The sequence below is a fragment of the Procambarus clarkii genome, chromosome 3 (assembly GCF_040958095.1).
Source record: "Procambarus clarkii isolate CNS0578487 chromosome 3, FALCON_Pclarkii_2.0, whole genome shotgun sequence".
In the NCBI taxonomy this organism is placed as follows: Eukaryota; Metazoa; Arthropoda; class Malacostraca; order Decapoda; family Cambaridae; genus Procambarus; species Procambarus clarkii.
In genome coordinates, this window is record NC_091152.1 from 31,257,119 (window position 1) to 31,319,664 (window position 62,546).

The 62,546-nt window shown below is 42.4% G+C and overlaps 1 protein-coding gene across 1 annotated transcript; it reads right to left on the reverse strand.

Moving 5' to 3' along the window:
• Positions 1-24,606: 24,606 nt before the first annotated feature.
• Positions 24,607-59,923, reverse strand: LOC138367893 (cystathionine gamma-lyase-like). The gene is made up of 10 exons (XM_069330091.1): positions 59,246-59,923; positions 45,456-45,634; positions 44,359-44,440; positions 41,962-42,049; positions 41,776-41,817; positions 39,514-39,819; positions 30,883-31,099; positions 26,997-27,148; positions 26,205-26,343; positions 24,607-25,693 (listed from the first exon to the last, which is right to left on the reverse strand). The coding sequence occupies exons 2-10, from the start codon at positions 45,606-45,608 to the stop codon at positions 25,625-25,627; spliced, it is 1,248 nt and encodes a 415-aa protein (XP_069186192.1). The 5' UTR covers positions 45,609-45,634; positions 59,246-59,923; the 3' UTR covers positions 24,607-25,624.
• Positions 59,924-62,546: the final 2,623 nt, after the last annotated feature.

Consider the following 62,546-nt stretch of genomic DNA (forward strand, 5'->3'; position numbering starts at 1 on the left):
CCCCCCCCCCCGTTAATCGCTTCTGTCGTCCAAATTACTTATAGAGTATGGCACTCCTGCCATCAGGGGTTGTGTCTAGGCCCAAATTTGCGTGAAATTGGGGCCGATGTAACAAACTAAGAGACAGTTGCAGTGTTAACCCATGAGGCAGATGGCAGAGCCTCATGGTGTATCAGATTGATCCCTCATCCCTCGGGTCTGAGCATCCTGTCTAGTGGCAATGGACAATTGGTGTTGGGCAGTGTAAGTGAGTGTGATATTACAGGCCCCTGTTGGACTTTTGTATTCCGCCAGGCTGCGTCAGTGTGGGGACGCCGCCGGCCATTGTCACCCCAGTGTAGAGCAAGGCAGGCTCTGGTTTGATGGGGTTGTTAGTGATTCCCCATCCGCGTGTGTACTCCTGTGGGCGGCAGCCTGCCAGCCCGAGGCACCCATGTGCGCGGCCACCCCAGGCCGCCCGCGGCCACCCACCTTGGCCAGCTGCTCGGGGGGGGGGGGCACCCACCCAGGCCACCCGCGCGGCCAAACCCCACCCCACCCCGCGCACCAGCTCAGCCGGGTGGTGTGCTATGATGTCATGCGCTACCCATGGCCACCCCCAGGCCACCCAGCCGCTCGGCTCGGCTCAGGCCCGCGCGCCGGCTACTACCACCCTCCCCCCCTCTCAGCTCGGGAGGGGCGCTGTGGGCCACGCGGTGGCCACATGCCTTGGCCACTTTCCCGGGACAGCCTAGGGCCACATCTTGTCGACGCATGAGTAGCAAGCAAGCTAAGTGTTGACAGCTAGAGTGGTAGTGACCTGGGAAATGAGAAAAAAAATGAGAAAGACGTGAGTACTATTATCATTGTGTACAGTGTAATGAGTACCGGTGGAAGTTCCCGGTAAGAGTTGTCTCAGAGCCTCGCCAGGCTAGAGAAGCAGCTGAGTGACAGCTGTCAGTAGGGTCCAGGTGATTGGTAGGTCGGTACCTGGAGATAGATGTTATACACGGGACCACACTGTAGTATCATAATGTATATATAGTAGTCTGACTAGAGTATGTAACCGGTCAGTGTAGAGATTTACCATATAAGTGATCCAGCCTGTCGATTCTATATAATCGTTCAGACTGGATTAATGCCATAGAGTACCAGCATGTAAAATTATAATCATTAGAGGTAGGCAGGCCCGGTTGCAGGGAGGTCAGTGGGGCCCTGAGGTCTGTGTAGTTAGTTTCATTTACCTGATGATATAATTTTCATTGATTATGTGAATGCCATTTCTATGTGTTCATTTGCATGTTTATGTACTGTGTTGTGTGGTGAGTCAGTAGATGTGATTGCTGACTGATTGCCTAATGATGTCATTAGCATGTGGGGTATGCTGACGGCATCATTGTGTTGCAGGTTTGTGCAGTGTTGTTACCAGTTTATACAATATTATTGCCCTAGGAACTGTGTTGAGGGTTTAAGGAACCTCTAGGATTATTCAGGGGAATTCACCGTACTTAATGAGAGCAGGCAATTGATGGGTTAATTGCCTTGCTGAGGTAAGTGTGTGTGTTCACAGTAGTCCTTTGCAACGGGTGCAAGATAAGGGGGGGGGGCAGTAATATTGGTATACTCTTGTGTGTTGCACAACCGTGTGTCATTATTGTGTGGGCACAGTAATTAGCGAGTTGCAGTAGCCGCAACCATATGTGGGCAATGCTTTTATGATGTTGCATGCCATTGTAGTGTGACCTATGTAACGCTGGGGTTACTTTGTTTCTTTAAGTTGTTTTGAGGACTTAAGGATTCAGTGAGTTAATTAATTGGGGAATTAACTGGATAAGGGGTGTACACTTATTGTGGAGTGAGTGAGGGCTGTTATGAGAGAGAACAGCGTTGAGCTTGAGTGAGATACGTCTCGGGAGCAATTAATTGTCCGTGTGACAACTAATTGACCACTCCAGCTAATTATATAATTAGCCTTCTCATCATGAATTCACATAGTGGGAGAGGATCCGTCAGAGGCTGTCAGTATTTGTGTTAACGTAATTTGCTCGAGACTAATTACCTTTCTGGGGTATAGCAATTAGTGGCTCAGGTTAATTAGTGGAGTAATTAACATTGGAGAGCTCCGATGACTTGGTAAAGCGAGGTCATGGAGCTAGAATAAATCGTTGTATTAATCATATCCTGTCTGAGGACAGTGGATTAGTGGCACATCTTGTTAATTAGGGGTAATTAACTCCTTTCCCGTGAATTCACAGTGTTTGATGAGACCTGCTTAGGTACTGCGGAGTGAGACGTATTTATGGATGATTAATTATCGGTCCTGGTGACAGTTAATTAATTGCTCAGAATTAATTAGGGAATTAATTAGGGTAATTAACACTCACTAGTAAATTTTTGACACAGACTGTTGAGAAGCTACCAAGTTAGGGTAGGCTTAGTTAACGTAACTCAATGGGGATGTAATTAGGGGTCCGTTTGACCTTAATTGAAAATTACTCACTGAATACTTGCTGGGAGTCAAGTGTGATGTAATATAAGTTTGAGTTATTGCTAACAAGAGAGAGACAAGTGTTAATGATTAACGTAGAGTATCATAATGTTGTTGTCTAGAGGGAGACAATTGTTTGTAATTACCGTAGTACTTTGTTGCTGACTGCTGCGATCAGTCAATTAACGTAATTAATCACTTAAGGCAATTTCTTTTGGTTGTCGTCTGGTGACGAGAGTAGAGTCATCTAGGGATTTGTGGAGCTGTGTCCCAGAATCCCGCCTTGCCTGTCTTTGTTACGGTTTACAACCTTACCTTGAGGTTACCTTGAGGTGCTTCCGGGGCTTAGTGTCCCCGCGGCCCGGTTGTCGACCAGGCCTCCTGGTTGCTGGACTGATCAACCAGGCTGTTAGACGCGGCTGCTCGCAGCCTGACGTATGAGTCACAGCCTGGTTGATCAGGTATGGGTAAGTGTAAGGTAAGAAGTTGCACAACAGTGCAACTTCTTGCAGGGAGTTGCAAAGAGTGTTCACACTGGGTTGTGATAGGGGGGGGGGGTCACTGTTGGACTACCCGCCTAGTTACGTGGGTCTCTCCTGGGGGGCGGGAGGACCCCTAAGCTTGTGATTATAGTAGCTGTCAGGGAAACCGAGACACTATTGATTGCCTGCTTGTGTCTTTGTCTTCAGTGGATATCCTTCATTTGTTCAGTTAGTTCATGTTGTCAGCCCGAAGTGTCAGCAAGATGGAGCCTGCTGTCACTTCTCGAGGGGCTGTAGAATAGCTGTGTTGCAAATGCCACTTGATGGACAATAACGTAACCATTTGCTGTGGTGTAACTTAGTCTGTGATATTTTTCTTTGATTTGCAATATTGCGTCATCAGTGGGCACACCTGTGTTCAGGTTAGTTCAGTATGCAGCCTCACAGCAATGGGTTGCTATTTAGCTGTTTGTTATCGTGCCACTGGATGGACATTAACGTAACGGAAACTCGGTAATGTAGTAGTTAGTCTCTTGTTATTAATAAATTGTTATGTTATAGAAAACGGTCTTTGATGTCAACCCTTACCTTACCTTGAGGTTACCTTGAGGTGCTTCCGGGGCTTAGCGTCCCCGCGGCCCGGTCGTCGACAAGGCCTCCTGGTTGCCGGACTGATCAACCAGGCTGTTGGACGCGGCTGCTCGCAGCCTGACGTATGAGTCACAGCCTGGTTGATCAGGTATCCTTTGGAGGTGCTTATCCAGTTCTCTCTTGAACACTGTGAGGGGTCGGCCAGTTATGCCCCTTATGTGTAGTGGAAGCGTGTTGAACAGTCTCGGACCTCTGATGTTGATAGAGTTCTCTCTCAGAGTACTAGTTGCACCTCTGTTTTTTAACGGGGGTATTCTGCACATCCTGCTATGTCTTCTGGTCTCATGTGATGTTATTTCTGTGTGCAGGTTTGGGACCAGCACCTCTAATATTTTCCACGTGTAAATTATTATGTACCTCTCCCGCCTGCGCTCAAGGGAGTACAGTTTTAGGCTCTTTAGTCGGTCCCAATAGTTTAGATGTTTTACTGAGTGGATTCTAGCAGTAAAGGATCTCTGCACGCTCTCCAGGTCAGCAATTTCTCCAGCTTTGAAAGGTGCTGTCATTGTGCAGCAGTACTCTACTCTAGAGAGCACAAGCGTTTTGAAAAGTATCATCATCGGTATAGCATCTCTAGTGTGAAAAGTTCTTGTTATCCAACCTGTCATTTTTCTTGCAGTTGTGACGGCTACCTTATTGTGTTATTTAAAGGTAAGGTCTTCCGACATGAGTACACCCAGATCCTTTACATTGCCTTTTCATTCTATGTTATGATTTGCCTGAGTTTTGTACGTGGTTTCCGTTTTTATATTTTCATTTTTTCCATAGCGCATGAGCTGGAACTTATCTTCATTAAACATTATATTATTTTCCTTCAACCATATTATTCCACAATATTTCTGCATATTATTATTAAATGTTGTTGTGATTTTGATATGACGGCTGTTCTTGGGAATTCGAATTCCAATTCATAGCGCCACATCAAATATAAATATTTGATTGTGAGAACCCGTCGGTTACCCTTTATTAGTTTTAACATCCTGTTTAACTAGGAGGAGCCAGCGGCCTATTGTGGACAAGTTTTCACCCCTGGTGGTGGAGGCCTGGCGGTTTGCTCTCGCTTTTCCTTTTTCTACTGGACTCATGCTTAACTGCCGTGAGCAGTCTTCAAACTTGTAGTCCACCTCCTCAGGGAGGTAGGCGTAGAAAAAATCTCACACATAGCACAAGTCTTAGACGCAGACAACTTGTAGCCATGATCGGTGGCCCAAGACGACACGGCATCAATCGCAAGTTGAAGCCGCCGTTGAAGGAGAGGGGAAGCATCACCCCGACAGCAAAAGGTAAGATCATCAACAGAGAGAGCAGAGAAGACGCCAGAAGGAAGAGAGGAAAGAAGACCATTGAGGGCAACTAGAAAAACAGTAGTGCTCAGAACACTACCCTGGGGTACACCCTCATACTGCTGAAAAGGGGCAGAGAGAGCAGTACCAAGCCGCACACGAAAGGAACGATGAGAGGAGGAAGAGAGGGAGGTTCCCACGAAGGCCAAAAGAATGAAGTTGAGACAGAATATGATACCGCCAGGTAGTGTCGTAAGCCTTTTCCAAGTCAAAAAGGACGGCAACAACAGAGGTCTTCGCAGCAAAAGCTGTACGAATATAGACCTCCAAGTTCACCAGGACATCTGTTGTGCTGCGGCATTTACGAAAACCAAATTGAGAAGGGGAGAGGTGGCGATAGTGTTCTAAGAACCACATCAAACGAACGTTAACCATACGTTCAAAGACCTTGCAGACACAACTCGTGAGGGCAATAGGGCGGAAGTCCTTTGGGGATGACCCGAGAGATCCTGGTTTCCGAACAGGGAGGACAACAGCATCGAGCCAGTCTTCAGGGACTGACGACGACTCCCAGACCTGATTGTACAGACTCAGTAAATACTGAGACGTGCACGGAGGGAGATGGCGAAGCATTTCATGATGAATACCATCGGAGCCCGCCGCCGTAGAACCACAAAGGGCTAGGGCAGATTGAAGTTCAGAGAGAGAGAAGGGATCATTATAGGGAAGATGAAGATAAGTACAGAAATTTAAAGGATGAGATTCAAGGAGAGGCTTACGAAGAAGGAAGGATTGGGGGAGATGAGAACTAGAACTAACAGAGGAGAAATGGGAACCCAGTTCGGTCGCAACCTGCAACGGGTCCGCCACAAGAGCATCATGGAGGCGAAGGACTGGTGAGACATCGGGAACGAACTTACCCACAATCTTGCGGATATGCTTCCAGACCAGTGGAAGAGGAGTTTTGGACGTAACGGTGGAGACATAAGACTCCCAGCAAACACGTTTAGCCGCACGGATGTTCCTACGGGCCACCGCACTCGCCTTGCGAAACAAAAGAAAAGACTCAACCGTCTGCCGGCGGCGATGTCTCTTCCAGGCTGCACGCTTACGGTGGACAGCCCGAGCACAGTTCAAACTCCTCCAGGGAACGCACTTCCGCGTTCCCCGAGAGGAAGAGCGAGGAATAGAGTGCAGGCAGCGTCAAAGACAGTGTCATGAAAAAGAAGGAGTGCGCGAGGGAGAGGTAAAACGGAGAGGTCGGAAATAGTAGCACGGAGAGTAAAGAGGCGCCAGTCAGCCTCGGCAAACCGTCACCTAGGGAAGGAGAGAGGAGGGCGAAAGGAGAAAAAAGTGACAAGGATAGGAAAATGGTCACTGCCATGGAGGACATCAAGGACTCGCCACCCGAAATCTAAGGAAAGGGATGACGAGCACAGAGAAAGATCGAGACAAGAAAGGGAGCGAGTCCGAGAGTCCAAATGAGTGGGCTCACCAGAATTAAGAAGGGACAGGGAAGAAGAGAGGATGAAAGGTTCAAGGAGGCGACCCTTGAACCCTTGAGGTGTTTGTCAGCACATCAACCCAAAGGGCATGACGACAATTGAAATCACCCAGCAGGAGCACAGGCTCCAGCAAGGAGTCTAGGAGGTGTTTAAGATCGGGAAGAAAAAGTGGGACAGTGGGGGGTAGATAAATAGAACAAACCGTGTACCATCTACGCACAAAGATACGGGCGGCAGAACAGTGGAGAGGCGAGGAAAAAAGTAAGGGGACAAAGGGAACATCGGAACGAATCAAGAGAGCAGAAGAATAATGGACCCCAACAATAGCTGGGGGAGGGGAGAGAAAAGAATAGCCACGGAAGCGACCAGGACGAGAACCAAGCATCGGCTCCTGGAGACAGATACAAAGGGGCGAAAACTGTGAAATGAGAAGTTGGAGGTCAAGGAAATTGGCGTAAAATCCACGGATGTTCCACTGGAGAAAAGACATCAGCAAAGAGAGAGAGGAGAGCAACAGAGAGCAAAGAAGAAACAAAGGTGAAGAAGGAACACAGCACGCTAAAAAAGCACAGTCAGGATCAGGGTCAGCGAAGTCAGGGTTAGGGGGCATGGGCAAACTGAGTAAAGAAGGAGGGCAAGAAGCGGGAGGACGGACCAGAGGTGGACGAGCAGGGTCTGGAGGAGAAGGAAGGGGAGGAGGGGGGGCAGAAAGAGGGGAGCGCACTTCAGCAAGGGCAGTAACCGAGACGGAACTAGGGACTAAAGAAACCCCAACAGTAGGAACAGGGGGCACCACCACCGAAGCGGGAGGGAAAGGAATGATAGAATCAGAGATAGGGGGTGAAGAAGAATGCGAAGCTTTCTCACCGACAGGGGAGGAGGAAGGAGAAGAGCCAGGTTTCCGCTTCTGACTCAAAGATACAGGCGTCCCAGCAGCAACGTACTGGGCAACAGACTCCAGTGTCTCGATAGGAGAAGAAGATCGAGAGCGAGCAACACAACCATCAGGAGAACGATGGACGTCGGCCCGCACAGTCAGGCGGCGTGGAGAGCCAAGAGATGGAGGAGAAGGACGGGAAGGAGGACTAGAAGGAGAGGATAAAGAAGACACAGGAGACGTGACAGACTGGGTAGAAAGAAGGGGAGCCCTAGACAGAGAACCAGGAGGGGGACCCTTCGGGACAGAACGGAGGGAAACAGGGGAGGTGGTGGTGGGCGTGTCCGGGTCTAAGGCTCGGAAACGGTTGTGAGACTGAGGAAGGCGGGAAGGACGAGGAGAGGAAGAGCGCACCACGCGAGCAAAGGAGACACCAGCGAAAGAGGGGAGACAATGAACTTGGCGCCGAGCCTCAGGAAAAGACAAACGGTCCAGGTGCTTCAAGCTGAGGACAGCCCCCTCAAATTTGTAACGAATACATGCACGGGAGAAAATAGGGTGGGCCTCACCGCAATTGAGGCAGCGGGCCTGGGGAGAAGTGCACTCTAACTTAGAGTGACCCTCGCTTCCACACAGGGGACAGAGAGAGACAGGACTAGAGCATTTGAGGGTACCATGCCCAAACTTCCAGCACTTACTGCAGAGCCGAGGAGATGGAACTTACTCCTGAACGGAGCACCTGGCACCAGCAAGAATAACAGAGGATGGAAGGGTCCTACCATCAAAGGTAACCTTCACAACCCGAAGAGGCAGACGGCGATGACCACGAGGGGGACGAGTAAATGTATCCACCTGGAGGACAGAATGACCCTGGGCCTCGAGGACATGCTTGATATCCTCGTGGCAGTCCCTGAGATCCCTAACACCGGTCGCAACATGGTGCGGGAGGAGAACAGTGCCCACACTGGCGTTCAACCGGGTGTTCTTCGAGACCCAAACAGGGGTTTCACCAAGGCAGGATAAGGCGGCCAAGTGAGTGGCCGCATCCTGGGAAGGAGCAGCAACGACATGGGTACCAAGATGAGTGGGGTTGAAGGTGACAGAGGCATCCACGGAGTCGACAAGATGCCTATGAAGGGAAAAATCATCAGGAGGAGTTGAGTCCAAAGGTTGGAGGTCAAAGTACTTAGTCCATGTAGCAGGACCAAACAAAGCATGGAAGGAAGTAGGATGGGAAGGGAGCATACGAGAGCGGCCGTGGCAGGTACGGCGATGAAAACCCATAGAGAGAGACGGGTCAAAAGGTGCAGTAGTCACAAGAAGAGATGGAGCCGTGCAAGGGGACGAGACGGTCACCACAGCAGGCTTGGAGCACGACCCAACCACAGAGGAGGGAGGGGAGCAGGGAGGAAGAGTCCGGTCTGGGGGTAAACCGGGCTCTGTAGTGGAGGCTACAGATCCCGGTCTTCAAGGACGGTCCGACTCTGGGGCCTGGTCGCCCACCCCATGAGCCTGGTCAGGAGTAGTCAAGTCGTCATCCATATAGCAAACCAATACATAAGGAATGGGACCCGAAACCAAGGGATACCACCGACCAGGGCAGCCAGGGAAGCCGAGCGCGGGCCAGTGCAGGAAGGGTGTGTTGTCCCCAGCGGTGCTCCCCCTTTTCAACAGGGGAGTCCTACTACTTCGTTCATTCTCCCACACTGGTGCTAAGACCCCAGTCCCCCTATCGCCCCAGCCTGGACACCCAACCATCCACTCAGGGCGGCCTCTCACAAGCGACCCCTCCAGGGGGGTGGTCCGATGGCTCACAAGGCCCCTACATGGTGCCCTTCAGCACATACACCACCCAAAGAGGGGGCACAGGCAACCCACACCTGTCCCAGGGAGGTGTACGTGAGCCCCTTACCACGGCAAGGAGGCACCACGGAGGGGTCGTATTGCGTCAGATAATACCCAGCAGAGGTATAAATATCGTCAACATGCCAGAGAATTTAATAATATTCTCGCCTTTTGTCAGTATTCTTTACCAGAATTAATACCTGACAATATAACAACTAGTGATCTAATAGCAATGAGTTATGAACTAAAGGATCACTATATAACAGTTTATCTGTTATCTTAAACTAACATGGAGGAAGCAGAAATTCTCTCCATTTCTCGTTTAATAAGAACACTGTTCATATTAATTATTATTTGACGAGAATTTAAATAATATAACTCCCTATAATTGCAACCCTATTCTCATTAATTTATTAAGTAGAGCAATTACAAGGAAAATAATTTTCCGTTTCTACTGAAATATATTTGGGCGTGCGAGACGGGTTGAGGGAGGAGGAGGGAAGCTTGGCCACGAGACACTGAGAAGGCCACAAGTACAGAGAGAGAGGTGACGTTTTCGCAAGCTACGTGATCGGCCGTTGCTATTAATTGGCCCCGGAGTGCATAATTACTTCATCAGCGATCCAAGGATTACATCGGCAGACAACATTTACGCTAAGTGGTTTAGTTTGATTGTTCTGACCTGTCAACATGTAAACGTTACCCTTAGTTCGTCGTTACACCACGCTCCCTCCTCTAAACACAAGTACGTTCCCAGTGAACCTAATTTACCCCTTCTATTAACCCATAGTGACATAATCTACTGTGTGTAAACAATTTTTACACCATATTGAGTTTCCAGGGTGTGTTGAAGCAGCCTAAGGTGAAACAAATTCCCACGCCACGCTAGCAGGTCCTGTGTTCCAGCAGGTTGTAGATGACGCCGTCTCCCAACCATGCTACCGTTCACTGTCACAGCTAGGCAGCCGATTTTTCGTTAATTTACTAATTAACTTCTCATAAATTGTTGAGATTTAATAATATCTCAAATTTATGTTTCATTTACGTGAACTAGGAATGTAATCCTATTTCTTATAGCCTCATGAGCTTTTAGATAGGAACAATTTTCTTGTCTACCATTTATTACTATATGATCTTGTCATTAACCAAATTATTGAATACTTATACAAATTATATTTCTTAGTAAACTTTACGAACCCCTTTCGAGGAGGAACCAGCCTTAATAAAGTGTACTAGGAGTAATTCAGCTTCTAGTATTAACCCCCACTTGTGAAGTTTGGGAATGTTCAACTCTTGAATAATAATTATTCTTACCGTCCATTAAAGTCCAACAAATAATTCTGGATGATTATATTATCCACAGACACTGGTATCTCAGTCCATTTTATTACACTAGTTATCTGTTTCCCTTTTCAGTAAAAATAAGGTGGTCCTTCGAGTAATTTGATTCAATCAAGTAAATATCATTATATTAAGAGCTAGCTTTCCTTCACGACCGGTGGTGTGGTGGTGGTGATAGTGTGGTGGTGAAGGTAGTGTGGTGGTGGTGCTAATAGTGGTGGTGAAGGTAGTGTGGTGGTGGTGCTAATAGTGGTGGTGAAGGTAGTGTGGTGGTGAAGGTAGTGTGGTGGTGAAGGTAGTGTGGTGGTGAAGGTAGTGTGGTGGTGGTGCTAATAGTGGTGGTGAAGGTAGTGTGGTGGTGAAGGTAGTGTGGTGGTGAAGGTAGTGTGGTGGTGGTGGTAGTAGTGTGGAGGTGGTGGTGGTGGTGAAGGTAGCGTTGTGGTGGTGGTGGTAGTATGATGGTGGTGGTGGTAGTGTGGTGGTGATGGTAGTGTGGTGGTGAAGGTAGTGTGGTGGTGGTGGTGCTGCTGGTAGTGGTGGTGAAGGTAGTGTGGTGGTAGTGTGGTGGTGGTGGTGGTGGTGCTGCTGGTAGTGGTGGTGAAGGTAGTGTGGTGGTGGTGCTGCTGATAGTGGTGGTGAAGGTGGAGGTGGTGGCGAAGGTAGGGAGGTGGTGGTGGTGGTGTTGGTAGTGGTGGTGAAGGTGGTGTGGTGGAGGTGGTGGTGGTGGTGGTAGTATGGTGGAGGTGGTGGTGGTGGTGAAGGTAGTGTTGTGGTGGTGGTGGTAGTATGGTGGTGGTGGTGGTGGTGGTAGTGGTGGTGAAGGTAGTGTGGTAGTGGTGAAGGTAGTGTGGTGGTGGTGGTGAAGGTAGTGTGATGGTGGTGGTGAAGGTAGTGTGGTGGTGGTGGTGAAAGTAGTGTGGTGGTGAAGGTAGTGTGGTGGTGGTGGTGAAGGTATTGTGGTGGTGGTGGTGAAGGTAGTGTGGTGGTGGTGGTGAAGGTAGTGTGGTGATGGTGGTGGTGGTGGTGGTGAAGGTAGTGTGGTGGTGGTGGTGGTGAAGGTAGTGTGGTGGTGGTGGTGGTAGTGAAGGTAGTGTGGTGGTGGTGGTGAAGGTAGTGTGATGGTGGTGGTGAAGGTAGTGTGGTGGTGGTGGTGAAGGTAGTGTGGTGGTGGTGGTGAAGGTAGTGTGGTGGTGGTGGTGAAGGTATTGTGGTGGTGGTGGTGAAGGTAGTGTGGTGGTGGTGGTGAAGGTAGAGTGATGGTGGTGGTGGTGGTGGTGAAGGTAGTGTGGTGGTGGTGGTGGTGAAGGTAGTGTGGTGGTGGTGGTGGTGAAGGTAGTGTGGTGGTGGTAGTGTGGTGGTGATGGTAGTGTGGTGGTGAAGGTAGTGTGGTGGTGGTGGTGGTGCTGCTGGTAGTGATGGTGAAGGTAGTGTGGTGGTAGTGTGGTGGTGGTGCTGCTGATAGTGGTGGTGAAGGTTGAGGTGGTGGTGAGTAGTGTGGATGGCAGTCCACAGAGGAATTTTTGTTTTGGGGGAAATTCCTCTGTGGGAGCCAGGGTTTTCAGGAAAATTTAGAAATTCCCCTGTGGACTGCCAGGGTTTTCAGGCGAATTTGGGGAGTCACAGATTTGGGATTAAGGATTTCTTATGAGCGAGTAATTTCTGAGATTTTAGCAGTTTGTTAAAAGTTCTTATGCTGAAAATAAGTTCATACAACTTTGTTAAAGTTCTTATGGGAGAAATTCAAATTCGTGTTTATGAGCCAGGGTTTTTCAGGTGAATTTGGGCAGTCACAGATTTGGAATTCTTATGATGAAATAATGTCATACGAGTTTGTTAAAGTTCTTATGATGAAAATAATGTCATACGATAATGTCCCTCCCTCACCCCCTTACCTCACAATCTGTGGCGCACCTGTGTTTACCTTATGCCGGCCAGCCAGACGCCGCATGCAGGTTACCTCTTATCTTATCTTATCTTCTCCATAATATCTGGACCGTCCCTCTCTCTCTCTCTCTCTCTCTCTCCTCCTATTTCCTTACAGCTATTTTCAGAGTTTCAAATAATCATAGAAGTTTATTTATATGTTTATGACCGAATTTGTAAAAGGACCATTTTCAGAGAATATTGTCTTAGATGTTTTGTTAAGGAAAACAGACAACTTAGCCATAACATTTAGTTTTATATCCATTTACGGCTATTTCACCTGTAAAGACCAAAATTGAACAGAGTCCAGTTATAGACAGAAATTCGTCAGAGACCAGTTTGTGCCCAAAATTCTCAGAGTCCACTTTGTTAGCAAAATTAGTCAGAGACAGTTTAAAGCTCAAATTTCATCAGAGTTCTGTTTATGCCTGAAATAATCAGAGTCAAGTTTTTCCCTAAAATTAACAGAGTCCACTTTGTTAGCAAAATTAGTCAGGGACAGTTTGAAGCTCAAATTTCATCAGAGTCCACTTTGTGAGCAAAATTCGTCAGAGACCATTTTCAACCCATTTTTCATCAGAGTTCATTTTATACCTAAATTTCGTCAGAGTCCAATTATCAACAGAAATTCATCAGAGTCCAGTTTTCTAGCAAAATTCGTCAGAGTCCAGTAAAGGCCAAAAATGATCAGAGTCCAATTAACAACAGAAATTCATCAGAGTCCAGTTTTCTAGCAAAATTCGTCAGAGTCCTGTAATCTGTGAAAATTTGACAGAGTCCATTTTATACCCAATTTTCGTCAGAGTCCAATTTTTACCGAAAATTCGCCAGAGTCCACTTTGTGCCAAAATATTCAAAGTCCAGTTCATGATCGAAATTAATCAGAGTCCAATTAAAGACCCAAATTTGACAGACACCACTATTTTGCTACTAGCAGTCCAATCCCCCTGAAATTTTAAACAGCCATATTTCAGACCCCGTAAATAAGATCAAAACAGTTAACGAGCTCCAGCTCTTGTCCCCACCTTACTTCCCTCTCGTGTCTTCGGTAATATCCTATCAAATTCCCTGAAATTTATACCCTCTGTATTTCAGACCCCGTAAATAAGATCAAAACAGTTAATGAGCTCCAGCTCTTGTCCCCCACCTTACTTCCCTCTCGTGTCTTCGGTAATATCCTATCAAATTCCCTGAAATTTATACCCTCTGTATTTCAGACCCCGTAAATAGATCAAAACAGTTAACGGGCTCCAGCTCTCGTCCCCCACCCTACTCCACCCTCAAGTCTTTGTTAATATCCTATCAATTCCCCTGAAATTTTTACCCTCTGTATTTCAGGCACCGTAAATAAGATCAAAACAGTTAACGAGCTCCAGCTCTCGTCCCCACCTTAGTTCTCTCTCGTATCTTTGTAAATAACCCATCAATTTCCCTGATAGTTTTACCCTCTGTCTTTCAGACATAGTAAATATGATGTAAACAATTTTAAAACTCTAGCTCTTGTCCTCTGTCCAAGTTCACTCCTGTAAATTCATTACTATCAGTCCAAATCCCCCTGAGATTTAAACACACAACTACATTTTCAGACATAGTAAATGAAAACCAGTTCAGTTATCAAGTTTCAACTCTTGTCCCCCAGCTTAGTTCATTATGTACAAGTTCTTTATTTTCCAACTAAATCACCTGAGATTTAAGATCACCTTATTTCTAACATAGTAAAATTAATCTGGACATTAACCAAGCTCCATTTCCTCTGTCTTAGATCATCGAACATAAATATATCCGATCAAGTCCCTCTCCAGCCTAACTCTTTATCAGAGTAGTCACAAAACCCCAACCTGTGTAATTATCTTTCATCCCCAACGTATCCAAACCTTCAATAATCATCATCATACTGTATTTGCATATTTTCTCTATATTCAGCTGTGTTCTTCACATTTTTTCCATGTTTTCTGTGTTCATTCCATGTTCTACAAATGTTCACAGCATGCTCAGTTCAAATTTTTTCTACCATTTTCCCCGTATGTTCACTATGTTCTTTGTCATGTTTTCATGTACATCATATGTTCTCTGTATAACTTTTATACTCAATATTCATGTTCTCAATGTTCTTAGCATGTTCTTCACATGTTCAGTATTCATTCTTGTATTCCCTATGCTCCTTATCATGTCTTCATATTCTCTATAAGTTCATATTCCCTGCATGTTCACTCTATTCATCAACTTTTTCTTACATGTTTTCTGTGTTCACCGTATGTTCACTGTGTTCATTCCCCTACTTAACCTCAATTTTTTTTATGTTCTTTGTTTCTTTAAACCAATTTGTTTCTTCCATTCACTAACTAGTTCTTTGTCAAATAATATTATACTGCAATACAATTCCCTCATCAATTTTAGTCACCAAGTTTTTATTTGCAAAACTATGTCAAAGTAATTCTCGTAGTCAACTTAATAGTTCTACCAACCCCGTTCTTAAACAAATCTACACTTTATTCAGTTCAAAATTTACAAAGACAAACCTTTCTTGTAACTTCTTAACTAAAAATCTTTCGCCAATCAACCAAAAAATAGTCAAAGGAATCTTTCCAACACTGTTCATAACTAAACTTATTCCCTAGTCATCAGAAAATAACCGTGTTCACCATGTTTCATTGTCATTTCATAACTAAAATTATCCATCAATCAACAGAAAAAGTCATATTCATCATCATTGTTCCTAACTAAAATTATGTTTTGTTAAGTAAGAAAAAATAACCAAAGATATCTTTCATCGCTGTTCTTAACTGACATTATACTTTGGGGAGCACAAAAATAGTCTCCCTCGTCATGTTTTGTCTTTTTCCTTAACTAAAGTATTCATCAGTCAACTAAAAAATAGTTACTTCATCATGTTTCCTTGTCATTTCTTAACTGAAGTATCACTTCTCTCATCTGAAAATAGTCATGTGTAGCCTCTTTCCAACACTGTTCTTAACTAAAATAACCTTTCACTTCGCTAAAATAGTCATATTCATCATTGTTCCTAACTAAAATTATATGTCGTTAAGTAAGAAAATATAGTCAAAGACACTCTTCGAAACATCAAGGACTTAATCAAAGACATCAAAGTTGCACTCAAAGACATCCTTTGAGACATCAAAGACATCCTTTAAGACTTCAATGGGAACTCTTCGAGATATCAAAAGACACTCTCAAACACTCAAAAATTTACTCGCATCCTCAAAGTTATTCTCAGAGTCATCAAAAAGTTAATCTCAGTCTAATGGTGGGTCTAATGGTTAATCTCAGTTAATGGTGGGTTTGGGTAAAAATATACAAAAAGGAGAAACAAAACTACATCTGAAAGGTTAGGAAAAGGATAATATATTCAACAAATACGTCAAAAAACACAATAAACTACATCTGAAAGGTTAGGTTAAAGGGTTGGGGAATAAGAACATATGATAGAACCTACTAAATACACTAAGATTACAAGAGGTTAGGTTAAGGGGTTGGGGAATAAGAATAAATGATAACAAACATAATAAATACAACTTATGAGCAACTTGATGAACTTTAACAAATAACCCTTGATCTGCAAAAATGACCATTTGAGAAATTTGCCCTTGAAACAAGTAAATTCCCATATATAACAAAAATCCTTTGAAATGGTTAAACACCCAATCTTAAACAAATAACACTTGAAATGCGAAAATGTCGATTTGAGAAATTAACCCTTGAAATGAGTAAATGAATATGAGACAATGATTGACGAAACACAAAAGACAAGCAGGAATAATTATGTAAGTTAGAGCATGTCTGGTTGGACTAGATAAGTTAGGATACATCAGTTTGGGAATGTAAGATTAAGTTAGGTAAAGCAAGTTAGGTTAGGTTAGGATAGGTAAGATAAGTTACGTAAGTTAAGTTAGGTTAAGTTATGTAAGTTAGGTTAAGCAGGATAAGTTAGGTAAGGTAAGGTAAGTTAGGTTAAGCAGGATGAGTTAGGTTAAATTATGTAAGTTAGGTTAAGCAGGTTAAGTTAGGTAAATGTAGGTAAGTTAGGTTAAGCAGGATAAGTTAGGTTATGTCAGGTAAGTTAGGTAAGATAGGTAAGGTAAGGTAAGTTAAGATAAGCAGGTTAGGTTATACAGGTTAAGTTAGGTAATGTAGGTAAGTTAGGTTAGGTTAAGCAGGATAGGTTAGGTAAGTTAAGTTAGGATAGGTAAAGTTAGGTTAAGTTAGGTAAATGTAGGTAAGTTAGGTTAAGCAGGATAAGTTAGGTTAGGTTAGGTAAGTTAGGTATGATAGGTAAGGTAAGGTAAGTTATGTTAGGATAGGTAAAGTTAGGTTATGCAGGTTAAGTTAGGTAAGATAGGTATAGTTAGGTAAGGTAAGGTAAGTTATGTTAGGATAGGTAAAGTTAGGTTATGCAGGTTAAGTTAGGTAAGATAGGTAAAGATAAGGTAAGTTAAGTTAGGATAGGTAAAGTTAGGTTTAGGAACGTTACGTTAACTAAGTAACATTGGGTGGAGAGGATAGGTTACGTAGGTTTGAACAGTGTAGTTCTGAGAACAGTTTTAGGGTAAAGTGACTAAGAAAATATATTTTAACAGAAGTGCAAGTTTGGTATGAAAAGCTGAACTAGTTACATTTTGGAGAGAAATTTTATGACTGAAGATGTCTTAAAGAATAACATGATGGAAGAAGGAGAGTTTCTTTGATGAACGAAGGTGTCTTAGAGAACAACTTTTTGGTGAACGAAGGTGAATTAGAGATCTCTTTGATGATTCTGAGAATAACTTTGATCAACGAAGATGGATTGGAAAGTTTCTCTAATAAACGAAGGTGACTTAGAGATTAACTTTTATGATTTAGAGAACAACATTGATGTCTTAGAGAACAACTTTGATGAACAAAGATGTCTTAGAGAACAACTTTGATGACTCTGAGAATAACTTTTATGTCTTACATAATAACTTTAGAGGTCTCTGAGAATAACTTTTATAACATAGAAATTAACTTTAATGAACAAAAGTGAGTTAGAGAATAACTTTGATGACTCCGAGAATAACTTTGATGAACAAAGATGTTTTGGAAAGTTTCTCTGAAGAACGAAGGTGACTCTGAGAATAACTTTTGTTAGCTCTTAGAATAACTTTGATGACTTTGAGAATGTCTTTGAGAACATGAGTAGTATTTTGTTAGCTCAGAGAATAACTTTTTGATGACATAGAGAATAACTTTTTATGTCTTAGAGAAGAACATTGATGGCTTAGAGAGAATAACTTTGATGAACGGAAAGTTACTTAGAGAATAACATTTCATGACTGAGAATAACTTTTGATAGCTCTTAGAGAATAACTTTCATGAACGGAGATGTCTGAGATTAACTTTGATAGCTCAGACTAACTTTTGTGGACATGAGAATATCTTTGGATAACTCTGAGAATAACTTTGATGTCTTTGAAACAACTTTGATGTACGAGAGTGAATTAGAGATTACCTTTGTTAACTCTGAGATCAACTTTGATGAACAAAAGTGAGTTAGAGAAGAACATTGATGACTTAGAGAGAATATCTTTGATGAAAGATGATGTCTTAGATTAACTTTGACGGCTCTTGGAATAACTTTGATGACTTTGAGAACAAGTTTGATAGCTCTGAGAATAACTTTTATGCCTCTGAGATTAACTTTAATGAACGAAGATGTCTTAGAAAGTTTCTCTGACGAACGAAAGGTTACTTAGAGAATAACTTTTATGTCTCTGAGAATAACTTTCATGTCTCTGAGAATAACTTTTATGTCTCTGAGAATAGCTTTTACGCCTCTGAGAATAACTTTGATGTCTTAAAGGATGTCTTTGATGTCTCAAAGGATGTCTTTGAGTGCAACTTTGATGAACGAGAGTGAGTTAGAGATTACCTTTGTTAACTCTGAGATTAACTTTGATGAACGAGAAAATACTTTTTGATAACATAGAGAATAATTTTGATAGCTCTGAGAATAACTTTTATGCCTCTGAGATTAACTTTAATGAACGAAGATGTCTTAGAAAGTTTCTCTGATGAACGAAAGGTTACTTAGAGAATAACATTTTGATGACTGAGATAAACTTTTTGATGACTCTGAGAATAACTTTGAGGATGCGAGTAAATTTTTGAGTGTTTGAGAGTGTCTTTTGATATCTCGAAGAGTTCCCATTGAAGTCTTAAAGGATGTCTTTGATGTCTGAAAGGATGTCTTTGAGTGCAACTTTGATGTCTTTGAGTAAGTCCTTGATGTCTCGAAGAGTGTCTTTGACTATATTTTCTTACTTAACGACATATAATTTTAGTTACGAACAATGATGAATATGACTATTTTAGCGAAGTGAAAGGTTATTTTAGTTAAGAACAGTGTTGGAAAGAGGCTACACATGACTATTTTCAGATGAGAGAAGTGATACTTCAGTTAAGAAATGACAAGGAAACATGATGAAGTAACTATTTTTTAGTTGACTGATGAATACTTTAGTTAAGGAAAAAGACAAAACATGACGAGGGAGACTATTTTTGTGCTCCCCAAAGTATAATGTCAGTTAAGAACAGCGATGAAAGATATCTTTGGTTATTTTTCTTACTTGACAAAACATAATTTTAGTTAGGAACAATGATGATGAATATGACTTTTTCTGTTGATTGATGGATAATTTTAGTTATGAAATGACAATGAAACATGGTGAACACGGTTATTTTCTGATGACTAGGGAATAAGTTTAGTTATGAACAGTGTTGGAAAGATTCCTTTGACTATTTTTTGGTTGATTGGCGAAAGATTTTTAGTTAAGAAGTCACAAGAAAGGTTTGTCTTTGTAAATTTTGAACTGAATAAAGTGTAGATTTGTTTAAGAACGGGGTTGGTAGAACTATTAAGTTGACTACGAGAATTACTTTGACATAGTTTTGCAAATAAAAACTTGGTGACTAAAATTGTTGAGGGAACTGTATTGCTGTATAATATTATTTGACAAAGAACTAGTTAGTGAATGGAAGAAACAAATTGGTTTAAAGAAACAAAGAACATAAAAAAAATGAGGTTAAGTAGGGGAATGAACACAGTGAACATACGGTGAACACAGAAAACATGTAAGAAAAAGTTGATGAATAGAGTGAACATGCAGGGAATATGAACTTATAGAGAATATGAAGACATGATAAGGAACTTAGGGAATACAAGAATGAACACTGAACATGTGAAGAACAAGCTAAGAACATTGAGAACATGAATATTGAGTATAAAAGTTATACAGAGAACATATGATGTACATGAAAATATGAAAAAGAACATACTGAACATACGGGGAAAATGGTAGAAAAAATTTGAACTGAGCATGCTGTGAACATTTGTAGAACATGGAATGAACACAGAAAACATGGAAAAAATGTGAGGAACACAGCTGAATATAGAGAAAATATGCAAATACAGTATGATTATTATTGAAGGTTTGGATACGTTGGGGATGAAAGATAATTACACAGGTTGGGGTTTTGTGACTACTCTGATAAAGAGTTAGGCTGGAGAGGGACTTGATCGGATATATTTATGTTCGATGATCTAAGACAGAGGAAATGGAGCTTGGTTAATGTCCAGATTAATTTTACTACGTTAGAAATAAGGTGATCTTAAATCTCAGGGTGATTTAGTTGGAAAATAAAGAACTTGTACAAAATGAACTAAGCTGGGGGACAAGAGTTGAAACTTGATAACTGAACTGGTTTTTATTTACTATGTCTGAAAATGTAGTTGTGTGTTTAAATCTCAGGGGGATTTGGACTGATAGTAATGAATTTACAGGAGTGAACTTGGACAGAGGACAAGAGCTAGAGTTTTAAAATTGTTTACATCATATTTACTATGTCTGAAATACAGAGGGTAAAACTTTCAGGGAAATTGATGAGTTATTTACAAAGATACGAGAGAGAACTAAGGTGGGGACGAGAGCTGGAGCTCGTTAACTGTTTTGATCTTATTTACGGTGCCTGAAATACAGAGGGTAAAAATTTCAGGGGAATTGATAGGATATTAACAAAGACTTGAGGGTGGGGGCGAGAGTTGGAGCTCGTTAACTGTTTTGATCTTATTTACGGGGTCTGAAATACAGAGGGTATAAATTTCAGGGAATTTGATAGGATATTACCGAAGACACGAGAGGGAAGTAAGGTGGGGGACAAGAGCTGGAGCTCATTAACTGTTTTGATCTTATTTACGGGGTCTGAAATACAGAGGGTATAAATTTCAGGGAATTTGATAGGATATTACCGAAGACACGAGAGGGAAGTAAGGTGGGGACAAGAGCTGGAGCTCGTTAACTGTTTTGATCTTATTTACGGGGTCTGAAATATGGCTGTTTAAAATTTCAGGGGGATTGGACTGCTAGTAGCGAAATAGTGGTCTCTGTCACATTTGGGTCTTTAATTGGACTCTGATTAATTTCGATCATGAACTTGACTTTGAATATTTTGGCACAAAGTGGACTCTGACGAAAATTGGGTATAAAATGGACTCTGTCAAATTTTTACAGATTACAGGACTCTGACGAATTTTGCTAGAAAACTGGACTCTGATGAATTTCTGTTGTTAATTGGACTCTGACGAAATTTAGGTATAAAATGAACTCTGATGAAAAATGGGTTGAAAATGGTCTCTGACGAATTTTGCTCACAAAGTGGACTCTGATGAAATTTGAGCTTCAAATTGTCCCTGACTAATTTTGCTAACAAAGTGGACTCTGTTAATTTTAGGGAAAAACTTGACTCTGATTATTTCAGGCATAAACAGAACTCTGATGAAATTTGAGCTTTAAACTGTCTCTGACTAACTTTGCTAACAAAGTGGACTCTGAGAATTTTGGGCACAAACTGGTCTCTGACGAATTTCTGTCTATAACTGGGCTCTGTTCAATTTTGGTCTTTACAGGTGAAATAGCCGTAAATGGATATAAAACTAAATGTTATGGCTAAGTTGTCTGTTTTCCTTAACAAAACATCTAAGACAATATTCTCTGAAAATGGTCCTTTTACAAATTCGGTCATAAACATATAAATAAACTTCTATGATTATTTGAAACTCGGAAAATAGCTGTAAGGAAATAGGAGAGAGGGACGGTCCAGATATTATGGAGGAGATAAGATAAGATAAGAGGTAACCTGCATGCGGCGTCTGGCTGGCCGGCATAAGGTAAACACAGGTGCGCCACAGATTGTGAGGTAAGGGGGTGAGGGAGGGACATTATCGTATGACATTATTTTCATCATAAGAACTTTAACAAACTCGTATGACATTATTTCATCATAAGAATTCCAAATCTGTGACTGCCCAAATTCACCTGAAAAACCCTGGCTCATAAACACGAATTTGAATTTCTCCCATAAGAACTTTAACAAAGTTGTATGAACTTATTTTCAGCATAAGAACTTTTAACAAACTTCTAAAATCTCAGAAATTACTCGCTCATAAGAAATCCTTAATCCCAAATCTGTGACTCCCCAAATTCGCCTGAAAACCCTGGCAGTCCACAGGGGAATTTCAAATTTACCTGAAAACCCTGGCTCCCACAGAGGAATTTCCCCCAAAACAAAAATTCCTCTGTGGACTGCCATCCACACTACTGTGGTGAAGGTGGAGTGGTGGAGGTGGTGGTGGTGGTGGTAGTATAGTGGAGGTGGTGCTGGTGGTGAAGGTAGTGTTGTGGTGGTGGTGGTAGTATGGTGGTGGTGGTGGTGGTGGTGGTGAAGGTAGTGTTGTGGTGGTGGTGGTAGTATGGTGGTGGTGGTGGTGGTGGTGGTGGTGGTTGTGCTGGTGGTATGGTGGTGGTGGTGGTGGTGCTGGTGCTGGTGGTGAAGGTAGTGTTGTGGTGGTGGTGGTAGTATGGTGGTGGTGGTGGTGGTGGTGGTGGTAGTGGTGGTGAAGGTAGTGTGGTGGTGGTGGTGAAGGTAGTGAGGTGGTGGTGGTGAAGGTAGTGTGGTGGTGGTGGTGAAGGTAGTGTGGTGGTGGTGGTGAAGGTAGTGTGGTGGTGGTGATGAAGGTAGTGTGGTGGTGGTGGTGAAGGTAGTGTGGTGGTGGTGGTGAAGGTAGTGTGGTGGTGGTGAAGGTAGTGTGGTGGTGGTGAAGGTAGTGTGGTGGTGAAGGTAGTGTGGTGGTGGTGGTGGTGAAGGTAGTGTAGTGGTGGTGGTGGTGGTGGTGGTGAAGGTAGTGTGGTGGTGGTGGGGGTGGTGGTGGTGGTGGTGAAGGTAGTGTGGTGGTGGTGGTGGTGGTGGTGGTGGTGAAGGTAGTGTGGTGGTGGTGGGGGTGGTGGTGGTGAAGGTAGTGTGGTGGTGGTGGTGGTGAAGGTAGTGTGGTGGTTGTGGTGGTGGTGGTGAAGATAGTGTGGTGGTTGTGGTGGTGGTGGTGAAGGTAGTGTGGTGGTTGTGGTGGTGGTGGTGAAGGTAGTGTGGTGGTGGTGGTGGTGGTGAAGGTAGTGTGGTGGTGGTGGTGGTGAAGGTAGTGTGGTGGTTGTGGTGGTGAAGGTAGTGTGGTGGTAGTGGTGGTGAAGGTAGTGTGGTGGTGGTGGTGAAGGTAGTGTGGTGGTGGTGAAGGTAGTGTGGTGGTGGTGAAGGTGGTGGTGAAGGAGGTGGTGAAGGTAGTGGTGGAGGTAATGTGGTGGTGGTGAAGGTGGTGGTGAAGGTAGTGTGATGGTGGTGAAGGTGGTGGTGAAGGTAGTGTGGTGGTGGTGGTGAAGGTAGTGTGGTGGTGGTGGTGAAGGTAGTGTGGTGGTGGTGAAGGTAGTGTGGTGGTGAAGGTAGTGTGGTGGTGAAGGTAGTGTGGTGGTGGTGGTGGTGGTGAAGGTAGTGTGGTGGTGAAGGTAGTGTGGTGGTGGTGGTGGTGGTGAAGGTAGTGTAGTGGTGGTGGTGGTGGTGGTGGTGAAGGTAGTGTGGTGGTGGTGGGGGTGGTGGTGGTGGTGGTGAAGGTAGTGTGGTGGTGGTGGTGGTGGTGAAGGTAGTGTGGTGGTGGTGGGGGTGGTGGTGGTGAAGGTAGTGTGGTGGTGGTGGTGAAGGTAGTGTGGTGGTTGTGGTGGTGGTGGTGAAGGTAGTGTGGTGGTTGTGGTGGTGGTGGTGAAGGTAGTGTGGTGGTTGTGGTGGTGGTGGTGAAGGTAGTGTGGTGGTGGTGGTGGTGGTGAAGGTAGTGTGGTGGTGGTGGTGGTGAAGGTAGTGTGGTGGTTGTGGTGGTGAAGGTAGTGTGGTGGTAGTGGTGGTGAAGGTAGTGTGGTGGTGGTGGTGAAGGTAGTGTGGTGGTGGTGAAGGTAGTGTGGTTTTGGTGAAGGTGGTGGTGAAGGAGGTGGTGAAGGTAGTGGTGGAGGTAATGTGGTGGTGGTGAAGGTGGTGGTGAAGGTAGTGTGATGGTGGTGAAGGTGGTGGTGAAGGTAGTGTGGTGGTGGTGAAGGTAGTGTGGTGGTGGTGGGGGTGGTGGTGGTGGTGGTGAAGGTAGTGTGGTGGTGGTGGTGGTGGTGGTGGTGAAGGTAGTGTGGTGGTGGTGGGGGTGGTGGTGGTGAAGGTAGTGTGGTGGTGGTGGTGGTGAAGGTAGTGTGGTGGTTGTGGTGGTGGTGGTGAAGGTAGTGTGGTGGTTGTGGTGGTGGTGGTGAAGGTAGTGTGGTGGTTGTGGTGGTGGTGGTGAAGGTAGTGTGGTGGTGGTGGTGGTGGTGAAGGTAGTGTGGTGGTGGTGGTGGTGAAGGTAGTGTGGTGGTTGTGGTGGTGAAGGTAGTGTGGTGGTAGTGGTGGTGAAGGTAGTGTGGTGGTGGTGGTGAAGGTAGTGTGGTGGTGGTGAAGGTAGTGTGGTGGTGGTGAAGGTGGTGGTGAAGGAGGTGGTGAAGGTAGTGGTGGAGGTAATGTGGTGGTGGTGAAGGTGGTGGTGAAGGTAGTGTGATGGTGGTGAAGGTGGTGGTGAAGGTAGTGTGGTGGTGGTGAAGGTAGTGTGGTGGTGGTGAAGGTGGTGGTGAAGGTAGTGTGGTGGTGGTGGTGGTGAAGGTAGTGTGGTGGTGGTGGTGGTGAAGGTAGTGTGGTGGTGGTGGTGAGAACATGAAGTGTAAAGCTGGTATTAGCCTCTACTAGCAAAATCTGGTTACAGCACAAGAATATCTTCTAATATTCCTGAGTGTATGAAATAATTACAAAGCTCAAAGTACTTTATACCATATGGTCTGAAGTCACTTATAACAGGGCAATCACAGATACAGTGTTGGTGAGTATGTCCCAGCTCTTATTCACATAGTTTACAATTGGAATGTTCACCATTGGGGGATTCATTATCTGCAGCCACCTTCCATAGATATCGATACCCCAGCCTAATTCTGGCAATTACAATATCACACTGTCTAGTGGATGGTTTATCCTGAAGTGCATTGGACATCACCTGTGATCTTATGAGCATTTTGATGAGTCAATATATTCTCTCTTGTATTCATGAAGTTAATTTAAAAGGGAATTCCATTCACACAGTAAGTATTAAAAGATTAAAGTTCCCTCACACTCGGTATTATTTGTCTGGTCTCCTCATGAGTCAATTAGCCTAATTATCAAACTTCCAGGAGTGGTGGCAGCATTATATGTTTATGAGTAAACTGATCTTCCATCTGATGTGTAAGAATTGCAAAGATATGTTTAACATCTTGGATATTTCTCTCCCCTCCTTCCCCCCCCCACAATAACTGGTTTCGTCAATTTCTGCTGCGAGGGCAGACTATCACCCCAGAGAACTGGCAAAATACAGTTATTACAGCCTAAAGTTTTACCAGTTTAGTTTAGCAACCATTACGGTGAGTTTTTGTGGGAAGTGTTACAATGGTGACATGTATCTAACGTTACAATTAGTAGCAGCAGTGCTTGTTACCCACGTAACAATAACAATAACACTATAACAAAATAGCATCATCAACATCAACAATTAGCAACGGTAATGTCTTCTCACACACATAATAACATAGGGTAAAAAAAAAGACCACACTTGTGAATTTATGAAACTCATGTAAGGAATTTACACCAAGTCTTTCACACACACTCAGAAGAGTGCGAAAGACTGTAAATTCCTTACATAAATTTCACAAATACACAAGTGTGGGTTTTTTATCCAGTAATAATAACCTTAATAACCCTCCGGAGACTGATAGATCCCAAGCCAACACCAAACCAATATCAAGTTATAATCACAAATATGTTTGGTCCCCACACACACAAACATTGTCTATTGCACTAGATAATTATATCCCACAGGCCTTTAGATTATCTTCTAGGCATTTTACTGGTACACTTTCCTCGTCATTTGGGACCTGGAAAAAAGAGATAAGCTTAGTACTAACATCCAATAAAAGTCATTTATCATTATATATTTATGCTTCTTGTTTAATGTTGTTTAAGATTCTCTACCTGGAACAAAAAGTTCCATGTAGCACGGGCTATGGTGAGCCCGTAGTACATATTTATGCTATTTCTATCCAATTTCATACATACTTTTATGCTTACTTGTACCAAAGTTGGGAGAAATTATAACATTTTCAATCGAGAAAATAATCCAGATTTGTTTAAGCGTAATTGTAATGTTTAACTGTATATATGTGGTTAATGATGCAATACAGAAAGTTAAATAAACTTTGGAAAAAGTAAACAATTATGTTTAAACAATATTATAATGATCAGACTAAAAATCTAACCAGTCCTAGCCTAACTTATTCTAACCAGTTATAGCTTAGCCTAACTTATTCTAACCAGTTATAGCTTAGCCTAACTTAATCTAACCAGTTTGCCAAAGCTAAGAGTGACTCGATCAACGTTACCACTGACCACAACTCTGAGAGCTTGATCAAGGTCTTTGATGAGGTGGTGAGCCGGCTCTAAGCCACACGACACACGGACAAGGCCATCTGTGATGCCCAAGTTCTCTCTAGTCTCTGCTGGCAGACACTTGTGGCTCATCACACACCTGTTGAAAATACATAAACGAAAAGTTGCAATGACTGGTATGTAATTTCTAGTTTATATTTTTATTAATCTAAATGTTTTGTTTTTTATTTAAACATCAGTTTTTGTTAGATTTTTGCCAATTTTAATTTATATGTTTCATTTGCTAGTGTGACAGTATGTTAAGTTGGGTAAGAAAGGCAGAATTTAACTCTAAGAGAGATGAACAAGGGCCGTGACGAGGATTCGAACCTGCGTCCAAGAGCATCCCAGACGCTGCCTTAATCGACTGAACTACGACATGGTTGAAGGAACCCTCGTCACGCCCCTTTGAAATTCGAAATTTCATTTCAAATTACGTCCACTTTTGGCCATAGCGCGCATACGAGCCAGAAGCGACGTTATTTTTAAGAGGACGGGTTGTTAGCATGCATATAACACCTGTCAGCTGGCTTACAGTTCGATTCCTCACAGTGGATGTGCATTTATATTTAAGTTAACTTTAAATGTCAGTTTTTTTTATTCATTACGTGTACCATACCCATGCTGTGGGAGGTAGTGGAAAAGGTTACAGAGGCACACATGGGGCTCAGGAACTCTGAATTACTCTAAAAATAATCCAATTTAATGCTCAATTGAAAAACAAATATTAACCAAAACCCTTAATTAACTCACGGAAGTTGACAGAGAGACTCAACCCCTCCCAAGCTAGTTGCGAAAGTAAACATCTTTAACTGCTTGCAAAAGTGAGTCGATGCTTTTAAAGTGTTTCCCTTGATGCAGAAGGAGAACATGCCGGAGTGGCCGTAACACTGACGCTTCGACAGCTGTAAACACCATCAACACAGTTTACTGCCATCTATATACCAAGGAAATTGACATTGAAATAAGTTTATTGAGGTAAAATACACACAAAGGGATGAGGTAGCTCAAGCTATTCTCACCCCGTGAGAATCTCAGTACATCGTGTTAATACATACATATAAACACATCCCAAACAATAAACATATTACCAAACGTTCTGAGAGATAAACCTCTACATTTCCTCATATACCAAGGAGGAATAGTTGTATTAATTACAGTACTTTGTAAGTATTTTCACAGTAAGAGATCACTAGTAATCACAATAATAAATGTTTAAAGATATGCATTTAAAAATTTCATCTCAAGAAAGATGAATTATAGGAAAGTGTGATTTATAGAAGACAAGAAATTACATTAGAGGAACACTAAGACGGCTAGACACAGCGAGTGCGAGGACCCGTCCTCTTGATTTACCACAGCGTACAAAATACATAGTTCTAACATGACCACAAATGTACAAACCCAAGCCACCTACCTAACCTAACCAACTGATGCATAGAAAACGAATATTTGTGAGCCGCTACGTTAGGACTTCGACGTTGGGACCATAACATACAAAATAAGACGCACTTGTCGAGAGAACGGGTTGAACGGCTTCAATACAGGGTACTATGATAACTAGTGGCTCACCAACAGCCACGTTTTCTATGAGTAGGTTGGTTGGGTTTGGTGGGTAGCTTGGGTTCGCCCGTTTTGTATCCTCCGTTGTTTGTAGGTTATAGTCGGGTGCCGCTGTGGAGGGTTCACAGGTCTCCCACCTCACCTTTTGTACACTCAATAGAAATAACGTAGATTTAGATTTTTTATTTTGTTGAGGAACAATACAGTAAATATTTGAATACACTGGAGTAAAGTGAGAGATAATTGTGCCTGCTGAACTTGTGCTTCCTGGCAGACGCGTACAGCTACTCTAACTATAAAGGCACCTTGTTGTGCATGGTTGTTAGGCACGTTGTTGTGCATGGTTGTTAGGCACGTTGTTGTGCATGGTTGTTAGGCACGTTGTTGTGCATGGTTGCTAGGCACGTTGTTGTGCATGGTTGCTAGGCACGTTGTTGTGCATGGTTGCTAGGCACCTTGTTATGCATGGTTGTTAGGCACGTTGTTGTGCATGGTTGCTAGGCACCTTGTTGTGCATGGTTGTTAGGCACGTTGTTGTGCATGGTTGCTAGGCACCTTGTTGTGCATGGTTGTTAGGCACGTTGTTATGCATGGTTGTTAGGCACGTTGTTGTGCATGGTTGCTAGGCACCTTGTTGTGCATGGTTGTTAGGCACGTTGTTATGCATGGTTGCTAGGCACGTTGTTGTGCATGGTTGCTAGGCACCTTGTTGTGCATGGTTGTTAGGCACGTTGTTATGCATGGTTGCTAGGCACGTTGTTATGCATGGTTGCTCTAGGCATTTGTTGTGCATGGTTGCTAGGCACCTTGTTGTGCATGGTTGTTAGGCACGTTGTTATGCATGGTTGTTAGGCACGTTGTTGTGCATGGTTGCTAGGCACCTTGTTGTGCATGGTTGTTAGGCACGTTGTTATGCATGGTTGCTAGGCACGTTGTTATGCATGGTTGCTCTAGGCATTTGTTGTGCATGGTTGCTAGGCACGTTGTTGTGCATGGTTGCTAGGCACGTTGTTATGCATGGTTGCTAGGCACGTTGTTATGCATGGTTGCTAGGCACGTTGTTGTGCATGGTTGCTCTAGGCATTTGTTGTGCATGGTTGCTAGGCACGTTGTTGTGCATGGTTGCTAGGCACGTTGTTGTGCATGGTTGCTAGGCACGTTGTTGTGCATGGTTGCTAGGCACGTTGTTGTGCATGGTTGCTAGGCACGTTGTTGTGCATGGTTGCTAGGCACGTTGTTGTGCATGGTTGCTAGGCACGTTGTTGTGCATGGTTGCTCTAGGCACGTTGTTGTGCATGGTTGCTAGGCACGTTGTTGTGCATGGATACTTGGCACGGTGATGTGAATGGTTGCTAGGCACGTTGTTGTGCATGGTTGCTAATCACGTTGTTGTACATGGTTGCTAGGCACGTTGTTGTGCGTGGTTGCTAAGCACGTTGTTGTGCATGGTTGCTAGGCACGTTGTTGTGCGTGGTTGCTAAGCACGTTGTTGTGCGTGGTTGCTAAGCACGTTGTTGTGCATGGTTGTTAGGCACGTTGTTGTGCATGGTTGCTAGGCACGTTGTTGTGCATGGTTGTTAGGCACGTTGTTGTGCATGGTTGTTAGGCACGTTGTTGTGCATGGTTGTTAGGCACGTTGTTGTGCATGGTTGTTAGGCACGTTGTTGTGCATGGCTGCTAGGCACGTTGTTGTGCATGGTTGCTAGGCACGTTGTTGTGCATGGTTGCTAGGCACGTTGTTGTGCATGGCTGCTAGGCACGTTGTTGTGCATGGTTGCTAGGCACGTTGTTGTGCATGGTTGTTAGGCACGTTGTTGTGCATGGTTGCTAAGCACGTTGTTGTGCATGGTTGCTCTAGGCACGTTGTTGTGCATGGTTGCTAGGCACGTTGTTGTGCATGGTTGCTAAGCACGTTGTTGTGCAAGGTTGCTAGGCACGTTGTTGTGCATGGTTGCTAGGCACGTTGTTGTGCATGGTTGCTAAGCACGTTGTTGTGCATGGTTGTTCTAGGCACGTTGTTGTGCATGGTTGCTAGGCACGTTGTTGTGCATGGTTGCTAGGCACGTTGTTGTGCATGGTTGTTCTAGGCACGTTGTTGTGCATGGTTGCTAGGCACGTTGTTGTGCATGGTTGCTAGGCACGTTGTTGTGCATGGTTGCTAGGCACGTTGTTGTGCATGGTTGCTAGGCACGTTGTTGTGCATGGTTGCTAGGCACGTTGTTGTGCATGGTTGCTAGGCACGTTGTTGTGCATGGTTGCTAGGCACGGTGTTGTGCATGGTTGCTAGGCACGTTGCAACAGAGGGTTGGGAGAGGAGGAAGTTTGCACATCACCACGGGGAGTTGCATGATTGCGCCACACAATTGATTTTGAACATTAACATTTTATGTATTAACAACGGACTCCAAGAGCTGAAGATCAAGCTGGTGTTTCAATTATGACAGTGAAATGTTATGCCGGTACACTTGCACCATCCCTCACAACAGATCACCATCTTCTATGACAGCACATCGTTGTCTGATATAATTTCACGTACCAACTCCCATCACAGCATCAGAATCACCCAGAAAAGGAAAACTGGTTGAGGCACTACCCAGTACACTACTCCTCTTTACCTTATCTCCCAGTTCTTTTCCTGACTCTTCCATTTCCTGCTTACCATGTTGTTGTTGTTAAAGATTCGCTACCTGGAACAAAAAGTTCCAAGTAGCACGGGCTATGGTGAGCCCGTAGTGCCTTTTAAGCTCTATGGGAATATATATGCTCTCACCTCCCTGCATTACCACGAGGACAAAAATATAATGCAATGGTAAAGTTTCTAACAGTTTAATGAACCAATACCTTTAATGTGTTAAGTATGCTTTTATATAATGTATTTTTTTATATAAGGCATTATATTGGGTCAATAAAACCTGAAAATGTGATGATAATAATTATCTAAAATTAGAAACTAAAAAATTCACACCGAGCCTAATCATTTCTGGTTTCAGTTGCAAGATCTTGTTAAAAAAAAGTATTAAAATGCAAATTTTTCAAGTTTGAAGCGACGGTTAAAGTGGAAAATGCACTTCCTTACCTCATGCTGAGGGTGAGATGGTAACCCAGGGTGAATGACCTTCTCCACACAAGGGTGAGTCTCCAAAAACTTGGCCACTGCTAAACCATTCTTCATGTGTTGTTCCATTCTCAGTGCCAAGGTTTTGAGTGACCGATTAACCAAGTAACAATCAAGTGGGGAAGGAACAGATCCAATAGCATTTTGGAAGAAACGAAGTTCATCATGAAGGTCATCCCTGTAAGTGACAATGGTATTTAAAATACACAAGTTTTGACGAAACTTTCTCAAACTTTAATTTACATTTTATAATAGAAAATATGTTACTTGTAACTTAAATAAGTTCACAAGCCATATAATATTATAAATACAACAAATAAGAATCAACGTAAAGAATATTGTTTTTCAAATACTTTTTCATGTATATATTTCTTATAAATATATATATCTGGCAGGGGTCTCCAGCAACACTGGCAGGGGTCTCTCCAGCAACACTGGCAGGGGTCTCCAGCAACACTGGCAGGGGTCTCCAGCAACACTGGCAGGGGTCTCTCCAGCAACACTGGCAGGGGTCTCCAGCAACACTGGCAGGGGTCTCTCCAGCAACACTGGCAGGGGTCTCCAGCAACACTGGCAGGGGTCTCCAGCAGCACTGGCAGGGGCCTCCAGTAACACTGGCAGGGGTCTCCAGCAACACTGGCAGGGGTCTCCAGCAACACTGGCAGAGGTCTTCAGCAACACACTGGCAGAGGTCTCCAGCAACACACTGGCAGAGGTCTCCAGCAACACACTGGCAGGTGTCTCCAGCAACACACTGGCAGAGGTCTCCAGCAACACACTGGCAGGGGTCCCAAGCAACACTGGCAGGGGTCTCCAGCAACACACTGGCAGGGGTGTCCGGCAACACACTGGCAGAGGTATCCGGAAACACACTGGCAGAGGTCTTCAGCAACACACTGGCAGGGATCTCCGGCAACACACTGGCAGAGGTCTCCAGCAACACACTGGCAGGGGTCCCCAGCAACACTGGCAGGGGTCTCCAGCAACACTGGCAGAGGTCTCCAGCAACACTGGCAGGGGTCTCCAGCAACACTGGCAGAGGTCTCCAGCAACACACTGGCAGAGGTCTCCAGCAACACACTGGCAGGGGTCTCCAGCAACACACTGACAGGTGTCTCCAGCAATATACTGGCAGGTGTGTCCAGCAACACACTGGCAGAGGTCTCCAGCAACACACTGGCAGGGGTCTCCAGCAACACTGGCAGGGGTCTCCGGCAACACACTGGCAGAGGTCTCCAGCAACACACTGGCAGAGGTCTCCAGCAACACACTGGCAGAGGTCTCCAGCAACACACTGGCAGAGGTCTCCAGCAACACTGGCAGGTGTCTCCAGCAACACACTGGCAGAGGTCTCCAGCAACACACTGGCAGGGGTCTCCAGCAACACTGGCAGGGATCTCCAGCAACACACTTGCAGGGGTCTCCGGCAACACACTGTCAGAGGTATCCAGCAACACACTGGCAGAGGTCTCCAGCAACACACTGGCAGGGGTCTCCAGCAACACTGGCAGGGGTCTCTAGCAACACACTGGCAGAGGTCTCCAGCAACACACTGGCAGGGGTCTCCAGCAACACTGGCAGGGGTCTCCAGCAACACTGGCAGGGGTCTCCAGCAACACACTGGCAGGGGTCTCCGGCAACACACTGGCAGGGGTCTCCAGCAACACTGGCAGGGGTCTCCAGCAACACACTGGCAGGGGTCTCCAGCAACACACTGGCAGGGGTCTCCAGCAACACTGGCAGGGGTCTCCAGCAACACACTGGCAGGGGTCTCCAGCAACACTGGCAGGGGTCTCCAGCTACACACTGGCAGGGGTCTCCAGCAACACTGGCAGGGGTCTCTCCAGCAACACTGGCAGGGGTCTCCAGCAACACTGGCAGGGGTCTCTCCAGCAACACTGGCAGGGGTCTCCAGCAACACTGGCAGGGGTCTCTCCAGCAACACTGGCAGGGGTCTCCAGCAACACTGGCAGGGGTCTCTCCAGCAACACTGGCAGGGGTCTCCAGCAACACTGGCAGGGGTCTCTCCAGCAACACTGGCAGGGGTCTCCAGCAACACTGGCAGGGGTCTCCAGCAGCACTGGCAGGGGCCTCCAGTAACACTGGCAGGGGTCTCCAGCAACACTGGCAGGGGTCTCCAGCAACACTGGCAGAGGTCTTCAGCAACACACTGGCAGAGGTCTCCAGCAACACACTGGCAGAGGTCTCCAGCAACACACTGGCAGGTGTCTCCAGCAACACACTGGCAGAGGTCTCCAGCAACACACTGGCAGGGGTCCCAAGCAACACTGGCAGGGGTCTCCAGCAACACACTGGCAGGGGTGTCCGGCAACACACTGGCAGAGGTATCCGGAAACACACTGGCAGAGGTCTTCAGCAACACACTGGCAGGGATCTCCGGCAACACACTGGCAGAGGTCTCCAGCAACACACTGGCAGGGGTCCCCAGCAACACTGGCAGGGGTCTCCAGCAACACTGGCAGAGGTCTCCAGCAACACTGGCAGGGGTCTCCAGCAACACTGGCAGAGGTCTCCAGCAACACACTGGCAGAGGTCTCCAGCAACACACTGGCAGGGGTCTCCAGCAACACACTGACAGGTGTCTCCAGCAATATACTGGCAGGTGTGTCCAGCAACACACTGGCAGAGGTCTCCAGCAACACACTGGCAGGGGTCTCCAGCAACACTGGCAGGGGTCTCCGGCAACACACTGGCAGAGGTCTCCAGCAACACACTGGCAGAGGTCTCCAGCAACACACTGGCAGAGGTCTCCAGCAACACACTGGCAGAGGTCTCCAGCAACACTGGCAGAGGTCTCCAGCAATACTGGCAGGTGTCTCCAGCAACACACTGGCAGAGGTCTCCAGCAACACACTGGCAGGGGTCTCCAGCAACACTGGCAGGGATCTCCAGCAACACACTTGCAGGGGTCTCCGGCAACACACTGTCAGAGGTATCTAGCAACACACTGGCAGAGGTCTCCAGCAACACACTGGCAGGGGTCTCCAGCAACACTGGCAGGGGTCTCTAGCAACACACTGGCAGAGGTCTCCAGCAACACACTGGCAGGGGTCTCCAGCAACACTGGCAGGGGTCTCCAGCAACACTGGCAGGGGTCTCCAGCAACACACTGGCAGGGGTCTCCGGCAACACACTGGCAGGGGTCTCCAGCAACACTGGCAGGGGTCTCCAGCAACACACTGGCAGGGGTCTCCAGCAACACACTGGCAGGGGTCTCCAGCAACACTGGCAGGGGTCTCCAGCAACACACTGGCAGGGGTCTCCAGCAACACTGGCAGGGGTCTCCAGCTACACACTGGCAGGGGTCTCCAGCAACACTGGCAGGGGGTCTCCAGCAACACACTGGCAGAGGTCTCCAGCAACACTGGCAGGGGTCTCCAGCAACACACTAGCAGGGGTCTCCAGCAACACTGGCAGCAACACTGGCAGGCTTCCACACAGGCTTCAACTATAGACGGACAGAACGTCCATCTCGTAACTCAACTTGGCCATCCCGGGATACGTCGGTTCAATCACCAATACTTCACTAAGTATCACAGAGAAAGAGAGAGAGAGAGAGAGAGAGAGAGAGAGAGAGAGAGAGAGAGAGAGAGAGAGAGAGAGAGAGAGAGAGAGAGAGAGAGAGAGAGAGAGAGAGAGAGAGAGAGAGAGAGAGAGAGAGAGAGAGAGAGAAGAGAGAAGAGAGAAGAGAGAGAGAGAGAGAGAGAGAGAGAGAGAGAGAGAGAGAGAGAGAGAGAGAGAGAGAGAGAGAGAGAGAGAGAGAGAGAGAGAGAGAGAGAGAGAGAGAGAGAGAGAGAGAGAGAGAGAGAGAGAGAGAGAGAGAGAGAGAGAGAGAGAGAGAGAGAGAGAGAGAGAGAGAGAGAGAGAGAGAGAGAGAGAGAGAGAGAGAGAGAGAGAGAGAGAGAGAGAGAGAGAGAGAGAGAGAGAGAGAGAAAGGGGTTGTTGGAAGAGAGAGGAGTGTGTGGAGAGGGGGAGGGAAGGTGTGAAGGAGAGGAGAGGCGGGGGTGGGGGGGCAACAGGAATGGATGAGAGAGAAGGGGTTGGGGGGGGAGTGGGAGAGAGGGCAATAGAGAGGTGAGAGGTTGGAGGGGGAGTGGGAGAGAAGGCAATAGAGAGGTGAGGGGTAGAGAGAAGAACCCGCCGCAGCCGCGTGCACCATCTAGTGTGTAAACGCAAGTGATGACGTTTGGGTTCGTCCTGGACATAAAGGTCCATGACTGGCCAAAATGTGGCCACTTCGAGCAACCCGTCCTCCTGATAGCACGTCACATTTAAACGTGTACTTTACATACGACCAAAAACTGATGTACTAAAAATGGATCGCGAAATTGACATAATGTCCCGTTTTCTGTTTTGGATCATCTGGTTGGTTAGGATAAGGGCACTTCAGCACGGCAATTTCTTGACGTATGGAAATCTTAGGAGGACAGCTTTCTGTAACTCACTCAAGGAGGCATCTAGGCCTTGGTCAGATGCTATTGGCCGAGGCTCAACAATGTTCTCCTCCACCTCCCCACTACTCTCGGTAGATGGCGGTGGCAGGCTCTCCACAATGTCCTCGGCCACGTCATCGAGTCGGGCCATGAATGTGTCCGCGAGGTCCACTTGGTTTTCACCACTCGGAAAGTTCCTTGTGTCCTCGGGATTTACCACCTTGGCAAGCACAGGGCTGCCCTTACATTTCAGTCCCATAGACCTGGTCACTGTGCACGCAGGGTACACAACATTATCCTCTGCGGTGGGTGGATCCAGGCAAACCTTAAGGGTAGGCAACATAATAGGCAGTCTGGAGTCCCCTACCTTATCCCCTGCTAAATCATTACCAACTATTACATCAACATTAGGGAAAGGTAGGTATGAAGTGACTCCGACTGTACAAACACCCTTGTGGAAATCAGATTCCAGGGTAACCTTATGGAGGGGTACTGCTCGAGTATCACTAGTGACACCCTCGACCAGTACCACCTGTACAGTGTCGAGAGTGTTGGCACCTTGCAATGCACTCTCTAAAATTAAAGTCTGGATGGCACCGGTGTCTCGGAAGATCACCACGTCCTTCCAGGAAGAACCCTCAGACAAAAGTAGTCTCCCTTTCGATAAGAATGGGGTAAGCAAGTCCAACCACTGTGGGTTGGAGGTCTTACTCCCTAACCCTTCTGAAGGCCTCAAGCCCTGTGTCACAACTAGAGCATTGGGTCTTTTTTCCGGGTACAGTTGCCAACAACGGCTAATAGTGTGGTTTGGACGATTACAGTGACCACAAAAACGTCGGGGAGAAGAGACATTACTAACAGAATTACCCTTCGGTTCACCCTTAGGTGCCGTGGGGCTAGACACTTTAACAGGGTTAGTTATGTCTGAAACAGAAGGTGCATTAGGTAAAGGGTTAGAATGAGCTGGTCTGGACTGGCTGTGGGTACAAGTTTTGCTACTCTGTGGGGTATAATTATTTTTATTGGGCCTTTTGCCCGCCAATTGGTAGTTTTCTGCCAACTTGGCCAAATCCCCTATTTTAGAATTTACCTCTACCCTTCCTCTAATGTAATTTGAAACATTCTCTGGCATAATATCTATAAAATGCTCCATTAAAACTAAGTTCCTGAGAGCCTCGTATGTTTCGGCTTTCGCCGAGCGAATCCATCTATCAAACAATCGAATTTGATCATTCACAAATTCAGTGAGCGGTTGGTTGTGAGTAGGCCTAAGGTTACGATAAACTTGGCGGTGAGCTTCAGGAGTAATTTCATATGCCCGCAAAATACATTCCCTGACTTTATCATATTCGAAACACTCGTCGTCAGGCATGTTTATAAAAATATCTTGTGCTTTACCCCTAAGTCTTCCCTGTAGGATTTTCACCCACTCTTCCTTTGGCCGGTTCATGGACATGGCCAATCTCTGAAAATGGTTGAAAAACCTTTCAGGGTCTGACTCGGAAAATTCAGGCAAATTATGCTTTTTCTCATAATGCCTGGGGTTTGAATCCCCGGCAGGTGGAGGTCCAGTGGCATTCGCTCTAATTCTAGCCTCCTCGGTTTTGAGTCTTTGCTCCTATAATTTTATTTTTGCTAACTCTAAAGCTAATTCTCTATCCCTATGAGTTGCACTTTCTGCTTGGCTAGGCTGGCATAAAGGTACAATGCTGGCTGGCATTGGCACTTGCCAATAGTTCTTCATCAATACAATGTTGTAATATTTCATTCACCAAAGTCCACTTTTTATCCGCGTCATTTAATTCTAGGCCAAATTCCTTGCCTAACAATACTAAATTAGACTTTTTAAGTTTCTTTATCTCTACCACTGAAGGCTCCATTGCCAGTCTCTGCATTTCAGATGACATCACTAACAATTTTAGCTCCCAGCCAAAGAAAAAATTAAAAAATAAAAATTGGAAAAAACAAAAATTTGCACGGCCCCTAACACAAGGCCACACTAACCTTAATCGTGAAGGGATCCAGCTGGGTGTCCAGTCAGTGCAAGAATGTCCTTTGCTAGAAGAGCTGGACCCTAGGCTAGCAAACAACCGTTCTGCGGAAACAAAAAATTTTAGTTTTGGCACTCAAGAATCTAATTTTTTACACTTATAATGTTCCTCCCGGACTGGCCAACCACTTGTTATAAATAATTGTGTGTGGGGCTTCTATGGGGAACTGGTACTATTAAGGGGTAAGGGTAGTTAGAAGACAGAGTATCAAATATGTGAGAGCTAATAGGCCCGGCCCCCAAAATAAACTATCCACAGTAGTAATAACTTGCTACTAGACCATATATGTTAGTCTAAGGGTTGATCAATGCGCTCCCACACAGGAAGAAGGGATACTCTGTAATTCATGTACTTATTTATTAACCCCTTAACAACCCCCCATATACACTCACACCAATAACAATAATAATAATAACTTTACCACACTATCTTACGTTAAAAAGCCTTGGTCCACTTAGGCAGGATACAAGGTTTACAATAAGAACAAGCTAGGGTAAAGTACTACTGGATAAGCACTGAAGCTGGATGCAGCTTAGGGTAGTGATACCACGTGGGACCCTAATACAAAACACAACACTTAGGGGAACCCAAAACACTGGGAAATACTATCCCCAGGTCTCACCAATATTTACTACCAGAGTAGGCACACTTAACACCATACAATACTTAACTTAATGGTACAGGAACTTAGGGTAAGGGAAATAAGTAAGAGGAGAAGGGAGGAGATTAGGGGTGCAGCCACAGAGTAGGTCTCGTCCGCACGAACGCCAGCCAGAGAAGGACCTCCTAGCGACCAGCTAGGCCTCCCATGTCGTGGTGCCGGAAGGAGCCTAATTGATCGTGCAGCTAAGCACATTAAAGATCTTCCCCTATGCAATGTATTGTTACTTTACAAATGATTAGAAAGTATTAGTAAGCAAAGTTGATGCCTATGTTATTATTTAATAATCAACCCCCAGCTCAGTCTTTAAATGCTCTTTGAGAAACAATAATAGTCTTACGTCTGGCAGGGAAGATACAAACAATTGCCGTTCGTGATGCACTCAACTGTACTACCAGAAAGTTTAATAGCTCAAGTTTTGACCTCTGGTTTCCACTGGAGAACCCAGGGTCGTAACAGGCTGCATGCTTAAATTTTGGCCCGTCAGTGCTGTATTACTTGTACCATTATGTGAATAAAAGGTATCAGAAATATTGTAAAGAATTGTTTGTATCTTTTGAACTTGCTAACATCGTTTTGGTAACCACTTATTAGAGAAAGTCCTTAACCTAGATCTGGTAATGTTTAAACTCAGTTGGCTGTGTGATTTCCCAGTGTGTGTGTGTAAAGCTGTCTTCAATTAATAGCCTAATATTTCCCGCTATTAATTGGATAATTACCTTTTAATCTCTGTTCAGGTTAGGTTTAATATACCAGGCATGTTACTAATTATTACTGATTGATACTATGATATTTTTGTGGAGTGATTTTTCACTCTTATAATATACTCCCAACGGTCATAATTTAAAGGGATCCTGCAGGTTGGCTTAGTATTTTTATGAAGATTTTTAACGTCATTGCTGTGTAAGTTACTGGAGAACTTAATTTTGTTTTTGTACTATTTGCAACAGTAATTAATGGGCGATCCAGTGAAATAGTTGGTCATGTTATACTGCTAGATGAATGTTGAAGTGCCTTTGTTATCATTCTAGCCTAATCTGGAGTATTAATTTAGTGGCACTTTTGTAAATTAAGTTTGTCATAACGTTTATAATTTATTCTGCACCTGTGAAATATATTAGTTACCAAATTTGAGCTGGCATTTCCGTTATCTTAAACGTTTGTGTACACAGGCTATAGTTCCGTTCTTCAGTCTAGTACAGAGGTGAGTGCTTATTCATGTATTGAATTATGGAAACCCTTGTGGACAACGAACCTCATTGTCCGCAAGTGTTAAACAGCTGGGAACATGTGTTGAACACTGAATTGGTCAATTCCATCAAAATCAAATAGAATGTAACAAAAAATATAATCAATAATATAAACAGAACACAAAAACTATTCAAAGAACACCATTACTTTGCATCACCGAGAAACTTTGCATTACCGATTAGTGCAGACAGCTCCCATGATAACGTCAGTGTGTCCGTTGATATACTTCGTTATCGAATGCATCACTAAATCTGCTCCAAGATCAAGAGGTCGTTGAAAATATGGGGACATAAATGTGTTATCCACAACCAGGAATGATGTGGTATGCTTTTTCACTATGGCTGCCACAGCTGCAATGTCAACAATCTTCATTGTAGGATTGGTTGGAGATTCAATCCAAACCATCTTCGTGTTGGGTTTAAATGCTGCTTCCACATTCTTTAAATCAACAGCATCAACAAAATCTACCTCAATTCCCATCCTGAAAAGGATCATTATGAAATTATAAATAAAATTCCCTAAACATAAATGAAATAATATAGTATTGTACTGACATTATTGCACAAGTATTGAGCAGTATACACAATAATGATTTTATAGAAAAGGGAATGCAGGTGCGGAGACGTTGCCAGAAGGGATGAGGTTATCTTGAGATGATTTCGGGGCTTTAGTGTCCCTGGTCACTATTATAGTGGCAATGTGCCAGGGGATTGGAGAAGAAAACAGTGAGTATACCACTGCTACTATACCATTAAGTAGAAAAAAAGGTGCAAGTGCAGTAGTGACAAAAAATTAAGAGGCATTAGTTTAGAAAGTGTAGTGGGCATAAAGTGGCAGGATAGTGATCAAAAGAGTACAGGAAATTACAGAGAAATTTATCATTGATGAACAAAGAAGGCTCAGTGGAGAAAGAAGGCTTATAGATTAGTTATTTGCAATACAACATCTTACACAGAAGGCATGCAAGATTTAAGGTGTATGTGGTATTTATGGACTTAAAAAAATACAATAAAGTTATTAAAGTAGAACAAGAAGTGATGAACATATACAGTTATTAGATGTTTGTTAAAGGTGCAGGTAGCAATACATGTGTAACTTAATGATGTACTTCATGGAGTATTAACTATTGGTGTAATAACTGAGTAATAGTGCCCGAAACGCTTTGCGTAATAGTGGCTTTAGGCATTGTATGTACTAGCTGTACCTATAAGTTAAACAATCCTTGTAAATATTTATTGTATGTATGTACCTTACCTAAATAAAATTGTATTGTATTGTATTGTATTGTATTGTTAATGGTGTAATAATAATCTCAATTCCCATTCTGAAAATTATTATTATCAAATAAAATGTACAAATTATCAATTTATATAGCATTGGCATCATCGTATAGTACTCCGATTATTAAAAATAATATATGCAAAAAAATTATACAATAATTTCCGCAATGCAAGTTGTGATTTGACAATTTAGATAATTTTTGCACATTTCGAAACATTTTGCACATGAACGATTGACAAGAAAATACAAGTTTCCTAAGCTACATACTTGAACAGAGAAAATAATGGCAGATGGAAAATAATGGTCAGGAATGTTGTAAAGAGACTAGGATATGAGAGGAGTAATACGTAGGATAGTACCAGTAGGCTAGATTGTGGGGCCTCTATGCTTTGTAGTAGTTGCACTATAGTAGCGTACTCTACACGACAAAACAAATCTCGAACTGCATTCTTAAATGCATGGATGAGAAAGAGCTACATACTGGTACAAGGTAACGAGGACACAGTTTCCACTGACAATTGCTGACAAACTCATACAAGGGGTAGAAATAGCCTAAGCTACTCTATCCCTTTGAGATGTATTTTTTTCTTGTCTCAATAAACATACTTGAACTCATACATGTAGTCAAAATGACTTAAGATAAAACTTCCACCATGTAGGAACACAATGATCCTCGGTACAGTAAAAGTACTTGGTTGAAAATACCGAATTGCTCTACTCTTAAGCCATGCCTCACTGCTCCCTAAAGTAGCTCAGCAAAATGCAGAACCAACCCACTACAAACTACGTCTCCAAATGTACTTTTGTATGCAAGGGTAAGAAAACGATCATACGGTTCAAGAAATCATTAACGTGATACCAACTGAACCACTGTATGGAAGCATGGAAGACCATCTTGAGGATGCCACCACGTAACAGCTCATCACTGTAGCATACTGATGAAAATAGTCCCGGGGCAAAGTTACGAAGAATATCAGGATGGTGAGGTAATAAACACAGCAAAACAAGGAAGATCTCATGAAATTCTAAAATATCGCATACGTGAACTCTAAGGCCTGTTAACTTCTTCAATATATCTATTACTATACATACGAGAGCACACAATTTCAACTTGGTAAATCATCCTAAATAAGCAACAAAATACAATATACTTTACCTTGAGGCCACGTTATTGAAGTATATGTTGGTGCCATTATTATAATATAATAATAATAATAATAATTTTTATTTAGGTAAGGTACATACATAAAGAGATTTTACAAAGTTTGTTGGCTTTATAGATAGAGCTAGTACATACAATGCCTAAAGCCACTATTACGCAAAGCGTTTCGGGCAGATATTGATATCGTCCGTGGCGATGATGTGCTCCCCAGCAGAGATGAGGTGAGTTATTGCGGTCGCGGCTGCCATACCTGAAGATGTTACTAAGCCTGCCAATGGAAAGGTCATTCATTAGGAAATACTGATGAGAAATGAAGACTAACAGCAAGAATTCGTAACAAATTATTACAATTACTGTACTTACAAGACAAGCCACACTACCCACTAAACATTACAATTACTGTACTTACAAGACAAGCCACACTACCCACCAAACATTACAATTACTGTACTTACAAGACAGGCCACACTACCCACTAAATATTACAATTACTGTACTTACAAGACAAGCCACACTACCCACTAAACATTAAAATTACTGTACTTTACAAGACAAGCCACACTACCCACCAAACATTACAATTACTGTACTTGCAAGACAAGCCACACTACCCACCAAACATTACTGTGGGAAATTTTACCCGCCATATCTAATAATCATCTAAGAAATGTATTATTTCTGTATCATATCTATATCATATCTAAATCGTATCAAAATCATATCAAATCATATCTAAATCGTATCAAAATCATATCAAATCATATCAAAATCATATTAGAATCATAATAGATTCATTATACATCTTGATCCTAGATGACGATACCACTATGATCACGTTCGCCATAGGGCCCTATAGATGCCTACGTGACTGTGTGCATGATCTCTCAAGGATCCAGAAGTTTCTAGAAGGATTTGTTAATTAAAAAACTATTGGAACATTAATTGTTTCCGGTAGGGATTATAAATCGAATCCTTAATAATAATCAGTGGTACTACCAAGTACTACTTATAATTTTTATATCCTATATCTAATTATATTATAGGCACATCTTATCTCAATCATAAGTCTAGATAGTAAAAATAATCAATCAATATTCATTGAAAGCTACCCCTCAAAAGGGAGAGGGAGGAGCATCTCAGTAACAAGAAGCGCCCACCACACCCTGCGGCACTAGGCGTTTGTTTACAACACAGTGAACAAGTGTGACGGATCCTTAGCGAACATTACTAGCTCAAGACATCTTATCTAATTATCTTTATCACCAGTGAACACTCTCTAGAACTGGGGGAGTACCTGGACAATATATCTACAAGAAAAATCCCTAGAACATTTATATCTATAAGTGTAGAGTGGAGCACACAGTGACTTGTCTCCACCTTCACCATCAACTATCATCCTTCTGCAACGCAGTTTAAAGTAAAATCATGTAGCAATGCTACAACAACAATCTACAGCAAAGCTGTTATATAAAATATCGTGCTTAAACTCGCGACAAGAGAGTTATCAATCTGGCACACTGTCAGACAGGCATTCCGACAGTCAGAGAAGTATATTGATATTATTGAGTATTAATTGGCCAATTGTATGCTTGTATGACTTTAATATCTTATAAGTCTGTCTGTCGGTTATAAAGCGAGGCAACGCCTCATATTTCAGTAAGTTTATTAATATTGTAGTGCAGCAGTTGAATCTTTAAGCACGAAACCTCATGAGTGTCCAATGTGTGAGAAAAGACTCAGTCGCAATAATTGAACAAAACCTCATGAGTGTCCATTGTGTGGGAAAGGATTCAATCAAGCTGACTGTACCTCATCATATAAAGTGAATATAAATATATGTGTATATATACTTGAATATATAGATTAAGTTAGCAATTGCTTGCTTAGTTATTTTTAAGTTATCATATAAGTTCATTTAATTGAATATAATTTCTTGTACTTAGTAACAGTACTTAGACTACATTTAAAGTCATTTATCATACTTTTACAATTTAAATTGTTGTTTATAGTATAAGAACATATTGGCTGTTAATAGTTATGGTGCTAGGCTAGACTATGTACATGTTTAAATCTCTGATTTAAACAGAGCCAGTGTTCAGTCATATAACTGAATTTATTAAATCTTATCCTTGTATAAAATACAAGCTGATGTGAGATACCTGTCGGCAGGTGGACTGTGGATCTTCAATCAACCTATCAATTCATTCACCCCACCTGCCCCTTAAACAGCCCACAATCTGTCATTAGGAAAAGAGGAGCTAGGATTTACAACCCTAGCTAGAGATTTTAGTTGAATTCATTTGCAGACAGTAATTTTTAATTTAGTTCAGTACAAATCCCTTGTAGTCCTCCTCTCATATCAATCCCAGCAGGTTTTTCCCACAATTACATATTTCTTAAATAACACATGTAAGCAACATTATACACACCCATCATACATACTTGACTACAATAATGATACATCTGTTGAAATAATTACTATAACGCAGTTATATTAAAAGTTGTTATACCTAGACTAAAATTAAAGTTTTTATGATAAAATCTTGAGCTACACAGTGTAAACAATGGTTCACTTACAGTGCTTGGCGTTTTCAGCTGATGCCAGGCACTTCTCGAGGCAATGTCTGGTTGGGTTGCCTGAGCGACCGTACTTGTACAACTGCAATATATGTAAAGATTAAACACAACTTTACAACTACTGCTACCATATTCTTGACTAGAAAACATGTTTTCATTAAATGTTCAATCCATACATTATTGTAACTGTAAAGTTTCTTATTCTAATTTTAAATATAGTTTATTCGTTTACTTATTCGATTACATGGAATAAATACCGCTAGGAATCCCTATCCTTTAATAGTCTTCCGATCCAACTATTACCACTATCCTTCAATACCTAACTATTGCCCCTTATCTTTAATAGTCTTCCAGTCCGACTATTACCTCTATCCTTATCTTCTTGAGGTTGTATCTTGAGATGATTTCGGGGCTTAGCGTCCCCGCGGCCCGGTCCTCGACCAGGCCTCCTTTCTGTTACACACCCCCAGGAAGCAGTCCGTAGCAGCTGTCTAACTCCCAGGTACCTATTTACTGCATGGTGAACAAAAGCATCAGGGTGAAGGAAGCTATGCCCATTTCTTTCCGCCTACACTGGGGATCGAACCCTGAACCTCAGGACTTCGAATCCGAAGCGCTGTCCACTCAGCTGTCAGGCCCCTACTTTATAACTCCTTCAATAATCTTCCGGTCCAACTATTACCCCTATCCTTCAATAAACTGCATCACATATTAAATTTGAAAGATATTGTCATCCCCTACAATGGGTATTGTGTTATTTCAGGAAAACTTTATAACACTTCAACAAATCTCAAAGGTTCCTAGGTGTCGTAATGAGCCAGACCTAGAAACCTTAGACTGAATGATAATACCATTAGTTAGTGTACTGTCATTCGAAAATTATTGGTTTTGTATAGGCCCTAATCAGGCCTATACAAAACCAATAGCACTTGATAAGAAAGTTTTCTATATGGCTTCATAAATCCAAGAAATTGACAAGTCCAGTGTTGTTAATGGTAAAATTCGAAGCCTACCGCTGTCCCATCACAACATGCCATATGTTAGCACAGTATCGATACATTTGGAAAGTCAGACAAGTTAAAACATTCAACACTAACTTTAAACTCAGAAGGACCTTCTCGCTTATACGTTGTTGACAAGGAAATTAGCGGAACAAGTGCTAAATGGTTCCACTGTTCAGGTTCGTTGCCTTCATGGATGGCCCGGGAGCAGAAGGTGGGATCGTTCTTCTTGTAGCCTAACTCAGACATTATGCTTCAGGACGATGGTCAATATTCTGCAACCAAGACAATTATATTGGTTATAATTCCTTAAGTCAATAGCACTTTAGACAGTCAATGCTGAAGTGCACAAATATATATACAAGAACCAAGTTGCTGAAAGAGTTACTGGGGAAAGAGTTGCTAGGAGTTAGTGGGAGTGATAATAAGAGTTTATATATTATATAAAGATATTAAGATACTAAGCTGGGAGTTACTGGGAGAGACACTAAAAGTGTTGCTGGGAGAGATACGAAGAGAGCTGCTGGGAGAGATACTAAAAGTGTTGCTGGTAGAGATACTAAGAGAGCTGCTGGGAGAGATGAATAAACAGGATGAAACAAGTACATAACACAGACGAGTGCACGGAATACTGAGCCAGAACTCGTCACCCATTTACACAACCACTTACGAAGCCTGTAAATCTTTATTTAATGATGCTGGCTTTGTTTTTATTTGTTAAACACTCTACAAACCTAGAAACTTCTCAACCCAAATTTTTTATTGTTATAATTAACTGAAATGTACAGTGTTAGAGCCTGTTGTATAATGTTTGAGTCTCTTGTACAATGTTAGAGCCTCTTGTATAATGTTTGAGTCTCTTGTACAATGTTAGAGCTTCTTGTATAATGTTTGAGTCTCTTGTACAGTGTTAGAGCTTCTTGTATAATGTTTGAGTTTCTTGTACAATGATAGAGCTTCTTGTATAATGTTTGAGTCTCTTGTACAGTGTTAGAGCCTTTTGTATAATGTTTGAGTCTCTTGTACAATGTTAGAGCCTCTTGTATAATGTTTGAGTCTCTTATACAATGTTAGAGCCTCTTGTATAATGTTTGAGTCTCTTGTACAGTGTTAAAGCCTCTTGTATACTGTTTGAATCTCTTGTACAGTGTTAGAGCCTCTTGTATTATGTTTGAATCTCTTGTGCAGTGTTAGAGCCTCTTGTATATTGTTTGAATCTCTTGTACAGTGTTAGAGCCTCTTGTATAATGTTTGAATCTCTTGTACAGTGTTAGAGCCTCTTGTATAACGTTTGAGTCTCTTGTACAGTGTTAGAGCCTCTTGTATAATGTTTGAATCTCTTGTGCAGTGTTAGAGCCTCTTGTATAATGTTTGAGTCTCTTGTACAGTGTTAGAGCCTCTTGTATAATGTTTGAATCTCTTGTACAGTGTTAGAGCCTCTTGTATAACGTTTGAGTCTCTTGTACAGTGTTAGAGCCTCTTGTATAATGTTTGAATCTCTTGTGCAGTGTTAGAGCCTCTTGTATAATGTTTGAGTCTCTTGTACAATGTTAGAGCCTCTTGTATAATGTTTGAATCTCTTGTACAGTGTTAGAGCCTCTTGTATCGAGCCATTTTGTATAGTGTCTGAGCATCTTGTACAGTGTTACAGTCTTGTCGAGTGTTAGAAGCTTTTGTACAGTGTTTGAGTCTCTTGTAGAATGTTAGAGCGTCCTTTAAAGTGTTAGAGCCTCTTATGCAGTGTTAGAGTCTTGTGTAGTGTCTATTGTAGTATTAGAGACTCTTATACAGCGTTAGAGCCTCTTGTGCAGCATTAGATGTTCTTGTACAGTGTTAGAGCCACATAGACAACGTTAGAGCTTCTTGTACATTGTTTGTAAAGGAGGTGTTGTTTTAATTTTGCTGGCTGTGGCGGGTAGGAACTCAACCCCCCACCCCGTCCTAGGCTGAGGGTGAGGCAAAACAAACTAATTATATTTTCACACAGAAATCACAATAGCGTGATGCATCAAATGTTGCAGGGTCGAGCAAGGCTCCTAACCCCGCCTTCTGAACTTTCATAGAATAATCCAATGATTCATTTCTCACGCTATTATCATATTTACATTTACAAATTTTAATCTACAGGGCGTCAGTGACTTCTGCATCTAACATAATCAACTAATTGAGTGCTCTAACACTGAAAAAGTTATTCCTGATGTATCTATGACTCATTTGCGTCTCCAGTTTCCATCTATGACCCCTCGTTCTGTCTGTTCCTAGCTCTGAACAACACCGCTCTGTCAATTTCCCTTAGAATCTTATATATTGTTATCATGTCCCCACTATCTTTCCTTTCCTTTCTTTCAGTGTGGTAAGGTCCAGTTTGGTCAGTCTTTCCTCATAGCTCAATCCCTTCAGCTCCGGAACGAGTCTCGTTGCATATCTTTGGACCTTTTGTAGTTTTTCCTTGTCATTTTTTAGGTAAGGGTTCCATGCTGGGGACGCATTTTCAAGAGTGGGTCTCACTTTTACTGTATATAGAGCCTGGAAAGCTCCTTTGTCCAAGTTTATAAAGGAGACACGAATGTTGGCCATTATGCCATACACAGCGTTTGTTATTTTACTAATGTGGTTTTCTGTCCTCAAATTTGGGGTTATGTCAACTCCCAGGTCTTTCTCCTTTTCTGATTGAAGAATTTGTCTTCCCTTCATCCTATACTGTTGTATTTATCTTTGCATTCCTGTTCCAATCCTCATAACTTTGCATTTGACTGGGTTAAATTCTAGCAGCCATTTTTCAGAGCACTTCTGGAATGTGTCCAAATTCTTTTCAAATCCATGACAATCTAACGCTGGTCTGATTCTTCTCATTAGTTTTGTATTGTCTGCAAACATTGATATCAAAAAGACAGTTTCCTCTTCAATTGTGTAAGAACTGATGTGCAAGGTGAAATGTTTTGTTTGATGCTGGTATAAAAGTTTGTACTTGTAAGCGTTTTGTACTGTAAGCGTTTTCATAGTTTGTACTGTAAGCGTTTTCATAGTTTGTACTGTAAGCGTTTTCATAGTTTGTACTGTAAGCATTTTCAAAGTTTGTACTGTAAGCGTTTTCAAAGTTTGTACTGTAAGCATTTTCAAAGTTTGTACTGTAAGCGTTTTCATAGTTTGTACTGTAAGCGTTTTCATAGTTTGTACTGTAAGCATTTTCAAAGTTTGTACTGTAAGCGTTTTCAAAGTTTGTACTGTAAGCGCTTTCAAAGTTTGTACTGTAAGCGTTTTCAAAGTTTGTACTGTAAGCGTTTTCAAAGTTGGTACTGTAAGCGTTTTCAAAGTTTGTACTGTAAGCGTTTTCAAAGTTTGTACTGTAAGCGTTTTCAAAGTTTGTACTATGCAGTTTCTGCTTCCTATGAGGTACAGTGTGATGTACCTAATAGACATCAGAGACGGAAAATGAATATTCCATATGGCTTGCATGACCACTTTATTAATTGTATATCAAAATGGTATCAAGATTACACAATAACGAATGTACAAGCCTTCTCCAGAGATCTCGTTGATACGATTACTACCTACTACGACACATGGGTGTGTTGGGGAACAGGTCGTAAGCCTAGCAGAAGTGGGCAACACCTGCCACCACCCAAGTGGGTCCTTGACCCCGTATTTGTTAAAGAACATGAACGAGTAAAGCAACTTGGAGATACGTACAAACGAACCAAAGCACAAGGTGACTTGCATGCATTTCTTGTTGCAAATAGAGAGGTGAGAGACATGAGCAACGTCATACGTAATAAACATTGGGAAGAGTTCCTACAAAGTATAAATGAGCAAACAACACTTGTTGAAGTTTGGGAAAAGATACGGAAAATCTCTAGAAGCAGCCCAACCAAACCGCTGCACCACAGCCCACTAGAACAAGCAAACATTCTCCTTGATCAATGGGCAATAACATCGAGCTACGACTCACTCCCAATTAACATACAGCACAAACTTGATGACACACGCCCCAACAGACAACGAACCATCAATCTTGCCTGTACAGCTATCGACGTGTCGGACCTTAATGATGTAACTGAATGGGAATTAAATCATGCACTAAAGATGGGAAAATCAACTGCTCCTGGAGAGGATGGTATTACTTACAGTCTACTGAGATTAGTCTCACACGTACCAGGTAATCCACTATTAGTGTTGTACAGAATGAGTTTACGTGAAGGAGTATTACCTGATGCTTGGACAAAGAGTGTCATTGTTCCTATCCCCAAACCACACTCAGATAATTATAGACCCATATCTTTAACATCGTATGTTTGTAAAGTGCTTGAACGTATTGTTCTTAACCGACTCATGTATCGTATACAGGGGCACCTGTCACCCCAACTGTTTGGATTTATGCCTGGGCTCAGTACACAACACTGTTTTGCTGAGTACTTCGCACATATTGAAGCTTCCCCCCAAACAGTCTTCATCGACCTAGCAGCAGCTTTTGATACAGCAAACAGAGGAATCATACTGGAACAGCTTGCCGAGCTGGGAATACAAGGAAAATTACTGAAATGGATAAAGGGCTATTTGTCTAATCGAACAGCATATGTTTTGTTTAATGGTGTTAAAAGCACAGAGAGCAAACACTTTGAACTGGGAACTCCACAAGGAGGGGTCCTCAGTCCCTTATTGTTCAACGTTCTGATGCATAAACTTATTAAAGATCTTCCAACTAATAATGAAGACACTGTCATTTGTTATGCTGATGATATATGTTTACAGGCTGCCACCGAGCCTAGAATGCAAGTTCTGCTCGACGCTTTTGCTACTAGAGCTGAGGAATGTGGCCTCCTTATCTCTGTACAGAAAACTCGTGCCCTCATTCCATGTGGTATTCCACCACCCAATTATCATATAGATGGGCGAGCACTTGAGAACTGCGAGTCTTACAGATACCTTGGTGTCCCCATTAACGACCCTGGGTACCTTTCTTCTCTCAAGAGGAGACTTTGGGAGAGATTAAAGCCCTTGCGGGTCCTTGTTGGTGTCAATCATGGGCTTAACGTGAGACTTGCTAGAATGTTTTATGTATCATTTATACGCTCTGTGATTGACTACAATGCTCTACATCTCACACTGTATACTGACAAAGAGCTGAAATCTCTTGAAACCTTGCAAAATGAAGCTATGCGTCTCATCCTTGGGGCTCCAAAGTCCACGAGAATAGTTAACATGAGAGCAGAGTTAAAATTACCTACCATAAGTGAGAGAATCTTGTCTATTAGCACAGTTTTCGGCGTGAAGGCATTGAGTAGATCTAGACAACACATGAAGTTTCAAGCTAAACTTTCTAATATGCTACACTCACCTGAGGTCTATAGAAGAAGAACGAAATCTGATGATGTATATTGGTTCTACAAGGTAGCCAACTCCATCAAAATATTAAATATGTACCCAACTCGACTAATGATTAATCAGCCAATTACTCCATGGGATAACTGGGATCTATCAGTTGATTTTGTAAATGCGCCCAAGAAAGATAGTGTGCACACTACATTGTTAAAACAGTTAACACTGAAAAGCATCACTGAAAGTACTCAGAGTATGGGTAACGATGTTTATCAGTGCTATACCGACGGCTCTGTAGAAGAAGGTGGACGATGTACCGGATGTGCATGTAACATATTTGAACAATCTTCTCTCGTACATACAGCAATGAAGCGCGTCAATGACTGGGCAAGTACAACTCAAACCGAACTTGCAGGCATATACCTTGCCACTGAATTTTTAAAAGACAAAGGCAGTGGACTTATATACTGTGACTCGCAGAGTGCACTCCTGGCATTGAACGCACATAGTAGTGACACCCAGAAAATAGTCAGTGATATTCGAATGAATGTTTTAGCTGCCAAATAAAACAGATTTGAGATTAAATTCCTATGGATACCATCACATGTTGGCATCTCAAGGCATGACACTGTTGATATGCTTGCTAAGTCAGCTTGCAGAAAACCAGTGGTAGAAATTGATATGGGTGTTTCATTAGCAGTGACAAAGAGAATACTTAAACAAATATCTAATGAAAATCTCACCGACCTAACAAATTCTCAAAGACCTGAAAGTTGTAGCATTAAATATTATGATAGATATCGTGAGGAGACATTCACATATGGGACTAATAGAACAAGAACCCGGCAATGTGATGTTATAGTGGCCAGAATACGCCTGGGATATAGACGTATCTGGCAGCTTTCTCAAAACCCAAATGTCGAGTACACAATGTGTCAACTTTGTGAAAGAGAAAACATGCACTCTCTTGAACATTATATTGTAGAATGTCCCATATTGACTGACTTTCGCCCTCCTGGGCTAAGGTATGCTGAACTCTGTAGTTACTATATGAGTACTGGAACACTTGATGATATATTGGACTTGTATCCAAAATTGACCATGTAATGTATCAATCATACAATGTATGTATGTGATGTAACTATATAACCTGAGCTTGTAAAAGCACCTTCATCACCTTCAGTGATTAAGTGCTTAATTGCACACTAGTTTCTTTATCAGCTACCTCACCCTGTCAGGGTAAATGAGACAAATGTATGTGAATGCATGTATGTGTGTATATATGTATGTGTATGTGTGTGTGTGTGTATGTATATGTATGGGTATAAAGCAAATATGGAAGCTGATCAGAATTACATTTCACCTTTGTGAATGTACATTAATGACACTATGTAAAAGACACATCTAATACTTTATGTAGGGCGTACGTAAATCTGTGTATCTTTGAATTTACGTATGTAGGTTAGCTTAGCATTTTAAAAGCACCGAATCATCTTCTGTGGTTGAGTGTTCAATAAACCCTTGAACTATATGTTTAACACTTCTCTAACCCTGTCCATGGAGGACAGAAGAAAATGTATATATGCTGGTTAGCATTGTAAATGTGTGGCCACGTCTGTGGTAGAAAATAATAAAAAAAAAAAAAAAAAAAAATAAAAAAAAAAAAATAAATAAAAAAAAAAAAAAATTAAAAAAAAAAAAAAAAAAAAAAACTGTAAGCGTTTTCAAAGTTTGTACTGTAAGCGTTTTCAAAGTTTGTACTGTAAGCGTTTTCAAAGTTTGTACTGTAAGCGTTTTCAAAGTTTGTACTGTAAGCGTTTTCAAAGTTTGTACTGTAAGCGTTTTCAAAGTTTGTACTGTAAGCGTTTTCATAGTTTGTACTGTAAGCGTTTTCAAAGTTTGTACTGTAAGCGTTTTCAAAGTTTGTACTGTAAGCGTTTTCAAAGTTTGTACTGTAAGCGTTTTCAAAGTTTGTACTGTAAGCGTTTTCAAAGTTTGTACTGTAAGCGTTTTCAAAGTTTGTACTGTAAGCGTTTTCAAAGTTTGTACTGTAAGCGTTTTCAAAGTTGGTACTGTAAGCGTTTTCAAAGTTTGTACTGTAAGCGTTTTCAAAGTTTGTACTGTAAGCGTTTTCAAAGTTTGTACTATGCAGTTTCTGCTTCCTATGAGGTACAGTGTGATGTACCTAATAGACATCAGAGACGGAAAATGAATATTCCATATGGCTTGCATGACCACTTTATTAATTGTATATCAAAATGGTATCAAGATTACACAATAACGAATGTACAAGCCTTCTCCAGAGATCTCGTTGATACGATTACTACCTACTACGACACATGGGTGTGTTGGGGAACAGGTCGTAAGCCTAGCAGAAGTGGGCAACACCTGCCACCACCCAAGTGGGTCCTTGACCCCGTATTTGTTAAAGAACATGAACGAGTAAAGCAACTTGGAGATACGTACAAACGAACCAAAGCACAAGGTGACTTGCATGCATTTCTTGTTGCAAATAGAGAGGTGAGAGACATGAGCAACGTCATACGTAATAAACATTGGGAAGAGTTCCTACAAAGTATAAATGAGCAAACAACACTTGTTGAAGTTTGGGAAAAGATACGGAAAATCTCTAGAAGCAGCCCAACCAAACCGCTGCACCACAGCCCACTAGAACAAGCAAACATTCTCCTTGATCAATGGGCAATAACATCGAGCTACGACTCACTCCCAATTAACATACAGCACAAACTTGATGACACACGCCCCAACAGACAACGAACCATCAATCTTGCCTGTACAGCTATCGACGTGTCGGACCTTAATGATGTAACTGAATGGGAATTAAATCATGCACTAAAGATGGGAAAATCAACTGCTCCTGGAGAGGATGGTATTACTTACAGTCTACTGAGATTAGTCTCACACGTACCAGGTAATCCACTATTAGTGTTGTACAGAATGAGTTTACGTGAAGGAGTATTACCTGATGCTTGGACAAAGAGTGTCATTGTTCCTATCCCCAAACCACACTCAGATAATTATAGACCCATATCTTTAACATCGTGTGTTTGTAAAGTGCTTGAACGTATTGTTCTTAACCGACTCATGTATCGTATACAGGGGCACCTGTCACCCCAACTGTTTGGATTTATGCCTGGGCTCAGTACACAACACTGTTTTGCTGAGTACTTCGCACATATTGAAGCTTCCCCCCAAACAGTCTTCATCGACCTAGCAGCAGCTTTTGATACAGCAAACAGAGGAATCATACTGGAACAGCTTGCCGAGCTGGGAATACAAGGAAAATTACTGAAATGGATAAAGGGCTATTTGTCTAATCGAACAGCATATGTTTTGTTTAATGGTGTTAAAAGCACAGAGAGCAAACACTTTGAACTGGGAACTCCACAAGGAGGGGTCCTCAGTCCCTTATTGTTCAACGTTCTGATGCATAAACTTATTAAAGATCTTCCAACTAATAATGAAGACACTGTCATTTGTTATGCTGATGATATATGTTTACAGGCTGCCACCGAGCCTAGAATGCAAGTTCTGCTCGACGCTTTTGCTACTAGAGCTGAGGAATGTGGCCTCCTTATCTCTGTACAGAAAACTCGTGCCCTCATTCCATGTGGTATTCCACCACCCAATTATCATATAGATGGGCGAGCACTTGAGAACTGCGAGTCTTACAGATACCTTGGTGTCCCCATTAACGACCCTGGGTACCTTTCTTCTCTCAAGAGGAGACTTTGGGAGAGATTAAAGCCCTTGCGGGTCCTTGTTGGTGTCAATCATGGGCTTAACGTGAGACTTGCTAGAATGTTTTATGTATCATTTATACGCTCTGTGATTGACTACAATGCTCTACATCTCACACTGTATACTGACAAAGAGCTGAAATCTCTTGAAACCTTGCAAAATGAAGCTATGCGTCTCATCCTTGGGGCTCCAAAGTCCACGAGAATAGTTAACATGAGAGCAGAGTTAAAATTACCTACCATAAGTGAGAGAATCTTGTCTATTAGCACAGTTTTCGGCGTGAAGGCATTGAGTAGATCTAGACAACACATGAAGTTTCAAGCTAAACTTTCTAATATGCTACACTCACCTGAGGTCTATAGAAGAAGAACGAAATCTGATGATGTATATTGGTTCTACAAGGTAGCCAACTCCATCAAAATATTAAATATGTACCCAACTCGACTAATGATTAATCAGCCAATTACTCCATGGGATAACTGGGATCTATCAGTTGATTTTGTAAATGCGCCCAAGAAAGATAGTGTGCACACTACATTGTTAAAACAGTTAACACTGAAAAGCATCACTGAAAGTACTCAGAGTATGGGTAACGATGTTTATCAGTGCTATACCGACGGCTCTGTAGAAGAAGGTGGACGATGTACCGGATGTGCATGTAACATATTTGAACAATCTTCTCTCGTACATACAGCAATGAAGCGCGTCAATGACTGGGCAAGTACAACTCAAACCGAACTTGCAGGCATATACCTTGCCACTGAATTTTTAAAAGACAAAGGCAGTGGACTTATATACTGTGACTCGCAGAGTGCACTCCTGGCATTGAACGCACATAGTAGTGACACCCAGAAAATAGTCAGTGATATTCGAATGAATGTTTTAGCTGCCAAAGAAAACAGATTTGAGATTAAATTCCTATGGATACCATCACATGTTGGCATCTCAAGGCATGACACTGTTGATATGCTTGCTAAGTCAGCTTGCAGAAAACCAGTGGTAGAAATTGATATGGGTGTTTCATTAGCAGTGACAAAGAGAATACTTAAACAAATATCTAATGAAAATCTCACCGACCTAACAAATTCTCAAAGACCTGAAAGTTGTAGCATTAAATATTATGATAGATATCGTGAGGAGACATTCACATATGGGACTAATAGAACAAGAACCCGGCAATGTGATGTTATAGTGGCCAGAATACGCCTGGGATATAGACGTATCTGGCAGCTTTCTCAAAACCCAAATGTCGAGTACACAATGTGTCAACTTTGTGAAAGAGAAAACATGCACTCTCTTGAACATTATATTGTAGAATGTCCCATATTGACTGACTTTCGCCCTCCTGGGCTAAGGTATGCTGAACTCTGTAGTTACTATATGAGTACTGGAACACTTGATGATATATTGGACTTGTATCCAAAATTGACCATGTAATGTATCAATCATACAATGTATGTATGTGATGTAACTATATAACCTGAGCTTGTAAAAGCACCTTCATCACCTTCAGTGATTAAGTGCTTAATTGCACACTAGTTTCTTTATCAGCTACCTCACCCTGTCAGGGTAAATGAGACAAATGTATGTGAATGCATGTATGTGTGTATATATGTATGTGTATGTGTGTGTGTGTGTATGTATATGTATGGGTATAAAGCAAATATGGAAGCTGATCAGAATTACATTTCACCTTTGTGAATGTACATTAATGACACTATGTAAAAGACACATCTAATACTTTATGTAGGGCGTACGTAAATCTGTGTATCTTTGAATTTACGTATGTAGGTTAGCTTAGCATTTTAAAAGCACCGAATCATCTTCTGTGGTTGAGTGTTCAATAAACCCTTGAACTATATGTTTAACACTTCTCTAACCCTGTCCATGGAGGACAGAAGAAAATGTATATATGCTGGTTAGCATTGTAAATGTGTGGCCACGTCTGTGGTAGAAAATAATAAAAAAAAAAATAAATAAATAAAAAAAAAAAAAAAAAAATTAAAAAAAAAAAAAAATTAAAAAAAAAAAAAAAAAAAAAAAAACTGTAAGCGTTTTCAAAGTTTGTACTGTAAGCGTTTTCAAAGTTTGTACTGTAAGCGTTTTCAAAGTTTGTACTGTAAGCGTTTTCAAAGTTTGTACTGTAAGCGTTTTCAAAGTTTGTACTGTAAGCGTTTTCATAGTTTGTACTGTAAGCGTTTTCATAGTTTGTACTGTAAGCGTTTTCATAGTTTGTACTGTAAGCGTTTTCATAGTTTGTACTGTAAGCGTTTTCAAAGTTTGTACTGTAAGCGTTTTCAAAGTTTGTACTGTAAGCGTTTTCATAGTTTGTACTGTAAGCGTTTTCATAGTTTGTACTGTAAGCGTTTTCATAGTTTGTACTGTAAGCGTTTTCAAAGTTTGTACTGTAAGCGTTTTCAAAGTTTGTACTGTAAGCGTTTTCAAAGTTTCTGACTGAAGTTGTGTATTGCTGAGCAATATGTTTTAATGTAATTTGGAGAATATGTTAGGTAAATAAATTCAATATATAATACATTATAAATTTTATTTTAGTTCGTTGTAGTTGCATTTATTCAAGTCCTCGGTTATGTTAGTGTTCTCCTGTGCCCTAGTAATTATCACTTTTTAGTTATCTTCAACCATCCCATGCTTTCTCTCCAGTTATCAATTTGCCCAGTGGTCCACGTTCCAAGTGGTTATCAATTATATTGCATGTGTTGTGATTCCATCTTTTAAGGTAGAAGTCATTGATAAATTTGTGTATTAATTTAATTTATAGAGTAAACAACTAATTCAGTACCCTACCCCCGCTACAATGGGTATGTGTATGTTTTGTGTAAGATGAAGTGCAAAGAGTGAGAGAAGACATTAATTGGTATCTAGATGAAGTAAAGTGTAGTGTGGACAAAGACAGGGACACACAACTCACATTGTATGATATGGCAACCTATCTTATTACTAACGATAAAATATCTGAAATCCTTGCACTGTATCTATATTTAGCTTCTAGTAGATAAACGACATATGAGATTAAGAAACAAGTAGTGTATTGTGAAGACTAATAATAAACAACAGCTCCCCTATGACTCTGTAATATCTCCAACAACTCTGTAATATCTCAAACAATTATGTATTAGCGATAAGACCTCCATTAATGTAAAAATGACTTAATGTAAATATATAGCTCTTGAAATAGAACATTCTCTGTAACTAGCTAACATTGTAATAATAAGGTGTGAAGTATGGATGAAATTGTTTATGTAATAGTCTAAGTTGAGGTCTGATAAAGACCTTTTGTGCCTTCTGTAATGCTTTTTGCGCTACTGCTCACAGGATGAGTATGGGGTGCACAATAAACTAGCCGGCGGCAACAATCAAATCAATGGTACATAGCAACTAGTGTCAGTATTTCATTTAATTAGGTTATCAGCACTGTAATCAGGCTGATAGCGTGTTGATGTTGGTATTACTGCCTGCCTAGTGGCATCAACAGATATTATATCTCCCAGGAGAGTTCGTGATAGTGAGTGTTTTTATGATATTAAGAATGCTCCTTAAACGCTCTTAACTCTTTAAGACATAACTGTAACATGCTCGTGTCCGAAGCTAGACACAAATACAACAAAATTATTAAGGATGGTAACAGAGTCCATTTCATGTGGTCTCCATCTCATGTTGGCCTCCGAATGCATGATAGAGCTGATAAGTTAGCCAAAGAATCTGCCTTTAAAGGAGCCGTTGAGTGTAACCTTGGATTGTCAATGTGAAATCTGAGAGCAGCAGTACACCGAGAACTTCAACAAGATCTTGTAGATCTGAGGCAAAGTAAAATTGACACCAGTAATTCCATCTATCATCATACTATCATGCAAGAGGAGCCACACATCTATGGATCATCCAATAAAATCAGCAGACTTCTAGATGTTATTACTGCTCGGCTTAGACTCGGTTACAAGTATCTCTGGGAATTCTCATTATCTGCCGATGTAGACCTGACCAAATGTAATCTGTGTCAACAAAATTATTCGCACATCCTCCGTCACTATGTGATGGAGTGCGAAAAGATACGTGAATTTAGAGACAATTCTATTACCAATGTTCCAACGACGTGTAAATATTTCATTCAAAATGATCTGCTACCAGAAATTTTAGCCAAATATCCCCAGTTTGCTAACTGTAGGTAGTAACTGAGTGATTGTAACCTATCCACCGCTGTCCACTGGATGGGGGGCGGTGTGCAGGACAAACATATCAATTGTGACACTAGCTCTCCACATATGTCAGTTGCTTAATTTAGAACCTGTACTTGAGGTCGATCTCGAACCCATTGTTGATATGACGACTTATATTGAATTTTGTAACTAGCTCATCAAGATTGTAACTTGCTTAGCTAAATGAATTGTGGGGTTCAGTCCAATTCAATTTCTTTCTTTATTATGCACCCCATACCCATCCCATGTGCGGTGGTGTAAAGGATTACAGAGGCACATAATCGATTCAGGAACTGAGCCCTCAAGTTCATTTAGCTAAGCAAATAACAATGTTTGACGCTAGTTACAAAATTATTAATGTCCCTGAGCCCATTATGTGCCTCTGTAACCCTTTCTACTACCGCCAACAAGATGGGTATGGGGTGCATAATAAATGAACTAAACTAAAACCTTCTTGTATATAAATAAATAAATAAATAAAAATAAGTTACAGAGAATGTTCCATTTCAATAGCTATGTATTTACAGTTAATTATTATACATTAATGGTAGGTCTTATCGCTAATACATAATTGTTAGAGCTATGGAGATATATTACCGTTGTAAGGAGTGGGGTATGGCCTGGGCGTACGGGTAGGCTGCTGCTGCTGTCGTCAGGCACCAGCAGCTGGTCCTGGCGCCCGTAGTGTGGTGGGGGAAGATGGCGGGTGAACTGTGCTTGAGGCAGGGAACACGGAGAGGATACTCAGATGTGCTTGCAGGGTCGAGCTAGGAACAAATCCTAGCTGTAATGTGTGTAGTGTCGAGCAAGGCTTCTCTAGGGTGAACGAGGGAGGCGGCGGTTACACTTATTATTAACTCCAATACTCGAGAATGCACTGGTGCACTTTTATCTCAACACTACACTACAGCCTCGCCGAATCTGATTGAGAACGCACTGACAACGCTTGTCTGCTGAGCTCAATATAGGCTGCTAGAGCACCTCCCTCTTGACTCCATCTTCCCCCACGCCCCCTTCCCACCAGGGGGCCTGATGTGTGTGGTGGCAGTGGACAACCTCACCCTCACCCATGCACCTTCCGTGCCGCAACACCCATAATGCCAAAGTAACGCTCCTTTTAATGTTGATTCAGTTGGAATGTTGCAAACACAGTCCTTCTTCGTGTAACCCCCGGGGTCTTGAGCAGGCATCCACACCGACCTGGTCAAGTCTTGGCTGGCTCAGGCACTGTCGTCCTCGTTAAAGTAGGGGGAAGTGTTAGACCCGAGGTTACCTCCCTGGGTGGATGACCCAAGCAGGATTATCATCAATGAGATGGCAACGAAAAAGTCCACCATGATAACTCAAGAAATGAGTCACAATTATCTTGAGGAAATCTATAAAAAAGCCGGAAATGAATTAGATCAAATCTACACTGATGGGTCATCTAACCCTGTCAATGGCAGGGCTGGTGCAGCATACACTGTAATTAGGAATAATGCCTTTCAACGCGGAAAATTAGGACAATCGCGTATTGAGAATTCTGCCTCTTCAACGCAAGCGGAGCTAACTGCCATTGTTATGGCGTTAAGATTCCTTGAGCGGAACACTAATGGTGAACACATCTGGATCTGCATTGATTCTAAAGCAGCACTACAAAGCGTGGTGTAGTGGTAAGACACTCGCCTGGCGTTCCGCGAGCGCTATGTCATGGGTTCGTATCCTGGCCGGGGAGGATTTACTGGGCGCAATTCCTTAACTGTAGCCTCGGTTTAACGCAACAGAAAAATGTGTACTTGGATGAAAAAACGATTCTTCGCGGCAGGGGATCGTATTCCAGGGACCATAGGATTAAGGACTTGCCCGAAACGCTACGCGTACTAGTGGCTGTACAAGAATGTAACAACTCTTCTATATATCTCAAAAAAAAAATCTTACGATAGTCGCTGAAATCAAGAGACCTGTGAGAGTACTAACCAATCAGGGAAGAGTCGTCAAATTTCTGTGGATCCCCTCCCATGTTGGAATATGTGGAAATGAACGAGCAGACATGCTGGCTGCTGAAGGAGACCATATTGAATACTTCATACCCAAGACTTTTACAAATTAGAGGTTTGTCAGGCAACATCACCGTGACAAGGTTACTGAGGAAAGGAGGATAGAAGCACAAATCAGTGAATCTGTACGATGGTACAATATGGTTGCAGCTGTCAATCCCAATCATTATGGACGAAGAGGAGGTGGCCGCAGGAGAGAATTAGTAATAGCAAGAATCCGTCTTGGATACAAATATCCATGGCGATTCGGAATGGAAACAACAGTTGAGCAGAGGAGTTGCAGAATCTGTAGTGAGAGTGATGGACATCACCTTGACCACTACCTGAGAGAGAGTGAATATCTAAGAGTCATTAGAAATATGTGTATATTAATAACCACCACATTAAGTTAGGAAAATACTATTTGTCAAATATAGACACTGTTACTAAAATATTCCTCAATTTTACACCAGCAAGATAACGTAAGATTTTAAAGGTTGACAAATGTAATCTTCCTGTTTGAGAAGCTGTACTCTTGAGACAGTTAAGCAAGTCCCAGCTGTGTCTAGGTACAAGTGACAGGATGAACAACCCAGCGGGTTTTCTTCCTATTGGGGGAGTGTTGTCCATGCTGCTACGGCGGTGTGTCCACTCACAGCATGAGTGATGCTGCACAATAAACTCGCCCCTCGGGGCAAAATTATAAATTAATTAAAAGTAAACCGTAGAAAAAGTAAACAAATACGACACACACAACCAGTAACAAATACGACACACAACCAGTAACAAATACGACACACAACCAGTAACAAATACGACACACAACCAGTAACAAATACGACACACAACCAGTAACAAATACGACAAACAACCAGTAACAAATACGACACACAACCAGTAACAAATACGACACACAACCAGTAACAAATACGACACACAACCAGTAACAAATACGACACACAACTCAAAAATCAAGATATTTATGATGGCCGAGCGCCACAAGGCTGAGAAGTCGGCCATAATGGTAAGCTCACGCTAGGCGCCCTCACGGTCTCTAGGAAAACATTTTTAATGATTTTATTGGTAATGTCGATAACCATAATGAATACCGTTCAGAATATTGGTGCGTGTTGCAAGAGTTGCAGGTGTGGGGGGTGAGTGAACACCTGTGTATTAGGGCCACTCACAGCACCTGCTCCACAAGTGTCAACACTCACTGCTTATCACTGATAAAGCTTTACAAATGTCTGAAAACAGCTAAGGCAAATAAGCACTCACCAGAATAACAACACATTTATAAGGCAACATTTCAGTTACACAACAATAAGAGCAAAATTTTTAGTTAATCACAAGAGCCAGATGATTTAGAAGACCATCTGGAGAGGATGAAGAAAATAAGGAATATTCAGAGAAGACCTTGTGGATCCTCACTGAACACTTTAATGTCTTCTTCTCCTACCACCTCCATTCTTTTGTATGTACACATATATATATTTGTTTTATTTAAGCTTTGTTACAGAAAAGGAGTTACATATAGGGTACAAAGATGATTACCATAAGGTGTTGAGTTCCTCCAGCTCCTCAGATGGCGGGCAGGAACCCTGATTGCAGTGTGCATTTCCCCTCTGTATCGCCACGCTGAGGCGCTGGAAAAGGAAGCTGGCAGCTCTAGGGAATCTTGTTCTTTCAATTAGCCTAGAACCCAGTTCTCTGGCTTGCGTGTTCCTGCAGCTTTCTCTCGCACACTCACACTACTAATAAGGATAGTTCAGGTCACAATATTAGTGATGGTGAAGGTATGGTTTTGGCAGTGGTAGTGATGGTGGGTGTGGTGATGGTTGTGGTAGTATAGAGTGGTGGTTGTAGCTCTGTATAGTGATGGT

What these genes read in the sequence shown, in the direction of transcription:
- LOC138367893 (XM_069330091.1), bottom strand. Translation starts at nt 45,608, where the DNA reads ATGTCTGAGTTAGGCTACAAGAAGAACGATCCCACCTTCTGCTCCCGG. An exon ending in GGAGCTGTCTGCACTAATCG is followed by an intron (nt 31,100 to 39,513) that starts GTAATGCAAAGT and finishes TGTCACTTACAG; the next exon opens with GGATGACCTTCATGATGAAC. An exon ending in GAGTCTCTCTGTCAACTTCC is followed by an intron (nt 26,344 to 26,996) that starts GTGAGTTAATTA and finishes TATTTTCAACAG; the next exon opens with GTGTGTGATGAGCCACAAGT.